Here is a 72,089-nt window from a genome sequence, read left to right on the forward strand (position 1 = left end):
AAGGTAAGAAAACTGCACCCTGTGTATATGACATGCATGATTGTTGTTGAGGCATGTTGGTTGATAAATGTTGACATTGTTTGCATATTAAATGCGAGCGGATGTAGTTTACTTGTGTATGTCACTGATTAGTCAGGGACAGCACTGGTAGTGTATCACTGACCTAAGAGTCAGAAACGACATAAGTGTCCTGAACGAAGGGTCGAATGAAGATTAGATCTAATCGATATCAGCGTTGTATGACTCTAAGGCATTAATGCTGGACCAACCCTCGGGTCGATGAAACTTATAAGCACTTGACTAGTCTAGGACTAGTTACTCAGAGCCAGGGCCTAAGGCCTAGGTGACTGCTTGTCACATGGCTAGGGAACGGTGTTCCATGGTTATGACTCTATGGTCATGAGGTAGGTTATGTTGGTGACTAGTCATCATGCACCTAACCTGTTTAAGCTAGTGAAAGAATCACTTATCTCTGAAGCCCCGGTGACCCTATCGTCACATGGCTATTGGGAACTAAACCTACTTTAGTGACTATTCTAATTGTCACTTCTCTACTTTGGACTGAAAGTCCTGAATGATTATTACGATCATTGTTGATATTATATTCATGTTATATGGTGTTTTCTTGCTAGGCCTTGGCTCATGGGTTCTATGTGGTGCAGGTAAAGGGAAAGAAAAGCTCACCCAGCCTTGAGTGGAGAACTTAGGTGGTGATGTGTACATATGCGGCCGCTTGACCACCACGGCTAAGGAGTTCTCAAAGGAACTAGGGGGTTTACCGTATTTTTTCCATTTAGGTCGGCGGATTTGTAAATTTGAAACAGTAATGACCATTTTGAGTTGTAAATAACTTGTAAATGTTTTTTATGGGCCCATGTACAATTTTATGTATTAAATGAAATATATCATTTCCTTTTGACTGGTTTTCCACCTTAGCTTTTTAATAACACTAGAAGCACATTTTTAACTAAAGGACTCGGGTAGCGAGTCAAATTTCCGGTTCACCGTAACTGTTCTGGGGTTGCCTGGGCGTTCCACTCTGATACCAAGTTGTAACGCCCTGGATAGACAAGACTGTTACACTGTGTGTTTATAAAGGTGCAAGACTTGCTAATCAAGTCATTTAGTTAGAAATGTGTTATTGAGACTATAGTTGAACTAGGGTTAAAATATTTTGGTCACAAAAGTTATATTTCTTATATTCAAACATTCTTATACATGGGATCCCAAAAGTAATAACGTTTAAAAGACAGTTTACATAATTTCAGGTTTAAAGTACAGCTACTAGCTACTCTAAGGGCAAAATAGACATTTAGGCTTTTCCTGTCCTTTACCACTCCTCGGCCATGGCGGCCGATCTGCTGACTATGTACATGCAACCCCAAAGCTCTCCAACTCAGGACTGGTCCACCTTGCCCTTGCCTTTACCTGCACCACGTAGCACCCGTGAGCCAAGGCCCAACAAGAAACTAGATAGCAGAGCATAACCATTAAGCAGTCAATTTACAAATCAACAATCAAACAACCCATAAGCATAACCACATGCTCAACAATCCACAACAGTTATATAATCAGGCATTCAGCATACCAAGTTCATCAATTAACATTAATAATCAATTCACATATTAATCAGGGTCGACACCCTTAGGTCGCACCCCTATTTATCCCACTGACTCCGGCCCGCTTAAACTGAGCTCAGTGAATATTAAGCTGTCCTCAGCTACCAATGGCCGAGCTGCGCCCTGTGCGCAAATATTGATTCTGGTACTCTTAGGCCATTTATCACATGTCCCATGGCATAATACCATCTACGACATTATATAGATATAGGGAGCTCTTAGTCCCATCATTAACACATAACTGGGTGTAGTTTCTTACCTTTGATTCCTCTAGCTATATTCAATGAAATCAACCCTCAAGCACGGTCCCTTTCGAGCCCTAGCGTACACCTAGTCACAACCAAAAATTAAAATCATCACCAAACTTCAATTTCAAAACCTAACCTTGGGACCAATCCCAAGCCCTTGGGAAGCCCTAATTCCACCGAATGGGGTGGTGGAATCAAACGCCGAGCCCCCAGGTAAAAACCCTAAGAAATAACCCAAAACTCCTCTTCTGGAAACAGAGTAGCACTACAGCGCTTCAAAGAGGGTGCTATGGCTCCAAAACAAGAGCCAAAAATGCCAGGAAGAGTCCCTGTTTTTCTTCTTTCTTTCCTTCTCTTTTCTTTCCTTTAACTTCTGAAAATTTCTACAACATCCACTAAAACTAAAAAGCAATATAACACTTATCTCTTTTCAGTCAAATGACCATTTTGCCCTCCCATTAAATCCTAAGCCTTAAAGCATACCAAGGGCATTTTAGTCATTTGCTCCCAATTCCCGCTAATTCCTCGAGTGTCCATAATAATTACTGCTTACATCCCAACACCTAAAAAATCACTAATTATTTTCCTCAGTATCAAATAATCTCCAATATACTTCTCAAATTCCCAGAAATACCCCCGGACTCCCACGAGCCGGTTATAAATACCCACCGTGACTTTTCTGCTAAACCGCTCACTAGGATCGCCTCGAGTCACAAGCTAAAAATATATCCACATAATAATGTGGTCTCAACATTTTATCAAAAATATTTACATTTATGCCCTCAACGGGCCAAAATTAGAAATATACCCTTATAACCTAATCAGGGCCTACATGCATACTAATACACATAGTCATGCATCACATTTATTCAAATAATCATATAAGCATGTTTTTCACATAATCATGCATTTTCAACATTAATTCACATAACTTCCAACTGTGCCCTCCTGGCACACTAATAAAGGCCCTTAAGCCTTATTAGTAATTTTGGGACGTTACAACTCAGGTGGCTCTTGGGCTTGCTTAGGCCGACCACCCCTAGGGGTCCTTGAGCATATTGCAGCTGACTACCCTAGGGGTCGGGGTCAGGCCGACCACTCCTAGGGGTCCTTGTGCATGCTGGGGCTGACCACCCCTAGGGTAGGGGTCAGGCCGACTACTCCTAGGCCCCTGGGCCTATCTTTTTGTAATGACCCAACTATTTCTAAGATCTTGGACCATTAAAACTACTAGACATAGCTACTATTTTGGGAAAGATACATAAGAAATAATATGACTTTATTAAAACTCAGAATATTGTATCAAATACATAATAATAGAAAATATGGCATGGGTACCCATTGTTTAAAAGAAAAACATAAACTTTAATTCAATTGTTTAAACAACTAAATGCGGAAAAACATGATCTAAAAGACTAAAAATAAATAACTTCATCCTCGATCGACACCTAGTCAACACATTCCATCCATCCTCAACACACAAGCCAGGCTACCAAGAATCATTCTGCCTTCTAGATTCATTTTCCTGCATCACGCTAAAAATAAAGGAATGAACCTAATGCCCAGCAAGGAAAACCTACCAAAAACATACATCATATATCATAAGCATAAAACTACATAATAAACATAAACTATAAAACATATGACTATAAAAACATATATCACATATGACTACAATATTAATGGCCATTAACTCATTAACATGGCATACGATAAACCATCTAGGTCCCCTATCTAATATCTGAGATAGGTTAGATCACATGGTAGTATATGATAACCCATCTAGGTCCCCTGCCTAATATCTGAGGTAGGGTAAGCCATAACTCTAAACCATGACATATTATAACATAACATATAAGCATATAGAAACTATCATATTTTCCTTACCAACACCGGGATAATTGAGAACAAATGCGGAACTTGGAACACTCCTAAAACCAACAATAGAATGGTGAGTATTTCTAAAGAGTAAAGAATAAATGTGGAAACTAAACCTTCAAGATGAAACTTACCAAGAAAGATCTTTAAGTTTCAAGAGCCTAATCGAAAACCAACATCAAAAGTTAAGATCTGAATAAAAGGAACTAAAGAAAACTAAAGAGTTTAAAGGATTGAACTTAAAGAATAAGAGTACCTTAGTTGACCTTATGGATTGGTCTAACTCCAATACCAAAATACACTAAACCTCACTTCCCAAGAATTTTATAAAGCTTAAGAATGACAATTTTTTCCCAACCCAAGTGTTTATCACTCTATGGTAGTACTAGCACCTTGGAGTCTGATCACAGCGGAAAAGTGAGGAGAAGGGCTGGGTTCTAAGTCTTATTTATAGAGTTCTAGAAATAAATATCTTCTTTTTGGCTTTGAATAAAAATAATGAATTTAATTGAAAATATTTGAATATTTGTCAGTTAAAGGCTTAAGACTCGGTCAAATTGTTCAGATGTAGGTCTAAGGAGTCAAAGCTTGTTTTTAAAAATTAAAAACAAAAATAAAAATAAAATAAAATCATAACTTCTAACTTCCTAAGTTTCGTAACTCTAAACTCACATGTAGTAAAATCAATATAACTGGAGTTTTAGGACTCCGATTTAGATTATCTTTATATCGTTAGAAAGCTAATTCAATTTTCTACAACTTTCTAGAATACTATTTTTCGAAATTCATAATATAACTTGGTCAAAAATAGGTCGGAAGTTACAGTACCCTAAAGTTACGAAAAATCTATTTAATTATTTAAATATCAATCTAATTCACAAATATCTTAACTAACAATAAAATAACAAATTCTAATTCCCTAATAATCATGCTTATGATAAGTGTCATATTCTTATTGGCTTCATCTAAACCTTAGGTTATAATAAATAATACACCTAGGACCAGCAATATTAATCAAACCTTATGTTATAATTAATATTCTTAAACTATAGGTTAAACTTATAAATTTCATAACTATTGCTATGAGTATCCAACTAAGTCCCGACTTGAACCAAAATCCATGGAATCTAACATACTACAAACTAATACTAACTACTACTACTACTACTACTACTACTACTACTAGCTAGTTAAGTAAATATTCTGGGACTCTACACTTTTTTGTCCGTCGGTCTTTTCTCAATACTTTGTCGTTTTTCCCTGATTTGTGATGTCACATGTCACATGTCACATTCTCATTTGCCACGTCATCCTCGTATTTTTTAGGGATAACAATTCTATAAATAAAACTAAGCAAACATGCATTGTACGTTACTTGTATCTAGTTATACATAAAAGAATAACATAAACATATTAAAAGAAAAATTAAACAAAAACATTATTTATTATTTTTTTTAAATATATATATATATAATATGATAATTTTTTTAAAATATAAATGATAATTTTTTAATAAAAAATAAGATTATGTATTATATATTATTGTTATTATAACATTTAAATTTAAATTAATATAAATATTAAATATCTAGTATTAGATATTATTATAATAATATTAATTTATAATGTTTGAATTTATATTAATATAATTAGTAAAAAATTAGGATTATATATTATTATCATAATAATATTTATAATATTTGAATTTATATTAATATAATTATTAAATATCTAATTGTGTATTATATATTATTATAATAATAATATTTTATAATACTTGAATTTAAATTTATATTAAAATAATTATTAAGTCTTATATTAAATATTATTATAATAATAATATTTTATAATATTTAAATTTATATTAATATAATTAATAAATATATAATTTTAAAAATATATTTTATTAAATATTTAGAATATTCCATTAAAGTTTAAAAAAAATTCATTAAAACTAAAAATTTTCGTTATCAATACAATTTTTATATAAAGATATATACTAAATAGAGAGGCACGTACTTGTTAACTAAAAAAATATTAATATTATATAAATTTATACATAAAAAAGATATAACATTAAATATGTACATAAAAATATACAGAACTGCTAATTTAATTTTAAAGGGCAAGAGAGTAATTTTAGTTATATAGGAATGCAGTTTCAAACTACTGATGTTATAAGAACATAGCATTGTGAGTTGTTATAAATATGTGCATTGTCATATGTTGACTAGGCCATCTCCAACGGCATATGTGCATTGTGATATGGTGATGCAGTGTTCTCTCTCCAACCCAGCAATATTTAGATGGCATATAAACAGTGGTAACTACATCCATTTTTTTTAATTATTATATTATATTTTATAATATTTAAATATATATATTATTTATGTTAATAAATTTAGAAATTGATTTATTTTGTATGAGTTTATTTTGAATGGATTAAATTGTGAATAAAAATGTTATTAATTTTTTCTTAATTATAATTTAATTAAATTAAAATTAAATTTTTTCTTACTTTTTTAATTTTTTAGTTAATATTTATACTTATAAGAAAATGAAGATTAATACTGAAATTAATTGAATAATCATCTAACAAAATATAATAGAACATTACAAGAAAACATTATAAACTTAAACATACATTAAATTTGAAAATCAAACACACCAAACATCAAACCAAAAGTAATAACATAAATATGAAAGAAGTGAGATAAACTAAAACAATAATTTAATAATTTGGAAAATTATTTCCGATTCCGCTAAGATAATCATAATATTGACTATAATCTTGTGGGATATTTTCATAATAATTAATTGAATATAATAATTATGATGATTTTAGTAAAATAATATAATAATAAAAAGAACATTATATTTTATTAAGAAAATAATAATATAATAAAGAATATTTTTTTTGGTGTTGTGGTTGGAATGAAAATAAATATAATGGTATATTTGGTGATATAGTTGGAGATGGCCTAGGAACATATCATAGCATTAAGATGCTATACTGTACTCAACTCAGAGCGATTATTATGTCAAATCCAATCCTACTTAGAAATTGTTTTTGTCAAAATTAAATTGAAACATAATGAGTAATTCATTCAGAGTAAGATTTTTTTGTTTTGTTTTAAATAGATAACTATAGAGAATATTCCCTTTTTAGAAAAAGAAATATTCTAAGTTTTTTTTTTTTACAAATATTCTAAGTTATATTTAATCATTCACACTTCTATATATTACTATAAAAAGAAATTCACATTTTAGGGTTTTTGGTGACACACTGCATGACATGATATTGTGGGTCGTGTCGAAACTAGATGTCAAGCATGAATGAACTAGCCCGAATGCACAACACGATACGACAGAATAAGCATGAATGAACTAGCCCGAAAGCACAACACGATACGACAGAATAAGCATGAATGAACTAGCCCGAAGGCACAACATGATACGACAGAATAAGCATGAATGTTTTAAATGACATTAAAAGTCTAATATAACTTTTGGTATTTGTAATCCAATAATTAAAACAATTGTAATATATAAAATAAAACTAGAATAATTTGTCTTATGATTTGTTCGTAGTAAAATTTCGGCATTTATTAGTAGGTATTCAAATTCTAATAACTGATAATTATAAAAATCTTTAATATAAATGTGTGTAAAGCATTGTTGAAAAAACACATAAAATAAATGAAACTATTATTTTTTTAAAGGGAAAATATAATTTTGGCCCATGTGTTTTTTCTGAATATGCAATTGGCCCCTGCGTTTTGTTAAATGATAATTCAGACCATGTATTTTACAAAATGGATTAAAATAGTACCCTAGACTCGATTGTAGTCAAAATATTTTGAATTATATGATCAATTCTTGGGTCGTTAGCGATGCGATGAGTTCAGAGAAGTGGAGAATGTGGTCGAGGAGTTGAGAAAGAAATATTATATTTGAAAATATTTTAACCAAAATCGAGTATAGGGTACTATTTTGATCCATTTTGTAAAACACATGGCTCGAATTGTCATTTAACAAAACACAAGGGTCGATCGCGTATTTTGGAAAAACACAAGGGCGGAACTGGTATTTTCCCTTAAAAAAGTATATTTAGCTTAGTGGTTAGCCCATTAACTATTAAAGAGGAGGTGTGTGTGTGTGTGTGTGTGGGGGGTGGGGGGGGGGGGGACAAATTAGTTCGTATAGGGCGAATGGGTTGTGTTGGGCCTAACCTTCCTAAAGGTGGATCAGCATGACCCAACCTATATTTGTATGCAACTTGGCCCGACTCGACCCATATTTTTCGGAAGCATGAAAATGTGGGTTGTGTCAGGTTAAAATGACCCACATTTAAAACTCTATTCAAACAACGAGGTTAGAAAATAGCTAAAACTCAAAAGTGGTGCAGTCTATAAAAATAGGCTTAAATTGCACTGCAAGCACCCTTAGGATAAACATGTTGTATGGTGTATGATTTATGGGAAGACTTGATACCACATTTATATGGTAAAACAACATGACACACACGATTAGAAATTGTGTATGAACTAGTACAATTTGAGTTGCAAATATATTTGAGCTAACATGACAAAATTAGTAATTTGTTTAGGCCAAGACAACATTATTTTGTAAAATGCGCCATCATAGCACAAGCACAAGTATAAGCAAAACACATTACTAAATAGTTAGGCACACTATATGTGATTAGTAATAATTCTTGGAGGTATTTCTCCAAGTCCAATAGTTGGACCAAGATGCTTGTCATGGGCCTCGGTCCACTTTGAGCTTGCTCTGGTATATGCACAATTTAGAGCTAGGCTAGGTCTGATCTTTGTGGACACCTCCTAAGCAATGCACGAGTCTTTAAGTACTTAGGTCTTTGTCCTTGAAGTGGCACACTATGTAGCTTGAAGACACTTCTCATCACCCTAGCCTTGGGACAACCTCCACTACTCTGGGCTCGTCAACTATGGACTCGTTAGTCAATGAATATAACTTATGGATCAGAAGTGCTCTACTAATCATTTTAAGGAATGTCTCTCATGCAAGCAACTTGAGAAAATATGTTGTACACAATCCTAATATGGTTAAATTGCAACAGAGCAACACCTTCTATCACCTATGCAAGGCGTGGTAGCTCTTTTCTATCCCACTAAGGTTAACTCCTTTGCAAGCCTACTAGTAGTCTTTAATCTACATTTGAATTCATAGTTGACACCCTCTTTTAAGAGTCTCACACGATTAGTGATGTTAATTTTCTCTGTAGGGCTCCATCCTTATGGGGACTCACCCTTAATGGGATGCCGATTCTTTACCTAATTGAGGAATGTGGATGGGGCGGGAATTATTTCATGTCATTGATTGTTAAACAAAACAGGGGAATGTTAAACGAGACAGGGATCAAGGACGAGGATGGAAATCCCCACCACAATAGGGACCCATTTATTTATTTTAAATATTTTTATTTTTTATAATATATAACATATAATTTTTTTTTAAATTACAAAATAGGGGTGGGAAACATTTTTATCCTCAAATGTTAAACGGGGCGGGGGTCATGGATGAGGATGGCAATCCCTGCCCCAATTAAGACCCATGTATATATATTTTTATTTTAAATATTTTTCATTCTTTTATAATATATATATATGAGAGATTCTACTGTAGGGGCTTCAAAAAGAGTCCCATTGGAATCCCACCAATGGGGCTCTTTTGTATTCCCGACTCGTAAATAATTTTTGGTGCATTTTATGTTATGACCGTGTATTTTGTAGTTATTTAGAGCATCCTTCAAATTTATAGAAAATTATGAATAATTTACAGTGCTGAAAACTAGATTCAAAATAGGTTGTTACATGCGTGACTCAATTTTTTATGTGCGTGGAAAACAGCATATATGAACCTAGTTTTCGGCACTGTAAATTATTTGGAATTTTCTGAAAATTTGTAGGATGCTCTAAATAACTACAAAATACACGGCCACAAAAAAATTGCTTCGAAAACTGTTCACGGGTCGAGAATACACAAGAGCACCACTGGTGGGGCTCATTTTGAAGCCCCTACAATAGAATTTTCCTATATATATTTTAAAAAACTTAATCATCTCAAAATTTCTTCTGCATATTGTTTTTTTATCCCCTTGATTCTCTCTCTCAACAATGCAAAGAAACCCAATCATTTTGTAACATCCCAAAATTCATAATAAGGCTTAGTGCGTTGATTAAGGTGTCAGAAGGGCATAATTGGAATTAAGTGATTTTAATTGACTATGTGTTCATGATTATATATGTGGTTATGTGAATTATATGAGTTATATTATGATATGAATGCTTATGCATGTTTATATGAATTAAATATGCTTGTGGGCTCATTTTCATTAGAAATGGCATTTTTATAATTTTGGCCAATTGAGGGCAAAATTGTAATTTTATATGCTATGTAATTGAGACCACATTATTATGTGGATATATCTGAGCTATTCGACAAGAGTCGATCCTTCGAGGAATTTTTGCAGAAACGTCACAATTGGAATAAATACTCGGCTTAGGGTGAGCTTAGGGGTATTTTGGTAATTTGGTAAATTACGGGAATTAATTTGGTGAATATTTGGGTTTAATGGATTTAATTTGGGAATAATAAGTGAAATTTTAGGTTTAGTGGGATTTGGTGTCAGTTGACTAAATTGCCTTTGGGTTTAGTATGTAGTGGGATTAAAAGGGAGGGGCATATTAGTCATTTGACCAGGTAGTTAGACAAAAGAGGAAACCCATAGCTGAAGGTTTCTCTCTCACGTGTATAAGCTACCTCTTACCTTTGGTGGTGATCTGTGGAACACTAAGTTACATTGAAGAGCATTTTCAAGGTAGACCAAGCCTTCTTGAGTTTAGAGGATTTGTGGAGGGGATTAAGCTCTAGTGGAAGAGCTAGCAACAACTAAGGGGCCATCATCACTCTAGAGAATTCAATTCCATAGCTGAGGTAAAAATGTCTTAAGTGTTCTTCCTTTTCTTTGATGTATTGTTGTGTTATTTTGGAGTTTTTTTGTCCAACCTTTGCAGCTGGTGGTTTTAGAGGTTTGAGTAAGCTTGTGGGGGTTTAGGCCTGTTAGGTAACAATTTTAACACTTAAATTTGGTCTGAAAATAGAGATTTGGGGTTTGAATTTCAGATTTTGGAGCTTGAGTTAAGTTTGGAAGTCAACAATGCTAAGTTATGCTCATCTGACTTTCAAGTGTATTTGTGTGGACTAATGAGGCTGGGTTCTAATTATCTAGGTGGTATGAGGTCAAAAATTTGGTCTGGAAACATGGTTTTGTTATTTTTGGGGGCTTAGGTTGGATTTGAGCAAGTATGGGTCGGACAGGTGCAACCCAAAATTCTAGGTTCGCGACGTAGCGCCCCTGCGCTATGTAGGGGAGTTTTGGGGGAGTCTCTGACTTGTTGGGTGCCCTACCCTTGTTTTGGGCGCCCTTCCACTATGCAAAGGGTGTTTGGGGGCCCCTGCCCTTGAGAATGGCATTCTTCCCTATGACCATTTCAAGATGTATGATCTTTAGGGTTTTGGGAAGAACTTGGGGGCTCGGGGGACGGTTCCATCATCTGGATTGATGGAATTAAAAGTCCTTAGAGCATGGCATTGGTCTCAGATTCATTATTTGGATTTAGTTCTTAATGAGAGTATCGTTTATGGTTGTGACTAGGTTACCGAAAGGCTCTGGAGAAAAGGATCGTACTAAGGGTCACCTCATTTCATTGCTCAAGACTTGAGGTAAGAAAATAGGTATATGCACATAGAGCTATTGGTTAGTATGCTTATCAGCCTTGAATCATATGTGAATATATATGGTTTAACTGATTTTCGGTGTGAGGGTGAGGGTGCAGTCCATGAAGGCGAACGCATGGGTGAAGGTGAGTTTAGTGTGGTATATATGGATTCAGTAGTTGAACGTAGGTCGTGAAGGTGAGTCCAGTGTGAAGGTACAGTCCCTACTCGGCCGACATGAACTGAAGCTGAATGCCTGAATGCGGAACGCAGGCCGTGAAGGCAAGTTTAGTATAAGGGTGCTGTCCCTACTCGCCCATCAAGAACCGTTAGCTAAATGCCTGAGTACACATGTTGCTCGGTTGGGCCGCTCCGCAAAGTGTGTGGAACGCAGGCCGTCAAGGTGAGTTCAATATGAGGTTGCTGTCTCTACTCGCTTGGCAAGAACCGCGAGCTGAATGCCTGAGTACGCATGTCGCTCAATTGGGCTGCTCGACAAAGCGTGTCGAACCCAGGTTGAAGGGCAAGTTCAATGCGAGGGTGTGGTCCCCACTTGCCCCACATGAGTCGAGAGTTGAGTATCTGAGTATGCACCTCGCTCGGTTGGGCCATTCGGCAGGACTATTTTTCTGGATCGTGTAGCTGATTATATGATTTAGAAGGAATGTTCTCATTATCTACAAAATGTGTTTATGCGTTATATGTTTGGAATGAATGTATCTAATATCTATCATTTGTTTATTTCTTTTGAATATTTGGATTATTGTTATGCCTTGTGAGGTTTTCTTGTTGGGCCTCGGCTCACGGGTTCTCTATGGTGTAGGTAAGGGCAAAGAAAAGCTGGACCAGCCATGAGTTGGAGGGCTTCGGGGGCGTTGTGTACATATGAGGCCTGCTCGACTGCCACGGCCGAGATTAATTGATGGAACTAGGGTTGAACCATGATTTTGCAGCCTAGGCCAACCTTTCGCATTTATTTTGTATATGTATCAGTTTATAAACTCCTTTTGGGAACCCGTGTACAGAGTTAAACCTTTTTAATGAAATGATTACTGTTTGACCAAAATTTTTAATACCTAATCCTCGCGTTAGCTTTAATTACACATTTAAGTTCAAATGACTCATTTAGCGAGTTAAACACTATTTTAAAATACACAATGTAACGGTCCTGGATTAGTAGGGCATTACACATTTCCTTTCTTCTCCATTCTTTCTCATTCATTTTATGACTCACAAACTATCAATGCCACTTTTCCATATCCAAGCCTTCTTTCGCACTCAACAAAGGAACCCAAAGATCCATTCACAAACAACTCCAGCAATGCCACCTAGCCACACTTGATAGCTCTATGCCCCTCCCGCTTGTTGTTGGTAAACCCCATTGCTTTGTCCCTCGTGTCCTTTCATCCTTTCCCCTTCCCTCTACTTATCGGTTTTGTTTTAGGTGTGGGTATTTTGATATTTTTAGTTTTATATATGGAGTGTAGATGGATTGTATTAGTTTAGCTTTATAATCTGATATTGAATCTAATATATTGATTACATTTTTATAGTGTTATTATATTGAGAGTGTTGATCAAATTAGGAGAGTTTGTGTAACATACATTGTTATATATATATATATATATATGTGGGGTCGTCTAAAGTCCCGTTCCTTAAAAAAAAAAAAACGATATCATTCCATTTTTTAATATGACCCGTTAGATTTGTCATTAATGGCTAGGATTTAGTTTCACTTATATAATTTTTAAAAGAAACTGTTAGGGACATTTAATTTTGTCAGTTTTTTTTACTGGTGTCATCTGGTTACTTCCCTTCAGTCAATCAAAAAAACTGACACTCAAAACCCTTATTCACACGCCTACTTCAAACCTTCTCCTATACCCATTTCTCTTCTTCTAAAAGAAACCCTGAACATTTACCCATTTCTCTTTCATTAACTTTCAAGACCCACGGAGTGCCTCTTCTTCATCAATTGGAAGCAACAAGGACAAGCTTCCCGTCGACTTCATCAAGGTATAATCTCTTATCCAAGCTCATTTTTTTTGGTTGAACAAGCTTGTTTATGTATACATTATTTGGTCTATATACATTTTTTAAATGTTCTTGCATGGAGCTCCCCTCTTGTGGTTGGGTCGATCAAGTTTTATTTTTTGTTTTAAAAATATATCACAACTTTGTATTTTCTAGTTGTGGTCGGTCAAGTTTTTTTTTTTAAATAAGTGCTCTATGTTTGTGTTTTTGGGTTCGATCAAGTTTTTTTTTTAAAAAAAATGGAAGGTCTGTATTTGTGTTGTTGGGGTTGATCAAGTTAAAAAAAAAATACTAAATCACAGCCATTTGATTTACCTTTTTTTGCATTGATTCAATGTACTCGAAAAGAGCTATCACTTTCTCTTGTTCTCTTTGTAAGATAAAAATTGGTCTTAGACTTCTCTGCCTAATGCTGGTTTGGTGGTAATGTTCTTAATAATAATATATGATTTAGTTGATTCCAGCAGCTTAAGTTTTCTTGTTTATTTTTGATTCATTATTGATTTTTTTACACTAAAATACTTTATTTTTTAAATCCAAATGATACTAGCTATGTGAATGTTTTTATTTGAGTGTTGCAGTGAGGGTTTTCAGAGATTTCAGAGGTAGTTATATCACTTTTCGTTTGCATTAAGATAGTATTTTATCCAATTTTTTCATTATAAATACGTAAAAATTTCTTTGTTTTGTGTCTTGGTTGATGTCATTATTTGCAATACATATTTGCATAACATGTTGAATCGCAAGCATAATGAAATTCTGTACTATTGGTTTGTATGACAAGCAGGGCCTTTTTTTCAATTCTTTGCTTCAAAATGGTGTGCAAATGTTGATGAAATTTCTCATTTGAGTACATATTGAGCTAATTAAACACAAGAAACTAGTAAGGACATATTCGCAAGTTGAGCGAATATTGACACTATTGGGGACATATTCGTAAGTTGAGCGAATATTGACACTATTGGGGACATATTCACAAATTCAGTCTTATACTGTACATATAATGCTTCAATAGTTAGTAACATAAAAATATTTGGGGACTTTTTATTATTGCATTTTACAATAATGTGTGCATTATTAAATGTCTTCAGACAACAACATGAATCCACTAGAGATAGTCAACGTTTAAAGCAGTGATTCAATGGTGGAGAATGATATCCCCGGCACAAGTGCTAGGGGCGGGGGCAAGGGCACGGTCGGCCTCGTTGATGTAGTCCCGATATTAGTGGCCTTCCCCGTCATATGTGTGAATATCTGCAAAGCCTACCACCACCTACTTATGGAGATCTCGTACGCATGGAGAAAGAATACTTTGATGAGATAGATGCGACCAACTTAGCTATTGATGAGACGCATGAGTACATACGCGCTCACAAAACGACGACTGATGGATTAGACAAATTGGCCAAAGCTATGGAGATGATGTGCCCCCCACTCCACAAGCTCTCCATGCTTTATTGTATCCAAGAATAGGGATCTAGTATCGAAGGATAGGGAATAGGGAACAATATCTGTATTAGGAGGGGCTTCCTTGTTTTGTGTTTAGTTTCTTTAACTATAAAACAATTTGTCTTTATTATTATGTTGATCACTTGACATGGTACTTTGTAAGACTGTTTTGATTTTCTGTTTTTAAGACATGGAAGATGTATTTAGCTTATGGACTTGTTACTGTTAAATTAAAATGTGTTCTACAATTAACATGTTTTCATCTTGGTTTTTTTATTGACGCAGTGTAGTTGGATTTCTAATTCTATCTATTATGAATTAATTTGTTGTTTTCTTTATGTGTATATTTTCCAAAATTAACTTTTATGATGTATTGCTTTTAGTACTTTAAAAATTTATATGTATTTTAATTTAACTATTTAATTCCTGCTCAACAAAGTGTTATCTACTGAGTATAAATTTTGTTAACACGTGATATTAAACAAGTTTGAAGGTTATTTAAGTTTTATCTTAAACATCCTAATAGCCTATATTTGGTGGTTCATGATTATGATAGAGTTATTATCTGCTTTATTAGGTAGCATAATGGCTAACAAAGGGAAAAGAAAAATGGAGAGCAGCGATAGTCACTCCACTTTTGAAGAATATGATGATTCATACTCAGAAGATGAATACGAAGATGAGAAGATTATCCCACGAGACCGTAAACAGCAAGCATTTTTATTATTATTTGTGAGTAGCAAATAACTTGTCTTAATTGACTTTTTGTTGCTATTATAGTACTTGTATATTTTCTTGTTTCATTGAACTTATGAATTTTTGTAGCATATTCTTGGAATTTTGGTATAGCTTTTATCTACTTAAATTAGTTGATCCATTTTCAAATATGAACCATATTCTTATAAAAGCTTTAATTTCAAATGATGGTACTGGACATAATAAAAAACAAAGCCATTTTTTATATCTTATTGGGTTATTCTGATTTAGTTGTATGGAAGCATTATGAATATTACATTTGTATTTAGGGAAACTCTTGGAAAACCACTTCTGAAAAAATGTAAAAAAGGTACATGAGAAATAGTTGATTTTTTTTTTCTAAACTAAAATACTTAATCTAGCTAAAATAAGAAGAATCGCAAATTCCTAAAAGGAAATATAGTACTTGATGTCATTTTCTTTGAGTTTTATTTTAGCATTTTGAGTACTCTTGCCATTAAATTTATGAGTAATGACTTCATATATATGACTACTGCTGCCATTATAATACATATATATTTTCTTACTTCATTGAATTTATGAATATAAGTACTCAATTCAATTTTTAAGGAGTACAAAGATTTGGTCCTATATTTTGTTCAACACAACTGTCTAGTTTTTTTTAAAAAAAAAAAAAAAGATTGAATAATCTTTTTTGGAATTGAATGTTTTGTAGTGCACAAATGTATCAACCATACAGACGGTCTCATCCAACTATGACTATTGAAGAAGTAAGTTGATCACGTGTTTTACTGTTTTTTCTTATCAATTAACATCCTATCACCAAATTTGACTGTGTGCTATATTGAAACAAATTCGTAGAGTGTTGGGTGAAGCATTTGAAGCTCTTCCCCAAGAGGAGAAGTCCCAATATGGAGTTGTATGCCACAAAGTCGAGTGTGACAGGGGTACCTTTTTACATTGCAAGTGCAACCCTTTCAGGGTTGTGTCATTAACCAAGACCCTGAGTGTTGTACAGAAGAAAAATATTGCTGGTATTGGGTTTGGTTGCTTCCTCAACATGCAATTAGACAGCGTGAAGAGCCAATTAGTGAAAGTGTTGGCGGACCAATTTGATGATGGGGGCAAGACACTAACTCTGAATGGGATAGAGTATAAGTTGCAACCCCAGGATTTTGACCATGTCATGTGCTTGAGAGATGGAGGAATCCCAATTAACTTACCCACTAAGGACGCCAATAACCCTTATAGGCCACTTCTTCTAGATATTAATTGAGTGGCGACTTTAAAGAAGCAGGAGTTTAGCATTAAACGGAGCAGGCAGCAGACGAGCTTTTCCTAATCCGCTATGCTTTATTCGTGATTGGGGCAGTACTATGTCCTACATCTGGAAACCGAATTAAGAACACTTACTTATCCATATTGCAGAATGTGGAGAAGATTAAACAATACAATTGGGCTACACATTCACTAGAATACTTGGCTCACAGTATCTAGCGACACAAGCGCGGTGAGATACATTATATGCCTGGATGTTCGATCTTTCTATAGGTAATTTAGTTACTAACATTATATAATGGAGCTGTATATAGATTTTAAACCTTTATTTTTTAACATTTTATTTATTGTTTATATACCTTTATTGTACTGCAATATAGTGATTTGGCCACATGGTCAAGTTGACAGGGGAGTACCTCCTATTTCCTTTTGGACTAAGCAACATTTCCATAGGTTTTATCAATATCTCAAACACAATGGAGGTTTTGCAAATCCTGAAGTGAGCGTTTTGCACATAAATATTTTTGCCAATGACTTATATTTTTTTTAATTGGTGTCTAATCTTGTATAATCTTTTAATGTAGGTTAAACTACTTCCAGCACCTAGTGTTCACAAAGCTAAATGGGGTGGAAGTGTCCATCGGGTATAGGCTGGTCCAAGTGCCTCAACTACCTCGACTAGCCCAAATCCCAGCATAGATAGGACCACTTCCAACAAGTTTGAACCTGCGATGATGATGTCTATGATGATGGAGTGCATGGACAAATTTGAGAAGAGTACCAACAACAAGGTTGATAAGCATGCCCGGGACTTAAACAAGTTGTCCACAACTATTGATTCAATGCCTACCAAACATGCCAAAGTATTTTAGAGAGAGTTTTCGGCGATGAAGAGATCCATTCTCGAGGACCTTAGGAAGGATGGGGACTCTAAACCTACAATTGAGAAATCTCAGCCAACTTTCCAAACTCCTGAGCATACCCAACACATGAGTTATTTCAACAATGCCCCTGCATATGAAACTTCAACATGGGCTGGTAATGATATAGAAGTCGATGGCTTGCGCAAGGAAGAAATGAGTAATGATGCGAGGTCCCTAGTGTTGTGGAGTAAGTTGTTAACTGCCAAATGGAGTGAGGGTGGTGATGATTAGAAAGTAGAAGATGGTGTAATTGTTTTACCAAAGCCTAATCTCCTGCCTAGTGAAGATAAGGTTTGGAAGAAATTCATTTCTTCTAAGGGACTTATCGTGGATCCATTCGAACTTACTCAAGCTATCACTGAAGATGATTTCAAGATAATTCAGTATATATTCACCAACAACCTTCAAAGGAGGTACAATGGAACCTCAAATTTAACATTGCAAATTTAAATCATAAAACAAACCACTAACCAACCAAATTATTCTTACTTTTAAATGAGTAGAGAAGTTTTGTACTCTAGTGGAGGTGTCAAACTTACAAGAGGTCAAATTCAATTGTTGAAGCCTGATACCGAGGTCGATGGAAAGGTATTCATCTGTATATTCCTTCATCTTTTCATTTCCAGCTGAATCTAATGATCATATTTTGTTATTACAATTTTTTTGCCAGAATAAAAAAAAGCTTTAGTTATTTATTTTAAGATAAATTCTTACTATATAGGCTGCCAATGTGTGAGACTAAAATATGGTATGATCCTTTAAAATTTAGTTACTAAACTAATAAGCATGCTGTAGTAACCAATGTTACCTTTCTCTTAGACCTCTTTATTTATGTGACTATAGGTTGTTTTTATTTTATAGAATAGTTTTTAACTTGAGTTGTGGTGATAAAATAAGGTTTAATTTGGAAATTATTTATTGGTTATGATTACTATAGTATAGTATGGTTTCTATGGTATAGTTACAATAAAGTTAATAGTTTTATAATATAGTTTTGTGGATAGTTAATTTAGAATTAGTAAGAGAATAAAATATTATTTTTACTATGTGGTTGAAATGTATAGTTTAATTAGGGTTTATTTTTATTTAATTAAGTAAGAAAAATAAGATAAGAATCCTAAACTAATTAGGCCTGTTGTTATCCTCGTTTCCTCCCCGTACACGTGGCACGGTACACTAAGTCCATGGGCTATCTTGAAGGGATCCGAGGCCCAGACTGAGCCCAATGGATGGGGAAGGAGTGAATCCTGATGGCCCAAATATCAGTAAGCCCAACATTATCCATTGGACATAGTCTATCATACCCAACTCGGGTGCCTAGTACGGGTTCATTTACCAACATCCCGATCCATTTACCAGGACCCTGGTTTGTTTACCAGAGCCCGGGTTTATCCAGTATCGTCCCGTTCCATTCTTAGACTTGGAAACATCCTTCTTATTCGCACCCTGAACAACACCATATACTGGGTCTGGGAAGACGAAACGTGCCAAATTCATGGTCCTGGATTCTCCAGAATGGGGGCCGTTATTCAAAACAGTACTACCACTACTCTGACGGATCCTATCCTCTGGATCTCCTTAGAAGCCCATGCGAACTAGACTGAAGCTGCGTAATGTTGTCAGTTGTACAACGTGGTTACGCCCGAGCCAGCCCAATGGGCCCTGATTAGTGTATTTTATTTGATAGAACCCTTTGTATTAAGCCTTCGTTAGTGAGAAAATCCTAATTACATCTGTATTGGGCCCAAATTAGTCTGACCCAAGTCTAGATTAGGGCCAGTTGTGCACCGTAGAAAGGATCCGATTTTTCTCTTGTAAGCATACACTCTGCTCAAACTCAAAGAAAACTCCATTACTAAATCTCCTTAAGCTCTAATACAATAGACTCATGGACTAAGGCTATTTAACGCCCCAACCACGTAAAATCACTTGTGCGATTGTCTCTAAATCCTTTGTTTTTGCTCTCTTATCTTTGATAATTATAGTTTCCAAAAAACTTGGTAAACATTTTGGTGCTTTCATTGAGAGCTAAAGAAAGTTTTCAAAAAAAAATATATCAAATATCTACAGCAATGGTGAACACGAGACATACTACGTTCGATCCTGCTCACCAACAATAGCAAGGAAATGGGGAGCCATTGCCCAATCAACCTCTCCCTCAAGACCAACCTGAGGATTCACACTATCAAATGCCCCAACCTGATGATTCCCAGAATTTTGAGGACGGGGCAGACTACAAGGAGGGTTACTACGAGGAAGACGAGGAAAAGGAAGGGGGATACCAGGATCACGAAGCTGAGGATCCTGCTATCAAACTGAAACAACAAGTCCTGGATCAAGAGGCCAGGATAGCTAAACACAAGGAAGCCACTCGCCAGATGCAAGAATCCCTCTTGGCCTTTTAGGCCCTCATTGCTGCCCAAGGATTGGAAGCCAATCCTCCAGCCATTCTGCCTCCAGGAACACAACCATCGGCCCCACCAATTAGGACCGATGTGCTTGAACACACAAGGCCGATTCCTACTCCGAGACCACAACCCAGAGATGACCCATCAAACTCGGCTCAAGAAAAAGGGAAGGACAAAGCGGCTAACCCTGTGTGAAAAGCAAACCGCCAAAGGAAAACTCATCCCATCCCAAAAATCGGGGCCAGCCCAGGGTTGCTCTCTAGGAAAGAGAAGATGCACCCCATCCCAGGACGGGATCAATCGATTGATCCGTAAGGGATGCGCCCGCAGGGTGCCAAGCCCCAGGCTGTCCCCAGACAGACCGGATGGGAACAACATTTTCACCCCAGTGCCTCCGTGAATAAGGATCACCGAGGGCGCCAGTGCGCGGACGAGCCGGAAGCCATTAGTTCAGGGGATGACACATCATGGATAGACCTACGAGATGGTCTGAAAGCCCAAAAGGAGCGGGCCCGCAAGGAGAAGATCTGCTCCCGAGGGGAAGATCTGAGAAATAACCTCAATGATAGGAGGAACGAAAAGGTCCCCCTGGACGACGCAATGGCTAGACAGTTCATGGAACAACTGGCCGCATTAAAGAAAGTCACATACCGTCTAGTTCGGAAATAAGAAGGAGGAGGTTTTGATTCTAAAGAAGAGGATAAAGAACCGTGTGCCAAACACATCCTAGATGTGGTGCTCCCAAAGGGGTTCAAAATATCGAACCTGCCTGCCTACACCGGGAACACAGACCCCAGGGACCACTTGTCCCGCTACAATCGGTTGATGAATGTGGCCCACGTCTGTTACAACAGCAAATGCCTGTGTTTTTCAATCATTCTAGACGGACCCGCGGAAGAGTGGTGGAAAAGACTCAAGCCGGGATCTATCCAATCATAGTCTGGACTACAGTCAGCGTTCTGCAAGTAGTTTGTGGCCGCCGTGAGGATGGACATGCAAATTAGTGCCCTCGCCAATATTAAGCAGCTCCCCTCGGAGACTCTGAGGGCCTACATCTAGCGCTTCATGGAAGAAGCCTCAAAAACCAAGGTGGATGATGGATAGCGCCTAGTGGCCCTCCAGTTCAGGATCCGAGCCGTGTCCCCTCTCTGGGATGACATGCAGCGCAGTAAGGCGGCCACCCTCAAAGAATTCATAAGGAGGGCATAAGGCTTTATCAACTGGGAGGAGGGTCGAATCTAGGCATTCGGATGCAGCCAACCCCCCAGCCAAGTGCCCAAACCTTTCCCGAGTACGGGATGCAGTATCCTGCCCATCACTATCCAACGCCCCCAGCAGCGCTAGGGTCAACGGGTACTCCCGGAATGACCTTCGCAACCCCGACGGTCTACGATCCTTCCTCATCAGGATATGCGTCGGCACAATCTACCCCATTCTCTGGACATGGTATGGCACCGGTCGGGTATAGCGCTGGTCCTAGTGGGGCCCAGCCATCTCTAATGGGGGGGATAAAGGCAAGCGTAAAACCCTCCCGGGGGAAGAGATCGGGGATTGGACAGAACCGATCTGAGCCCTCTAAAAAGGGCAAGAGGGCTACAAGCCCCAATAATCAGAGTACACCAACTTATTGGACACCAGGGAAAACATATACTTGGCCACGGGAAGTACGTTTCATTACCGGAAACCCACCCCCATGTTCAAAGGGGGAAAAAACTCGAGGGACACCAGAAAAAGGTGCGCATATCACAAAGACGTGGGTCACTCGACCGAGGAGTGTCGTCAGCTGAAAGATGAAATTGAGAATTTGATCAAGCTGGGGCATCTCCACCAGTGGGTCAGGATGCCCGCGGGAGTTTCGGGATTGATAGCAGCTCCCAGACAACCTGCGATTCCGGGTGCACTTGGATTGTACCGACCTCCCCAGGGAGGGTACACTGTAGGCCCGGGAGCACAGGCCCCTCAGGGGGCCCTAATTGTGTAGGCACACAGACCCAGGATGCCTTTCCCCTCTGGAACTGCGCCCCCATGGATAGATGGTCACGTGGCCACCATCTCGGCAGGGCCGCACCTAGGGGGACCATCTCGGAATGATCAAAAGCGATATCTCAGTGAGCTTGAACATGATCACAAGGTATGCGCCTTGGTCCAAACCCTGGCTTAATGCCCAAAGTTGATGAATTTACCTATCCCCTTCATGGAAGAAGACGCCCAGAACGTCCACTTCCCGCATCATGACCCTTTGGTCATCGGTGCCCAAATCGCCAACAAGATGGTGTCCCGAGTGTTGGTGGATGATGGAAGTTCCATCAATGTATTGTTCAAGCCAGCCTTCATTGCAATTGGCTTCACTGAGGCAGATCTCGCCTCATGCCCAACGCAGATCTATGGTTTCAATGGAGATTCAATACTCCCGATGGGGAAGATCCAGTTGCCCATAACGTTGGGGAATGAGATCCAAGGATCGTTCAAATTCTATACATTCGTAGTGGTGGACTGCCCCACCACTTACAATGTCATCTTTGGTCGGCCCGCGCTGGTCGACTTTGGTGCCATCACTTCCATCCGCCACCTCTGTATGAAATTCCCCTGCGACAACAGAGGGGTATGAACAGTCCGGGGAGATCAGAAGAGCGCCTGGAAGTGTTACTACATATCCTCCCGACCAATTTATATGGTCTGCGAAGAGCCTCTCAAGGAGGAGAATATTGATCCAGTCCTGCCTCCTCCCTCGATGCGGAGGATGGTCCGGGAAGAAGATGAACTGGATCTGCGGATAGAGGCGGACCGTAGAGCCCATGGAAGAGATTGAAGAGGTGTGCATTAGTGACACCGACCCAACCAAAGTAATCCAAGTCGGGAAGAATCTGAATGCAGAGGTCCAGGCTGCCATCATCGCCCGAGTAAAAGAGAACCAGGACGTCATGGCCTGGTCACACTCAGATATGACTGGGATCAATCGTAATATCATATACCATGCTCTGAACATTGACGAGGGTGCGACTCTAGTCCAGTAGAAACGGAGACCTCTGGGGGCGGTAAGGGCAGAGGCCCTCAAGTTAGAAGTTGAGAAGTTATCTTCGATCAACTTCATTCGGGAAGCCTTGTATCTCGTCTGGCTGGCCAATTCGGTGTTGGTGCCAAAGCCAAACAGAACATGGAGAACTTGCATCGACTCCACGGATCTCAACAAGACCTGCCCCAAAGACTGTTTCCCTCTACCCTGGATCGAGCAAATGGAAGATGCAACATCCGGGTATGAAATGTTGAGCTTCATGGACTCTTACTCCGGCTATAACCAGATCTCAATGCACGTAGTAGACCAGGAACACACCAGCTTCCAGACAGACAAGGGGGTGTACTGCTACATTGTCATGCCCTTCGGGCTCAAGAACGCCGGAGCCACGTATCAAAGGCTCGTATACAGAATGTTCCAGGCCCAACTGGGAAGGAATATGAAGGTCTACATAGATGATATGCTAGTCAAGTCTAAGAGCTCTGGAGGACACACTGACAATCTGGCAGAGGTGTTTGTCATCATTCGGAAGTATAGGATGAAGTTGAACCCTAATAAGTGCACCTTTGGTGTGGCATCCGGGATGTTCCTGGGCTTCATAGTAAGCTCCCGAGGGATAGAAGCCAGCACAGACAAGATCAAAGCACTGATCGATATGCCTTCACCACGAAAGCACAAAGACGTGCAGAGCTTGACGGAATGAATAGCAGCCCTGGGCCATTTTGTCTCAAAGTCCACGGACAAGTGCATCCCTTTCTTCAACATCCTTCACGGAAGCCAAAGGTTCGAATGGTCGGCCGAATGTGAAAAGGCCTTCCAAAAACTGAAGGAACATATGGCCTGAGCACCAATCTTGGCAAAGCCAGTGGATGAGGATCCGTTGTACCTTTATTTGGCCGTGTCGAAACACCCCATCAATGCCCCACGAATGCGGAAAGAAGGAAAGGCCTAGCTCCCGGTGTATTATGTAAGAAAACGGTTATTGGGTGCGGATTCCAGGTACCTGCTAATCGAGAAATTGACATTTTGCTTACTAATTGCATCCCGAAAGCTTAGGCTTTACTTTTAGGCCCACGCCATAAAATTACTGACAAACCAACCCCTACAACAAGTGTTACAAAAACCTAAATCATCGGGGAGACTGCAGAAGTGGGCCATGGAACTGAGTTAGTTCGACATTGAATATATCCCCAGGATATCAATAAAGGGGCAGGCCCTGGCCGACTTCATCATGGAGTGCATCAGGATCATTGAATATGACGATCCTATCAACCCTGTAGCACTCCTATGGAAGGTCTTCATAGATGGAGCCTCGAACGAAAACAAGGCTGGGGCCAGAATCATCTTCATATCACCGTAAGGACACCAGTTGCAAAGTACCCTACGTTTCCAGTTCGATGCATCGAACAACAAGGCCGAGCACGAGGCCATGTTGGCCAGATTACGTCTGGCCCGGGAGGGAGAAGCAACAAGTCTAGAAGTCTATATCGACTCCCAATTAGTTGTCAGGAAAATCTCGGGGGAATACAAAACAAAGGGAGAAAATATGGCTGCTTATGTGACGCAAGCTCGGGAGCTACTCCAGTCTTTCAAGAAATATTCCATCCGACAAATCCCTAGAGAACGAAATGTGTTTGCAGACACATTGGCAAAGCTAGCCACGGATGTCGAGGCAGAGCTCTTTGAGCTCATCCCGATCAACCATCTTCCTGCACCAAGTATTCAAGCCCCCACGATCAACGCCATAGACTATTCCACATTCTGGATGGGTCCTATCATCCACTACCTAACCACCGGGGGGTTGCTCGCGGACTGGGCAGCTGCCAGGAAGCTTCAGTATCAGGCCCCCAGATACACCATGATAGAAGGAAAACTCTATCACAGAGGGTTATCCATGCCATACCTTCGATGCGTATCCGAGACCGAAATGAGTGCAATCATGCATAAAGTGCACGAAGGTTTCTGCGGAGATCACACAGCCGGACTCAACTTGTCCAAGAAAATCCTAAGGCAGGGATATTTCTGGCCAATGATGAAGAAGGATTGTGTTGGTTACGTCTGCAAGTGTGAACAATGCCAAAGGTACGCGAAGTTCCCACGAGCCCCTTCAACAGAAATAACCCTGATGACCAGTCCCTGGCCTTTTGCAGTGTGGGGAATTGACCTAGTAAGGTCACTCCCAACCGGGAAGGGTGGTGTGAAGTACGCCATTATAGTCATCGACTATTACACCAAGTGGGTCGAGGTGGAACCAATGAAAACCATCACCTCAAAAAAGGCCTTGGACTTCATCATCAACAACATTGTGTGCCGATATGGCTTCCCTCACAAAATCGTGTCCGACAACAGGAAGCAAGTTGACAGCGTCCACTTCACTAACTTCTGTGATAGACATGGCATCATCAAAAGATTCTCTATAGTCGTAAGGCCTCAAGCAAACGGGCAAACAGAGGCTGTGAACAAGATTTTGAAGGGGACATTAAAGAAAAAGTTTCAAGCCTGCAAAAGCAAGTCGCTGGAAGAGCTGCCCCGCGTTCTGTGGGAATACCGGACCACAGAAAGAATGTCTACCAAACACACTCCTTACTCAATGGTGTACGGGTATGAAGCAGTCATCCAAGTTGAAACAGTTGTCCCGTCACACAGACGAGACACATATGATCCCGCCCAGAACCACGCCTTACTCCAGGAATCTTTGGACCTTATTGAAGAGATCCGGGAAGAATCCCAGGTTCAACTGAAGATGTATCAAGGAAAGATTTCCATGCACTTTAACTCTAAAGTTAAAAGCAGAAAGTTTGAAACTGGTGATCTAGTCCTAAGAAGAGTCTTCCTCCCTACAACCCAAGATTCGGGAGTAGGGGTTCTCGGCCCAAACTGGGAAGGACCGTACGAAATCCAACATGAAGTATGTCTAGTAATGTATTGCTTAAGGCGACTTGATGGAACAGAGGTCCCAAGGGCCTGGAACGCATAACATCTCCGTAAGTACTATCAGTAGTCAGGAGGACGTGTTTCTATTTTTAATTTTTCTCATGAACAATGTACGCCCCACGACGATTTCTTATTTAGTGAAAATAATGTGTACAAAACATCATAAATAAATATTGTAAAGGAATAAAAGTTTGCATCCATTTTCATGAACAAGTGACCCAAGACTACAGTCTTCGCTCACTTAGGGGGGGGGGGTGGTATAACCATCTATACAAGTCCAGGAATGAAAACAAAACAGGATGCAAAAGAAAAAGTTTAGTCCTGATCTGGATCGTGTAGATTGGGGTAGAAAATCCACCAGGAAGCAAGGCTCAGGCCTAGTCCTAACCGAACTTACATGGTCTGGCAGGTACAAGACCCAATAGAACGTAAGGCTCAGGCCTAGTCCTAACCGGACTTACATGGTCTGGGGGGTACAGAACCCAATACGACATAAGGCTCAGGCCTAGTCCTAACCCCGACATACATGGTCTGGGGGGTAGAAAAACCCACCAGAACGCAAGGCTCAAGCCTAGTCTGAACCCGTAATTACATGGTCCGGGGGTACAGAACCCAATAGGACGTAAGGCTCAGGCCTAGCCCTAGCCCAGACGTACATGGTCCGGAGGTAGAATACTCAGTAGGACATACTGTCCAAGCCCAATCCTAACTCGGACATACATGGTCTGGGGATATGAAATACCTAAAAATTGGTTGACCTAACGTTGTCCCAAATAACCAAATACATGTCCACGTCTTCTCTATAATGGCCAAGAACCACTGGAACGTGAGTCCTAGTTCTAAGTTGTTTAAAATTATTCTTATAAATGGCTCAGGCCGTTGGAACCTAACCCATAGGTTCAAAATAAGCTAATCAACTAATATTTGATGGCCCAGGCTGTTGGAACCTGAACATCAGAATCAGGACAAATAAATTTGATGATAATTATTAACTCCCTAGCGGTCCAGGTCGTTAGAACTTGAACAGCAGGATTAAAGCGAGTTGATAAGTTAAGTCACGCCTAAAATGAAATCTCTGATGGTTCAGGCCGTTGGAGCCCGAATTATAAAATCGGGATAAAATCAGGGTAAAAGCCCTAGACGGTCCAGGCCGTTGAGACCCGAATGCTGGTCCCCAGACAAGTAAACATTTTCTACAACTTTTCCCCAATGGTCCCGACCGTTGGAACTAGGACTGAACATTCGACTCATATTCATGCAAGGTGGTAAAACACTTAGTGAAATTTTGAGGAAAAAAAAATGAATGGAAAAGGGAAAATCTTGCGCAAGAAATAAAGTAAATATATATATATATATATAAAATTGTCTTGGACGCACCCGCGTCCATAAAAATATTACAAAAAAAAAAAAAAAGAAGCCACAAAAAACAAGTTAAAGGCCTAAGCCTAGGCTTCTCCCTGCTCTGATGTCTCTGAAGCGACTTCATCTAGCTCCTCCCTGGCCATAAGCTTCGCGTCAGCTTTCTCCTTAGCCTCGAACTCAGCTTTCTTCGTGGCAGGATCGGGGTAGAATAGGAGATTCATATTTTTGTCCTGGAGCCAAGCCATGTAGATGGCCTCTAGCAAGGCATCTGCCTGCTCTTTTTCTTGGCGGACCTCCTCATGCCGTTTCACCTCCAGCTGAAGCAGGTCATCCAGGGCCTGGATCCGGGATTCAAGAGTGGTGACCTTCTCCCGATCCTAGTGAGATTGGGCCTCAGTTGCCTTCAAGAGGGCTTTAGATGATGCCTCAGAGCCCCGAACATGAAGAAGCTCTGCCTCCAGGCTATCCACCAACTTTTTATGGTCGGCTTTCTTCCTAGACAAAGTTTCTTCGAGTTGGAACTAGATGCGGGAGGCCTCCTTGCAGTCAGCCTGAGCCTTAGCAGCTCTCTTAACCAAGGCCTCCACTTGTGCAGCTTCCTTGGACAGGGCCTCTGCCCGAGCAACCTCCTTGGTCAGGGCCTCCCTAGCGGCTTCCCGCTGGTTCACAGCCCCCTCCAACTCTAGTTGAGCCATCTCCAGCTTCATCTCCATCTCCACCACCAAATTAGCATTCCTGTGGACCAGCAAGACATCCTGGAACAAATCAAAGTTATAAAACATACATGTAAAAAGGGTGGAAAGCAAAGGATCATATGGATATATGACTTACAGCGGTGGCCTGGTGACGAATGGCCTGGGAGATGAACAAGGCATCCTGGTTGACCAGGGTGGCGTACCGTTTTAGTTGGAGGTTAGACATCGTCATCTCGACCTGATCAAACAGATTCGTGGCAAGTAGGGTCATGTCCTGCCCCAGTTTGGGACGAAATCCAGTCTCAGAAACGAGCCGGTCCACGATCGGTTGCAGAGCACTGAAGGCAGCAGGGTGCTTGGCGAGCTCCACTTTTCGTCAGACCGTTAAGGCCAAGTAGACCTCCTCCCATCTGTCCTGGCCATCTTCCTAGGCCAGGGATACCATCCTCATCCTCTCCTCCCGGAGGACCATGTCTACCTCCTCGGGAAATGCCGAATTGATAGGAAGCATGGGAGCCTCCGAGATCTCCCAGGTGACGATCAAGCTTTCCCTGGAAGAGTTCTCCTCTGCCAAGGAAAGGTCCTTGGTCATAGCCCTCTTGGCCTGATTCGCAGACTCGTCAGCATCCAAGTCCGCAACTCTTTTCTCCGACCCCCGACTCGCCAGGGGCTTCTGCTCCAAATCGATGACCGGGAGATGAGCAGGCAGAGATGGGACAGCTTCAATGCGAACTGTTAGAAGGGGAATTGCAGCTAGAGTCCTCTCGATAACGTCCGACTCTGGCCTCGAGTCCCCAAGGACCAACTCCAGCACTTTGCTCTTGGGCAGGCCCTTGGCAGCCTTTTTCGCTGATTCTTTGGCCGCGGTCGCCTGATCCTCCATAGCCAGATTCATCTAAGCCACGGGGTTGGAAATGTCTGAATCTTCTAAGAAAAACAAACAAAAAGAAACGGTCAGAAAAGTATACGAGTGGGGACAAAAAGTAAATAAAAGCTAGTCTAAGGTCCTCTGGGACAAACCCTTATCTAGAACTCGGGCTCGACTTAACTCTCCTAAAGCAAAGGAATGGATGCGGTCCCCCGTGTCTTCCAGCTCCAAGAAGTTATCATATTGAAGGAACCCGGACGAGTACATGAGTGTCAACTGGTCTAAGACAATGGGGGGTGGAAGCCCCATTTCTCTGATGGTCCCGTACAAGTAACCTCGGTATATTTTCCTATCCCTAACTAAGTCCCTGAAATGAGGAGCATAAGTTAAAAGAAAAGGCAAGTTACCTTTCCCCGATATACTGGCCCTGGGAGCCCCTGTGTTCAGCTGGGCCTTAAAATGGGCGTCCAACTCGTCAGATGCGGCCATATCCGTCTGGTGGGCTTGCTCCTTTTTCTTCTTCACCACGTCTGCCCGGTTCGCGGCCTCAACGACCTCGATGTGGATGAGGGCTAGCTCCTCCCTCAGGGCGAGGTCCCTTTCACAATCGTCTGGTTGGCTGCTAACATCCCGACCACTCACAGATTCGCGGTGTTTACGTAGTCCCCCATGTCCAGATCATCCACACTCAATGTGGCATAATAATTCTTTTGGTCCAGGATCGACTTGAGAAGGGAGTCTGGGCATATGGTCCTGTTATCCAGGAATGTGAGTCAAAAGCACAACAAAAAGAACGAAAAGGATTAAGAGGGAAGACAACTTACCCATGCACTAGAAGTCTAGCACCAACGTGGGATTCTGCTCCAAAAGGAACCCAGAGGTCATGAACCAGTAGTGTCTAACATCCGGGGGTGCTTCCAGGAGCTGTAAGGGGTAGGATAATTTCCATGGGGCTTCAGTCTATAGAAGCGTCCCGGGTCTTATCCTTGGCGTTGAGCTGCGGCTCCAACTTATAGAAGTATAGCACCTTCGTCGGGGTAGGCTCCAAGATGTCCTTCGCCACACAAAAAATCTGCCATCCCGCGAGAAGCTTGTAGGCCTGGGGCAGGAGCTGGAAAGGCGCGATCCCCACGAATTTCAGGAATCGTGTGAAATAGCCATATAGTGGGAAAGTGGCTTCCGCACTAATATGGCCCATGCTCCAGGCCCCGAACTCGCCCACGCTGGTATGGGCCTTCTCCTCCTTCCTGGCCAGACAGTTATAGAAGAGCACGGGAGTCGATTCCAATCCTAGGTGCTTCTCCAAAGAATCCGACATCCGGTAGTTCCAAAAGTCTTTTCTCTCCCCGCCCATCTCCCATGTGTTCCCACTGGGAGGTTTGCATCCTTCCAGAATGATGGGGGCTGACTAGACATATTCTTCCAGGTGGAGAGTAATGCCGAGGCTTGGGGTCGGTGATCTAGGTACAAAAAAGGAAGCAAACAACCAAGCAGTTAGCACCAAAACTCAAAAAGGTTGATTAAGGTACGAGCGCTCTCCTAAGAACTGCTTGGAGGAATCCCCTTCGGACCAGATTCGAGATCACTGAAGATCCCTAGAATCTTGATCAGGAACTAAGAAGAAGTTTTTTTTTCTCAGTTTTTTCACAAGTCAGCCTATTACCGCTTGTTCCGGGACGACCTAGACCTGAGAAGATCTGGGACGACTTAAACCCTTATTCTACGGACCTACTACGCACTGAACCACCCTAAACAATGGCCCCGACTCTAATAACCCTATAGCCACAAATATAATACTACAAAACAACAAGTACGAAGAAACATAAATAAAGGTTCATGGAAATACTGTAAAGTACTGGTTGTGGAGGTTGTAACGTTTCCATGGATAAGGCCAGCAAGATCTCGGTCTTGAATAGGCAGAGGCGACACAAGAGCTCATCTGACAGTCGAATGGGGATCACACTGTCAGGTGATGGCACGAAAATGGGACGTGTTGGAAAGAGGCGGTGACGGAAACATAGTAGTCATCGGAGAAGTTCGTCGGCAGCTCGGACATAAAAAGCTCTCTTTATAACTGTGGTAGTTCAGAATGCATAAACTTGCAAATGAAAATCTCGAGGTATTTATAGAGCCAAAAGCACATTCCTCGATCCAACGGTTCAAGATGACTTCCCCCATCTAACGGTCCCAAATTACGCTGGGGCTTTAATTAGCCCACTCGAGTATCGAATCACGAATTTTCCAAGTCGTGATTCGCGCCATCCCGATCCAACGGTCCAAGAAAGGAAATTTCAATATTTTTCCCATGTGATGGTCCCAATTGATGCATAGATATTAAATGATCCACTCAATTACCCTATCAACATCACTCGTACAGACGGGACGCCTCAAAGTTTACGCTGACTTTTGGTTGCCAACATGATAACCAAGAGATTCTCTCTAAATCTATCAGGTACGAGTAATATTGACGCACCAGTTATAGGGAAACACGTATATGTAGCGTGATGAAGCTGAAAGGTCGGGAGTCACCCAAGCGTCATTGAAGTAAATGAACCCGCCTCTTGGTAAACAAATCGGGTCGTTGAGATTTGATCAGGGATATTGGCACAAACACTTTTCATGCGAGTTTACATCAAGCGGTCCCCTACGAAAATGGACCCGTTTTCTAGGGAACAAACCGAGACACCGAAAATTGATCTGGGAAATGAACAAGCCTTCACTCCGCGAACACAAATAATGACTTGGGGGGTAAATGTTATCCCCGTTTCCTCCTCGTACATGTGGCACGGTACACTATATCCATGGGCTATCTTGAAGGGATCCGAGGCCCAGACTGAGCCCAATGGATGGGGAAGAAGTGAATCGTGATGGTAGTAAGCCCAACATTATCCATTGGACATCCTCGCATCAGAGAAGCCGGGACCATGAATTTGGCACGTTTCATTTTCCCGGACCTAGTATAAGGTGTCGTCCGGGGTGCCAATAAGGAGGATGTTTCCAAGTCTAAGAATGGACCAGGACGATAGTGGATAAACCTAGGCTCTGGTAAACAAACCAGGGTCCTAGTAAATGAACCCGGACTGGGCACTCGAGTTGGGTATGATAGATTGCCCTCGACACTAACATCACCCCGAGAAACACGGAGTTTGTCTCCTCAACTAACTTACAAAACATGTTACATACGGAATGTACGCCGTTATTTAGAACGGTACTGCCACTACTCTGACGGATCCTGTCCCCTGGATCTCCTTAGAAGCCCACGCGAACCAGACTGAAGCTGCGTACTGTTGTCAGTCGTACAGCGTGGTTACGCTCGAGCCGGCCAAATGGGCCCTGGTTAGTGTATTTTATTTGATAGAACCCTTTGTATTAAGCCTCTGTTAGTGAGCAAATCCTAATTACATCCGTATTGGGCCCAGATTAGTCTGGCCCTAGTCCAGTGCATCCAACTGCCTATAAATAGGGCCAGTTGTGCACCGTAGAAAGGATTTGATTTTTTTCTTGTAAGCATACACTCTGCTCAAACTCATAGAAAAATCTATTACTAAAGCTCCTTAAGCTCTAATACAACAGACTTGTGGACTAAGGATCTTTAACGCCACGACCACGTAAATCCCTTGTGCGATTCTCTCCAAATCCTTTCTTTTTGCTCTCTTATCTTTGATAATTATGGTTTCTGAAAATCTCGGTAAAAACCTGTTTTTGTTGTGTTTGTTTAGCATCTAAGTAATTAAGTGGATATTTTTTTTATATTATTTGTTATTATTTAGAGTGGCTGAAATGTGTATAAGATATTTAGGGATTTGAATTTTAAATTTGATTTATAGTTAAGGTGAAATTAGGAAAGAATCAAGGGAATCCTAGTGCAGTTAGGAACTCTAGTGCAGTTAGAATTTCCAAAAGCCTATAAATAGATCCTATTCCTTCTCATTTTTTCTCTCATTCACTCTTGCTTTGCTCTGAACTCTCACACGCACACTCACTCTCTCTCTCCCTCTTGTTGTCTTGCACCACCACCCATATAAACCCTAGGTCAAAATCATCATCATCATCATCATCACCTTTTCATTATTTTTGAAAACCTTGTAAACCCTAGTGTGGCCGAATTCACCTAAGCCCTAATTGAAGCAAATTTCAAAACCTTAACCTTCATCACACATAGTCGAACCCTAACATCCTAAAGGCCACACGACCAAAGCTATTTTTCTAATTTTCAAATCGTACAAGCATTTAAGGATCCAGGGTTTTCTACAAGATTAAGGTTGAGGTAGAGTTAAGTTTTGATTATGTTATGAGATTTAGATCTATTAGTGATGGTATTATGTTTATGAAATAGGGTTCTAAGTGAGATTATCATATAAAGGACTCAAGTATAGTTTTTGTGCACCACACTCAAGGTAAGGAAAATTAGGTAGTGTGGATGTTAGATCTACTATTTTATATGGCTAACATTTTAGGTACATGGAAACGGTAAGGGTGGAACACTATTAATCTGTTTTAGGCCATGGAGGCACTATGATATAGTGGACTATGGAGATGTCCAACCATTATAGCTCTTATTTTTTCTCATTCGATGTCCTGATTTGTTATTTATGTGTTTATGACTATTGTTATGATTGAAGGATATCAGCTATGATCTAGATCTGTGTGTGATTTTTGGTATGGCTGTGATACAGAATAGATTGTGACTTTGGATTCTATTATGATTTATGTATTGCATGTGGAATTATTTGTTACGAGATTATAGTTGATTTCTGTATGATTTGCTGTGTATTTTCTTTACAAGGCTTAGAAGATCATTCTTTTATTTTATTTTTGCAGATTAAGGTAACCCTAGATGACCGGTGGCTAGCAGATTCCCGTTAGCAAGACTGGTATGAATATGTGGGAGGCGTATAGCTGCGTGTTATTTTTCTTGGAAAAATTATGAACTTTGTGATTAAATGTTGCCTAGTTTTATTTTTATTCTATTGTAAAAACTATTATTTATTTTTCTTAAACCCAGGCTATGTTTATTCTAAATCATCAATAAAGAAGGCGACACTTTTTTCAATTTATTAAGTTTATTTTTCAACATCTTTATTTTCTAAAATCATAGTTAGAATTTAGGGTGTTACACATGCCTTTTTCTTTTCTTATTAAATTCTACGGTATGTTTATTTTGGCTAATCTTTTTAACAATTATGGAACCAATAACCTTTTCTTGTTCTAATCTTGAGGCTTGACTTATGAAAACAAACAAATGGATTACAGTGCATTAAATTCTTCAGCTTGCTTTCTTTTATTTATTTGTTTTCCTATACGATAGTGGCTTTCTATGTTTTAAACTCAATGGGAAATTGAGTCTTATTATTTTAACTGTGAGTTAGTTTAATTATTACTTAAATAATATATTCACTGTCACCCCTAGTTTTACTTCTATTATTTAATGGCGATTATAAGGTAACATATTTATTTCCCATAATCTATTTTGTGAAAACAATTTCTCTTGCATTGCAATATATAACTCTTCATGTGTCTGATAGGTTATCACATGTTATGCTCAATTGTTGAGCAAAAGGGAAAAATCTAATGAGAGAACATAATGGTTTATGCCGAGTTCAATATCGATTAGTAATTGTGTTATTTACTTATTTCATGACTAAATTCAAATTTGTACTTCTACCATGTCTAAATGATTATGTGTTTTTTTTCTAATTTTCTAGAAAAAATCTTAAGGAAAGCAAGAGTTAAGGGAAGTTGCAAAAATCAGCAGTGGGCAGTGAACCGCTACTCCGACGATTTAAATCGATGTGAACAAGTAAGTCTCGATTTTGATCCTTATTCTCCTCATACTTTTGGTATTTTGAATAAGGTTTTGTTATGTGTTTGAGTTTTGCACCATTCTTAGTTCCTAATTGCATTTATTTCTAGATAATTACCCCAATGTTGTTTCAATTCAAAACTATTGGCCATTGATCCTAGGCAATGTTGTTGTTAAAGGTGAGACCGTCTGAATTTGGGACTCCATTTCATCTGCCATGCGTCGGAGAGATATCACTTTGCTTACTACAGAGATGGTTAATTTTGCTTAAATACGGTTGCAATTTAAACTTATCAATTGACCCCCAATGTTGTTTCATTTAACATTTTTGATGCGTCATTGTAATACAGCTTGCCAGCCTTGATGACATTCTTCAGCTGTCATCAAGGATTTATTTTGGGGAATATTTCATGTTCAGTGACTTTAAAATTGAAATGTCAAAGGATGCTCAAACTCAAGATAATGGGACTGATTGTGGGGTTTATGTGATGAAATATATGCAACATCTTAACAACAAAAACTGAGGAACGCATGGGGCAAGTAACACCCCACAAACCTAACTAACATTGCTTCCTAATGGCTCTTACATGGCATTAGAGATGCATTTAGCTAATGAGTTTTTTTTTTTTTTTCTGAGATTGCCTTTGGACAACAGGTCCATAGTCACACTGCCAGGATGGAATTGGCATTAGAGATTGTTCGGGACAATAACAATAGATTAATTCAGTAAGTGAAGGAAAAAGCTGAGGAATTTTACTCGAAGTATATCGGAACACATTTAACAGGTAAAACTATTAAATTGCAATTGTACATATGAAGTTTATATTTGTTCTCAACTATCCATTAATGTTTGTTGGGTTTACTAATTTAATAGGTACAACTCCGAAATCTAAGACTCTTGCATTTGTTAAAAGTCCCACCAAATCCCCTATTGAAGAGAGGTTCTCCACAAAGAAGGAGAAGACAAAATATGATTCCCAATTATCCGAAAAGATACACCCGAGTTGCCTTCCAGTGCCTAAACATGGAAGATGAATGATGGACTTATAAATGCATTTTTTTTGGTATAATGTATGTTTTCATGGCCACTAAATTATGCATCTTTTTTGCAAGTGTTATCATTTGGGAATCACTGCTTTGGACTAGTTCTAGTATGAACATTTGTTAGGATAATGGTTATATTGCTGAAAAGTTTAATGAAAAGCCTATGTGGAATGGCCATAGGTTGTTCTAGTTGTTAGAGGCTTAGAAAATCCACCCTTCTCCACTATCTTAAAATGTGAACTTTGGGTTTCACTTTGTATATCTTTATTACCCTACTAAACTTTGTGTATCATTTTGAATATAAAAATTTCATGATGTATTAGTGAATCTATGTAACGACCCTAAATTCACTAATATGGCTTAAGGGCCTCGATTAGTGTGTCGGGAGGGCATATTTGGTCCATGTGTGAATTAATTGATTAAATATATGATTATATGTTAGGTATGCCTGTTTGGTTATATGAATGTTAAATTGTGATTAAATGTTATAATTGTGAGAACCACATTATTATGTGGGTGAATCTGCAGCGTGCGACTTGAGGCGATCCTAGGGAGCTAGATAGCGGGAAAAGTCACAACAGGGCTTAGCATTTGATTTTGGATAAATCAGGGGTATTTTAGGTATCGGGTAGTTATTTGGACTATCGGGTTATGGAAATAAATATATGGATATATATTTGAGGTTAGGAGGTCTAGGCGGGAATATTGGGGAATTTTACCGTTTTGCCCTTAGGGGACGTTTCCGGCACCCCGAGCCTTGGGATTGACTTAACGGGGTAAAGGATAGACTTAGTTAGACAGAAGCTAGTGGAAAAAAAGATTAGACCAACTCTTTTTCTCTCTCTCTCTCTCTCATCTCTCAGGGAAACTAGAAAAAAAAAACACAAGAAAGACGGAGAAAATTTGGAGGATTTGAGCTGGGATTTCAGAGGTTTTCAGTGGGGATTTAGAAGCTTAGCTCAAGGATTATCCAAGGAACATTTAATCAAGGCCAAGGTGAGAATTAAATTGTGTTTTTGAGGTTAGAAACTCTGAGTTTTTCTGAGTAGTGAGATAATTGTGATTTTGATGTTTAAGGTTGAATTGAAGCTGGATACTTGGGAATTAACTTGGATTTTGCTTAGAGAAGTGGTTCAGCAGAAGAGGTAAGCTTTAATTGGTGAATGAGAGGTTTAAATTCGAGTTTTGCATGGCTGGTTGGGTGTTTTGAAATTCTTGAGTTTCAGAAATTTAAATTAGGATTTCAATGAGTTTTAAGTTAGGTTTTCAGTTGAATTAAGTTGTTAGAGTCATTCTAAAAGTGTTGGGATTAATTGGTTTTGAATTAGGAAGCTTTGGGATGATTTTTGAGTAAGGTTTAGAGGTTGAAAATGGTGGAATTCCTAGGCACGAAGGGAAGGGCCACGACACTGTTCTAGAGTACTGTGGCCCTAGGATGCAAAGGAGCCAGGGAGGCTTGGCCAGGGGTAAGCGTCGTGACGCCCAAAGGAAGGGTCGCGGCGCGTGTCTTCTTTCAGGGGTGGCCTTAGTTCTGTTTTAGGTCAGGGCTGTGGCTAAGCTTCAAGGGTCGCAGCCCTTAGGTGTGTACTTGAACATTTAGGGTTTTAAAGCACGGGAATGTAGTCTAGGGTGCTCGGGATCGATTTCCCCACCGTGCTTGGTGGAATTCGATGTCCCGGAAGCTAGTATTATACTCGGAAACTCTTACTTTAATATTAATGGAATCAAATATCTTGGTTGTGACTAGGTGTTAAAGCTAGGGCTCGGGAACAGATCGTGCTCGAGGAGCGTCGCTCATAACCAGTGAACGCGGAGACTAAAGGTAAGAAAACTGTACCTGGTTGTATATCTGTAATGGGACTAAGGGTTCCCTAATGTGTATGCTTGAAAGGATGGTATTATGCCATGTAAACTAAATAGTGAACCAACGACCTAAGAGTGCCAAGGGTTACACTAGCGCACAGGGCGCGGCTTGGCCACTGGTCGCCGAGGACAGGTTAACATGCACTGAGCTCGGTTTAAGTGGGCCGGAGTCAGTGGGATAAACAGAGGGTGCGGCCTAAGTTGTCGGCCCTGATTATTATGTGACCTAGTTATTGTGTGATTTGACTGTTAGAACGATTAATTTCATTGTTGATTATGAATATGTGTTAAGTGATTAATGTGGATTAACAAGTGTTTGGTCATGCTTGATGAATTAACTATCTATTGGTATTGGTTGTATTGCCTGTTATGTTTTATTGCTGGGCCTTGGCTCACGGGTGCTACGTGGTACAGGTAAAGGCAAGGGCAAGCTTGATCAGCCCTGACTTGGAGAGCTCTGTGAGCTGAATGTACATGACCAGCTGCCACGGTTGAGGTTTAGGCAGGGACGCAAGACCCAGAAATGTTCATTTTGCCTTAGTATGGCTGACAGTTGTCTGTATTTTGAGGAGTCTGTAATCCAGCTTTTAAACTCTGTTTCTTTTGGGATCCCATGTATATAACTGTTTAATTATAAAAAGTGAAAATTTTGAGACCAAAACCTTTTTAACCCTAGCTCATACACGTTTAGTGACATGTTTTTAAATTAATGACTTGATTAGCAAGTCTTGCACCTTTATAAGTACACAGTGTAGCGGTCTTGGCTATCCAGGGTGTTACAATCTATGACCTCCCATTTTATATTTTATATTTTAGTCTCTTGAAATGTTTTAAACATTTAGTTGATGATAATCTATGACTAATTCTTGATGAACATTTGTTAGGTACAACTTTGGTTGTCGTGTTAGTTCTAGTACTAAACATAGTGACCTTCTAATTGTTATTTTTTTGGTACTTAACTTTTGAATTAGAGTAAGTATGGTTTATTTCAAAATCATAATTAATTTTTTGAGGATATTCGATACATAATTAATAGTTCTGCCTTAACTAGGATGTCATTTACCTTTTTTATACTCAGACTGGGTTTCTTCAGCTACTAAAACAAGTTTAAATTTGACCAATAACAATCATCAAACATATTAATCCAATCTGCCACTACCTGGGTGGCTTGTGTGAACATTTGTTAGATAAAAAATGCATACTAATGGAGTTGTTATATCTTTAAACACAAAATAAAAATTGATAGATGCATATCCTTCAGTAAGTGCTTACAACATGTTAAAATACTTAATTTTTAGTACTCAAGTACAGGCAAACATGTAGCGAGAACACTAGCATAAGCACTGTTTCCATTTTTCTGCATTTCTTTCTCATTTTCTTTATCCTATTTTTGTAGCATTTTAATCAAACTGGGCATGATTCTCTTGCTTCTTTCGCACATCTCACCATCTATCCACCGAAAAAAAAATGACAAGCCTTCCCTTTCTTTTTTTGTAAAATGAAATTCAACCACATAATTTTCTCCACATATATTTAGATTTTGAACGCAAATTTAAATTTGTTGATTTTTTTTTTCAAAATCAGCATGTATTATACCATGATAAACATATATTACTGGTGAGATACATAGAAGGCAAATAAATGTATACAACCAACATTTAAATTAGATTTCTTATAAAAAAAATTAAAAATAAAAAACTCAATGCTATAAGACAATTATTTTGCTTATGTAGTTTGCGCAACTGTAGAATCATCTACTAGGATTGTCATAGGACCAAGAGGTGATTGTATCTGCTATAATGCCACATTTGTAGTAAGGAATATTGCCATTGATGTCATTGCTGGAGGAGGAGCTCATTGTTTCCAAGTTTTTTTTTTCTTTTCTTTTTTTGAAGAGAGTTTCCAACACTAGTTGAGCCAAACTCTCATTGCTAGGTTGCAGCAATATACTCATGCTTGGGTTTTGTGTTTGTTTATTTACAATGAATTTAAGCCTACTCAACTTAGCTCTAGCCACCAACCTACAGGACATACAACTAGTATAATGAATTTTCAAATAAAAATAAACATTTTAATATAATAAACCTCAAAATGGTCATGCAGGTTTGAGTACTACTTAATTGTATGTACTATTTTTACCAAAAAAAAAAATTAAATTTACAGCTGGGCCCAACAAAATGCTCTCAACCCTCTCAAAAGGTTGGTGGGTAAATTTGCCACACGTTTTCATTAAGGGAAAAATAATTAGATACAAAATTTATTTTGGCACATACATGTGAGAGTTTGTTGGATAAATATTGCTACACTAGAAAATCAATTACAATTTATTATAATTGTTCACTTCATTTAAACTTCAATTTTTATTAAAGTGATATAGATAACTTTCAATTGGCACTAAATACGGATTATGAAGAGCATATAACATGTTATATACAACCTCTTACTGATTGAATCATGTATTTGTGTTATAATATCATATGAATTTAAGTAAATTTCCAGCAAATTCTTAATTCAATTATGGCTTTAATTATAATTAATATGAGTAAAAATTTTATTTTAATTAGTGGCACATTAGTGATTTTGAGATGTAATTTTCGTTATTACACCATGATATTACAATCAGTAACACTAAACATAGTCTAACTTCCCAAATTCGTAGCCTAATCGCTATGTCATTATGGTAACTATACCATGATAGTAAAATTAGTAACACTAAACATAATCAAACATCCCAAATTCATAACCTAATTTCTACCAAATTAGTATTGGTCTATGAGGGATTAGGTTCGGGATTGCGACTTATAAGTTCAAATGGCTTGGTACCTTAATTGGTGGGGTTTTCTAATGAGTAAGAGGGACATTAGGGATGTCGGGATGTAATTTTTGTTACTATACCATGATAGTACAATTAGTAACACTAAGCATAGTCTAACATCGCTAATTTGTAACCTAAACGCTACCAAATTAGTATTCGACTACGAGGGATTTTGGGATTGTGGCTTGTGTGTTCAAATGGCTTGGTATCGTAATCGGTGCGGTTTTGTAATGAGTAAGAGGGGCATTAGGGATGTCGGGATGTAATTTTTGTTACTATATCATGATAGTACAATTAGTAACACTAAACATAGTCTAACATCCCAAATTCGTAACCTAATCCCTACCAAATTAGTATTGGTCTACGATGGATTAGGTTCGGGATTGCGACTTGTGAGTTCAAATGGCTTGGTACCGTAATAAGTGGGATTTTCTAATGAATAAGAGGGACATTAGGGATGTCGGGATGTAATTTTTGTTACTATACCATGATAGTACAATTAGTAACATTAAACATAGTCTAACATCCCAAATTCATAACCTAATCGCTACCAAATTAATATTTGACTATGAGGGATTAGGTTCGGGATTGCGACTTGTGTGCTCAAATGACTTGGTATCGTAGTCGGTGCAGTTTTGTAATGAGTAAGAAGGAAATTAGGGATGTCGAGATGTAATTATGGTTATTATACCATGATAGTACAATTAGTAACACTAAACGTAGTCTAACATCCCAAATTCATAACCTAATCGCTACCAAATTAGTATTCGACTATGAAGGATTAGGTTCGGGATTGTGACTTGTGAGTTCAAATGGCTTGGGATCGTAATCATTGGGGTTTTTTAATGAGTAAGAGGGACATTAGGGAGGTTGAGATGCAATTCTGGTAACTATACCATGATAGTACAATTACTAACACTAAACATAATCTAACATCCCAAATTCGTAACCTAATCGCTACCAAATTAGTATTGGTCTACGAGGGATTAGGTTCAGATTGTGACTTGTGAGTTCAAATGGCTTGGTACCGTAATCAGTGGGGTTTTCTAATGAGTAAGAGGGACATTAGGGATATCGAGAAGTAATTTTTGTTACTATACCATGATAGTACAATTAGTAACACTACTTACTCACATGATTGTACCTTATAACAAGAGGCAATGTTATATCTACTAAAGGTTATTCAAAACCCAAATGGTCTTCAAACTAAGTGTATCTTTTGAAGACATGTTGAACCACAACCATGAAAAGCTTGTTGAGGAGGTCCCAATGCCTAAAATGAAACTATTCCTGAACTGCCAAAAGAAAGAGGATGCAATGAAGAAGCTCCATGAGATTGGAGAAGTTTGTGAGGCCAAATTGATCAATTTTTTAACCATTGTGCGCAGAGCTAATACAGAGCTTGAAAAGGCACAAAAACAACTAAAGGACACACATTCCTACTTGTTTCATGAAGCAAATGCAGCAAAAGGAGTGAAAACAATTTTCACTATGAAAGAGTTTATGATGGGCTCTTCAAATGAAGAATGAAGAACCTACTCTTATGAATTTCTAATGTAGCATTTAAGTTGAACCTATTGTTAGTACCAACCTTTGTGTTCTTGGTGTCTTGTGCTCTATTTTTTTGTTTGTCTTATCTTTATGTATTATTGTGAAAAAACAGTTGAGTGTAACTCATATGTTTGAATTTATTAGTGGAAAAAAATTCGCTCTGATATTCTAACTGTTTCAACTTTGAGAATCTTAAGTATGAACCTTTATAAGTGTGAAAATATTTATGAGAGTATAATAAACGTTAGAATATGTGTCTTATCATTATTACTTCAAAGCTATGTAGACTTACAAGCTGGTGGTATCATTTTGGTCCAAAATCGAATCATACATTTAATTAAGTTATGATTGAAGGTGTTATAATATGACTAAGTGGAATATTGTGTTCTTTTAATAATACATTTAAAAATTGGCCCGGGAACAACCCAATAGGCCCATCACAATTACAACCAGGAATAAAGTTTGGGCCTCACTATTTATGTGGTGATGACCTAGTTTCCTTTAATTGATTATTTTACATAAAAATTAAAAATACCTATCTTAATAATTCTAAAAATAATGTATTGGTTGAAATTATAGAAATTAATATGTTGTACAAGCACATTGGATAAGTGTACCTAACATACACATTTATTAAGCGTACCTAACAAATAACTAGAAGATGTATACCCTAGGGTAGATGGTGAAACAACAAAATAACTCACTTTCTCTCCAAGCTATCATGAAAGGGTGAGAGATTTGTAAGAATCTCAATGTGGTAACACATTATCAAACTTTTCCAAGAGGATGTTCTTATAACAATGTTAGTTAAAATGATCCCAAACGGAATAGCATTAGCTTTATCATATATATTTGTTGTTTCTTTGTTTCTTTTGTTTATTGGCCATAGCCATCATTAGTCACCCATGAAACAACTATAAATGAGTCTTGTGCTTCCACATATATTAAAACTTTGTTCATGGTAATTGTTCATTTTTTCAGATTTTAGTAATAATTGATTTGGCCAACCTCTTACTTTGTGTGATCGTGGTATATGAAAATCCACTTTGTTGTCCTTTTTTGCCACACATATGAAACTACAAACCATGTGATAAATTAAATTCTCGTAATGTATAGGTAGACTTACATGCAAGTGTGATTCTCTTTTTTGTGAAACCGTTTGTAATACTCTTAATTTTGAGGTTCTTTTTATTTTTTTGGAACTAAAAAAACTTAAATCTGAATAAGACCACTATAAAGTGTGCTTCAATACCAATGCCTAAGACCACTATTTGTGACAATATAATATTAAATCATTATTTTAAATAGTCATTATAGATCACGAATCATGTATTTTAAGACAACAAATTTTTTGATACTACATAAGTCCAAATGTGATTATATGCGTTGAATTGATAAAAAAAAAATGATTTACCTTTGTGTATCATTCTTGTTTTGTTTTATGCAGTTGTGACAATGACTGACGTAAATCCTTTTTCGTCACCCGAGTGGCCAATAATACTCGAAGCCTTAGGGATACAAACAAAGGTTGCAAAGATTACTACAAACAATATAGTTGGAAAAAAATTTCAATCACTGGATCAGTGGGAATGTTTTTATAGAATGTATGCCAAGTGTAACGTCCCAAAATTACCTAATATGGCTTAGGGCCTTGATTAGGGGGCCGGGATGTCAATATATGGAGTTATGTGTTTGATTGTAATTATGTGATAATATGACTAGTTGCGCATATTTAGGGGTATTGAATATGCATGTGGGCCCATTTCTGATTAGAAGGGCGATTTTGGTAATTTGGCTCGTTGCGGGCATAATTGTATGGTTATGTTCGTATATGTGATATATGTGAGAGACCACATTATTATGTGGGTTTATTTGAGTTACTCTGCATGAGGAGATCTTAGAGAGCAAGCTAGCGGGAAAGTCACAATAGGACCCAATACCCGACTCGGGGCGAGTCAAGGGGTATTTTGGGTATTAGATATTTCATTGGGTTATCGGGTTATGGAAATAAATAATTGGAGATATATTTGAAGTTAGAGAGTTTAGGAAGGAATATTAGAGAAATTTACCATTTTTCCCTTAGGGACGTTTTTGGTAACCCTAGCCTCGTGATTGACTTAAGTCATTTAAGCTAAGGGGCAGAAGACAAAAAAATAATAATACAACACCTTTGGAAGCTGCCTAAACCGACCCTCTCTCTTTCTCTCTCTCCTTCTCTAAGCTTTCTTTGAGTTGTCCATTGAAAACCAAGGAGATTTTGGGCTAGGATCACTTGAATTGAAGCTAAAAACTTGAGAATTAACTCAGTAACAACTTGGGGGATTCAATCTTTATCAGAGGTAAGCTTTAAACTATGGTTTCAGAATTTAAATTATGAGATTTGTTTGGTTGTTTTGAGGTGTTTTTTTAACCCTCTAGTTTAGTGATTGAAATGGAGAATTAATGAATTCTAGGAATGAATTTCTGCTGTGTTTTGTTGCTAGGAACATGTTAGAACTGTTGGGGTGGTTGAATTATGATATTGGGGGTGATTTTGGTATGGTTAGTACTGGATTTGGCTGCTGAAAATGGAGGAATTTCTGGGTTCGAGGGGCCAAGTCGTGACTTTGTTCTTGATAAGTCACGACTCAGCCTGAGCCCAGGCACCTTGGGACGCCTCTGCATGGGGGGCGCACCGCGACTTGTTAGGCCGAGTCACGGCCCGTGCCTCTGGATATAAGGGAGAAGGTAGCTGGTTAGAGGGGCGCGCCGCGGCCCACAAGGGAGCAAGTCGCGGCCCATCTGGGCATTTTTTCCTTGGGGAGTTTGTTTTAAAATGGAACTTTTTCCTTAGGGCTCGGGATTGTTTCCACTACCCAGGCCAGAAGCCTTTGATCGCTCATTATTAATAGAATCCTATTTTATGGTTGTGACTTAGGGTATCGATAGGGGCTCGGAACCGGGATCGTGCTCGAGGGTCGTTCTTGTTTATGCTTACTCGGAGTTGAGGTAAGAAAATTGCACCCAATACGTGTTATATGTGATTAGGGCTTGGCCCGACTGTTATATGTTATTATGAATAGGGCTTGGGCCCCAGGATGTTTATGCTAGGCTATTGTTTCACATGTTTGTTGATAAATGCTTAAGTGTTTTATGATCGTTTTATGAACTCTATGATTAGGGCATATGGCCCCGTTAAATGGATATGTTTAGTATTGTGGAAAATGGTTATTCAGTGGTATTAGACATTTAACGTGCATATGTGCTTAGTTATGGGATGTCCCTATCCACATCTATTTTTCTGTATTGAGGTATGTAATCCTAGATTAGGGCTTGACTTATGAGTCAAGGACGGCAATAGTGCGCTACGCGTTGGTCGAAGGGCTTAGGCCTAAACAAGTAACATATTATTGCGTTGGTCAACTTTAAGGTTCATATTGAACCATTGGGATTTGGCTAGCTCTATGGCTAGTGAGACAGAGCTAAGGGCGAGGGCCCCATGTGACTCTACGGTCACGTAGCTAGGGCATAGGTCCCAAGAATTGGCTCTAAGACCAATTAGTTAGGGTAGCGGCCCCAGGTTGATCCAATGATCATTTTCTTGAACCTAAATGATAGTATTACTGATTGTATTGAATGGGTATTTCAAGGTTTATATTCTTTATTCATGCATATGTTGAGTTTTCTTGCTGAGCCTCGGCTCACGAGTGCTTTGTGGTTCAGGTAAGGGAAAGGGAAAGCTTGACCAACCATTAGTTGGAGAGCTTCGATGGTGGCGTGTACATATGCGGCTGCTCGACCACCACGGTCAAGGTTATCTCAGAGGAACTAGTGTTATAGCCCTGTTTTGCCGCTTAGGCCGACTGATGTAACTTTTGATGTGTATTTACCCTTTGAAAATTTTAGTTGTACTATCTTGGGATCCCATGTTTATGTGAAACTTTTTAAATAAAAGTAAACGGTTCTTTGACCAACATTTTTAACCCTAACACTTGTCACTAACCTTAGTTGCACATTTTAAACCAAACAACCTGATTAGCAATTTGAAATTTTTTTAAGTACACAGTGTAACGGTCTTGGATTAGGAGGGCGTTAGAACTTGGTATCAGAGCTGCCAAGGTTTAAGGGTTCTTGAAGACTGGCCGAGCATGTACACTCGCCACCAAAGACAAGCTCGACTCAGGGTTCGGTAACTGTTATGTGTTTATATGTTTAAATTCTTAAACATGATATGAATGCCTTATTTGCATGTCTGTTTAGGAAGCATGATATTATTTGATAGGGCCTGGCCCTTGACTGCTGCATGAACAATTAAGAACATGATTATTAGCATCGTTACTGCTTGTGGATGCAAGGGAACCGCTTATTAGTGCCATTATTTGTTTATAAGCCAGGGGAAAATGTTTATTAGCATTGTTATTACTAGTAGGAATTGAAAGAACATGCTTATTAGCTATGTTGGAAGTATGAAACATACTTGGATATGCCTATGTGTATTGTTATTTGCTGATGGATATCAGGATGTGCTTACTAGCAATATGAATGAATATATTATGTGGTGGCATGCTTATTAGCATTGCATATGTTTTTTATCTGATGTTCTTGGACCGACAGGCGGCAAGAGGTATAGTTATTACTTACCTAACGACCGATTTGATCTCTGCAGGGTGATTTGAGTGTCAGTGTGAGTCCTCGAAGGCTAGAGAGACTGGCTAGCCAAGAGTTACAGGCCAGTGAAGGGAATGATCAGGGCCAGGCCCCACCACTAGCTCCAGAGAACTGGCAACAGGTGCTTGCTGACATGCAAGCCAGGTTAGAGAGGTAGGAAAAAGAGATACGGCTCTTGAGATAGCAACAGGTTCCGGTAGGGAATCTACAGGCTGCGGTACCTGCAGTAACATAGCTAGAGGTACCGATAGTTGTACAACCCCAGGTAGGGGGAGATAGGTGAGAACTCCTATATGAGAGTTTCAGGAAGGAACACCCTCCAGTTTTTACGGGAAGTTCTGATCCACTGAAGGCTGATCAATGGATGACCATGATAACCATTATCCTAGAATTTATGAGGGTAGGTGGTAATGAGAGAGTGGCCTTTGCCACTTATATGTTTTGGGAGGATGCCAGAATATGGTGGGAGGTGGTATCCCAGACTAGAGCAGTTACCACTATGGAGTGGGAAGAATTTAGAACTTTATTCAATGATGACGCAGTAAAAGCTGCGAAGGCTGAGGAGTTTAGCAGGTTACTTCAGGGTAACATGACAGTGACTGATTTACTCCCTGAAATTCAACAGATTGGCAAAGTTTTCTACATATTTGGTGCCCACTGATGGGACAAGAAGAAAGAGGTTTCTTCAGGGGCTACAGCCTATGATATCCTGAGATGTTCGCATTACTACTGTGCCAGGAATGACTACCCATGCACAGGCTGTGGAGAAGGCACTTACAACTGAGAGCACTGAGAACAAGATCTAGCGTGATAATGTAGCCAAAAGGGATTCTAGGAGGTAGGAACCTTCATTTCTAGGTTTTGGTAGGGGCGGAGGCCCCAGTAATCAGAAAAGGAAGACCCCAGACATAGTTTTCAGCTTCAGGGCTTGATAAGAAGCCACGGGGTATACAGATGGACCGCCAGAGTGGTGGTGATACATGGAGGGAATTCCCAGGGTGTCCTAGGTGTAGGAGGCACCATATTGGGGAATGTCGGGCGAAGGCCTATTTTGTTTGTGGCAGTACGGGGCACTTGAAGAAGGATTGCACGAGAGCCAGGAAGGAGGAACCGAAGAAAGTGGACAGCCTGATGCCAGCTCGGGTGTTCACTTTGACCCAGACAGAGGACGAGGCTAGTCCCTTGGTGGTTACAGGTCAGCTTTCTAGTGCTGGAACCTTTTGTACTATTATTATTGATTCGGGTGCTACGCATTCCTTTGTTGCTAGTAGGGTTATAGATGGGTTGTGTAGACCTTGTGATTTCTATTCTTTGGGGTTTGGTACGATATTGCCAACTAGGGAGTTAGTGGTATCCAAGAGATGGATTAGGTCACTACCAATTACCGTGGATGGCAGGGAGTTATCTGTTGACTTGGTGGAGTTGACGATGACTGATTTTGATATAATTCTTGGTATGGATTGGCTAGAGAAGTATGGGCCATCGATAGACTGTAACAAGAAAATGGTAACCTTTGAGCCAGAGGGTAAGGACCCTTTTGTTTATTTTTTTGGCACTGTGCATGGACCCCATATACCTATGATATCAGTACTTAGAGTTAGAGACCTATTGCAGGGGGGATGCATAGGGTTCTTAGCTAGTGTGGTGGATACCACTCAGGTCGTGCCTGTGGGACCAGAACAAAATTGGTTACTCTGTGAGTTTCTGGATGTGTTTCCAGAGGACTTGCAAGGGTTACCTCCATACATGGAGATTGCGTTTGTGATTGAATTGGCGCCAGGGTCAGAGCCAGTGGCTAGGGCACCTTATAGGACGGTTCCAGTAGAGTTGAAGGAACTGAAGGTTCAACTACAGGAGTTATTGGACTTGGGTTTTATCAGACGCAGTTTCTCGCCTTGCGGCACACCGGTTCTCTTTGTGAAGAAGAAGGAAGGTTCTCTGAGGATGTGCATCAATTACAGAGAACTGAATAAGTTGACTATCAAGAACATATATCCTCTGCCAAGGATTGATGATCTGTTTGACCAGTTGCAGGGTAGAATGGTATTCTCTAAGATAGATCTTTGATCTAGTGAGCACCAGCTGAGGATCAAGGAGGAAGATATATCGAAGACATCTTTGCCCACCCGGTATGGGTATTATGAGTTTTTGGTGATGTCATTTGGGTTGACTAATGCCCCAGCAACATTTATGGATTTGATGAGCAGAGTGTTCAAGGACTACCTAGACCAGTTTGTGATTGTCTTCATTGACGATATATTGATATACTCTTAGACGGAGATAGAACACGAACATCACCTCAGATTGGTATTACAGAGATTGAGAGAACATAGGTTGTATGCGAAGTTCAAGAAGTGCGAGTTTTGGTTGCCACATGTGACTTTCTTGGGTCACATAGTGAGTAAAGATGGTATTAAGGTGGATCTAGTGAAGATTGAGACGGTTAGAGATTGGCCAAGATCGAAGAATGCTTCAGAGATTATGAGTTTCTTGGGTTTGGCAGGTTATTACAGAAGCTTTGTGGAAGGGTTCTCCAAGGTTGCATCATCATTAACAGAGTTGACAATCAAGAATCAGAAATTTGTTTGGTCGGACAAGTGTGAAGACAGTTTTCAGAAGCTCAAGGAGAATTTAATCATTGCACCAGTTTTGAGCCTTCCTACAGATCAAGGTAAGTTTGTGGTGTACTGTGACGCTTCAAGGCAGGGTCTAGGTTGTGTACTTATGCAGACAGGAAAGGTGATTTCCTATGCATCACGTCAATTGAAGGATTATGAGCAGAGATACCCCACACATGATTTAGAGCTAGCAACAGTTGTTTTTGCACTAAAGGTGTGGCGGCATTACTTCTATGGTGAGAAGTGTGAGATTACACTGATCATAAGAGCCTGAAGTACTTTTTCACTCAGAAGGATTTGAACATGAGGTAGAGATGTTAGTTGGAGCTAGTAAAGGATTATGATGTGAGATCCTTTATCACCCTGGGAAGCCCAATGTGGTAGCAGATGCCTTAAGCCGGAAGGGGCTGGGACAACTATATAGTGCTAGACAAATATCGAGGAAGTTGGTTGATGACATGACTAAATCAAGGATTGAGTTAGTGGTTGGCCGGTTAGCCAACATCACTTTGTAGTCTACTCTCTTCGAGAGAATCAACCAGAGGCAGTTAGATGACCTACAATTGGGGTGAGTTAGAGAGTGTTAGGAAAAAAGTGATTGCCTCAATGGAAATAGGTAAGAAAAGTTACAACTCTAAACAAAATATTACAAATAAACTTTAGATTGATTAAATAGTGTTACAACTCTATAACCGAAAATACAAATAAATAAGAGAAGGATTAGAAGAAGAGAATGGTGAAATACAACTCTAAGCAAAAGATACAAATAAAGCAAAAGTGTTTGTAACAAAAGAAAAGAAAATATTACAACTTTAAATAAGAAATACAAGTCAATAGAGAAGAAGAATGTGAAGATGAAAAGCAATACAATAAAAGAAAAGAACAAGAAACAAAAGACAAACAACTTTCACTCACACTACCAAAGTGAAGAGTGTTGGGGATCACCAACTTGAACAAGGTTTGAAAACTTTGTCCAAAAGATTATTTCCCCCTAACTCAAGCACTAAGGGATCTCTCACAGATTTTAGAAATGCTTTCTAGAATAATCAACCCTTTAGGTGTTTCTAGCCAAATGCTCTAATGGATAGAAAAAAAAATGTGTCTTACAAGTGAGCAATATGCTCCTATTTTTAGAGTTTAGAGACACCCTTTGAATTTCAAATTACACCAACCCCCATGGATGTTACCAATGATTAATTGGATGTTTATGGAATTAAAAATAAGATTTTGGAGTTATTTGGGTTTTTGGAGCCGTTCAAAAAGGTTGGAAAAAATTGAAAAAAAAACTAGTCAGTTTTTCACATGTGACAGCAGCCAAGGACATCAGTGGCTACGGCCACTGCTCTCTGTCCCACAGGCCATGGCCACCAACATTCTGTGGCCACAGCCACTGACCAGTTTCAGAACACAAATTTGTGCTATTTTTCCAAATGGTTCCAACACCCTCCCAATTGATTTTGTAACCCCTAAAACACATTATTGGGGTTAAAATCATATCTCTAATAGCCATTTCACATATGGATTTAAGAAATTCATCTCAATATTGTGTAACAACAAATCTACACAATAATGGGAAATATTTGGAAGTTACAAATTTGTGACTGAATTTGTAACATCAAATATGTTACATATTTGGATATTTCACATATATCTAAATATTGTAACTCTTTATTATATGTTACAATATGTGACACTCTTTGTCACATTTATTTAATCTAAAACATTATATTATAAAATAATATAATATTACATTATAGTATATTATAAAATAATATAACATTCCCCCACTAGATTAAATAGTTATCTATTGTAACACTTATTTAATCAATCATTATATTTGAAATATACCATATCCCCCACTTGATATAATAAGAAATCTCTCTTATAGGACTCATTGCATTGGTGCATAAAATAAAGTGTTTTTCAACTTGAACTTTACTATAGTGTAATTATCAGAAAATTCGTCGAAAATTTGGTTGCACTACGCATTGAACCATATTTTCATGAGAACAAATTGGTGATAACTCACACACCTTTGCAATCTTCACTTGAGACCTCTATGCCTCGCTTTGCACCGTTAATGGCCATGTGCACTTTCCATTCATGGACGTTCTTGAGAATACTCCCAATTCTCATGAGAGGCGGCACCACACCTAGGTCCATATAGGTGGAATTCTTACAATATTTCGTTGCCAAAAATACTTGTCTTCACAAGATTGAATTCTATTAAAAATCCTTTCGGTTTTAATCCTCGACTTGGTAACTCACAAGTACTCAACATCTCAGATGGGACTTGTTTTGAGTACAACTAATATTCACTTGACTAACTCGTTGTTACCTATTGAACCTAACACTAGTTAAATAACTAGTGTTAAGATAGGTTACCATCAATTGTGAATCTCTTTAGGGAGTTTAAGTTCCATCCCTCGAGATGATGTAGCCACTAAATCCCTCGTTAGTGGCTTAGTGAAAGGATCCGCCAGATTTTCACTTGTTCTCACATAGGATATTGAGATGAATCCTCATTGAATCAATTCTCGTACATATCCATGTCTTAGACTGATGTGTCTAGACTTCCCATTATACACCTCGCTGTATGCTCTAGCCAATGTTGCTTGGCTATCACAATGTATCGATATAGTAGATACATTCTCTTTGATTAGGGGTATCTATATCAATAGATCCCTTAACCATTCGGCCTCTTTGCCGGTAGCAGCTAGAGCTATAAACTCTGCTTCCATAGTGGAATGAGATATACAAGTTTGTTTCTTGGAACCCCAAGAAATTGTACCCTCACCAAGTGTAAATACCCAACCAGTTCTGGACAAGTTGTCCCCAAGATTGGATATCAGCTTGCATTTGTATATCCTTCTAAGTTTGAAGGGAATTTGGAGTAGTGAAGGCTTAGTCCTTTGGTTTTCTTGAGATAACCTAGGACTCTTCCAATAGCCTTTCAGTGATCCACACTTGGATTACTTGTAAACCTACTAAGATTACTCACCGCAAATGCTATATCAGGTCTAGTACATTGGGTAGCGTACATCAGACTCCCTATAGCACTTGCGTACTCCAATTGAGTCACCGCTCTTCCTTCATTCTTCTCTAGTTTTACACTATGATCGAATGGAGTATTGGCATCTTTAACCTTAAGATGGTTAAATTTTTTCAATACTTTCTCAACATAGTGGGCTTGCCCTAATGCAAAACCCCCACTATGTTTCTTTACTTTGATACCAAGTATGGTGTCAACTTCTCCAAGATCTTTCATCTTGAAGGTTGATGATAGAAACCTCTTCGTTTCTTCTATCCCTTTCATGCTATCACTTAGAATGAGCATGTCATCCACATATAAGCAAACAATGATCACATATCCCTTACAAGTTTTGGAATACAAACACTTGTCTCCATTGTTATGTCTAAACCCATTAGACATTATGGCTTGATCAAATTTCTCCTGCCATTGCTTAGGAGCTTGTTTCAATCCATATAAGGATTTTACAAGTCTACACACTTTATGTTCATATTTTAGTAGGACAAACCCTTCGGGTTATTCCATATAGACCTCCTCATTGAGATCACCATAAAGGAATGTCGTTTTGACATCCATTTGATGAACATACAAGTTGTGTATAGAAGCTTAAGCGAAAAAAATTATTATAGAAGTTGTTCTTGCAATAGGTGCATAGGTAGCAAAATAATCGATACCCTCTTTTTGCCTAAACCCTTTAGCTACTAATCTAGCTTTAAAGGTTTGGATAGTGCCGTCAGTGTGGTATTTTCTCCTAAATACCCACTTACACCCAATTGGCTTAGACCCCGGTGGGAGATCTACCAATTCCCAAGTGTTGTTGGAAAGAATGGAATACATCTCATCATTGATGGCTTCTTTCCAAAATGCACTATCTCTCGATTGCATAGCTTGTATATAAGTCTTAGGATCATCCTCAACGAGAAGTACAATAGGAATTTTCCTAATGACTTCCTCTCTATTTCTTTCTACCATTCAGAATGAAATTCATTGAGAATCTATCTCATCCACAACTAGACTTTTCTCCTTTTTAAGCCTTTGACTTCTTCTAAGTTCAAAGGGTTGCTTTACATTCTTTTGAGAATTCTCCTCTTGAGAATCATTTTTGGATGTAGAAGCTTGAGAATTGTTCTCATATAACAAATTCTCCTTTAGAGATGTTGAAGCTTGAGAATTGTTATCACATAACATGTTCTCGAAAAATTCAACTTCTCTAGATTCAATCACAATATTAGACTCTAAGTCTAATAGCCTATAAGCTTTACTATTGTTGGCACAACCAACAAAAGCACACTTTTTGGCTCTTGAACCTAACTTTGTTCTATTAGGTTCATTTTTCTTGCAATATGCAAGACACCCCCACACTTTGAAGTACCCTATGTTGGGTTTTCTTCCTTTCCATAAATCATATGGAGATATCTCATTTTTCTTCATCAGTATTAGATTAAGAATGTAACAAGCGGTTAATAACGCTTCACCCCATAAGTTGAAATTCCACTTAGAAAACACCAACATAGAATTTATCATTTCTAGATAAATCCTATTTTTCCTTTTGGCAACACCACTATGTTATGGTGTATAAGGTGCGATGCACTCATGAATTATACCATTTTCTTCACAAAATGTATTGAATTCATTAGAGAAGTACTCTGCTCCTCTATCACTTCTTAGCACCTTAATCTTTTTATTTAATTGATTTTCAACTTCTAATTTATATAATTTAAAAGCATCAAAAGTTTCATCTTTATGCTTTAAAAGAAACACATAGGTATATCTGCTAAAATTATCTATAAAAGTAAGAAAATACATTTTACCACCTATAGTTAAAACACCATTTAATTCACAAAGACCACTATGGATTAAATATAGTAAATTAGATGATATTTCTACACTAGGAAATGGTTTCTTAATCATTTTGCCTTAACACATGTTCACATTTACCATAGTTTTCAATATTGCATGCAATCATACAACATTTTACTACTATTTTCATGGTTGAAAAACCTATGTGAGATAGTCTAAGATGCCACAAAAATAAAGAATCATACTCAACTATATAGGCGGAATTAGCATTTTTATTGATAACATTGAAAGTTACATCATTGGTGCACAAATTAACCATACCCTCACAAGAGTACCCCTTTCCCAAAACACATTTGATTTGGTAAGAATAAGTTTACCAGACTCAAAAACGGCTTTAATGCCGGGCTTGCCAAGCAAATCACCACTTACCAAGTTTCTACTCATTTCAGGAACATAAAGTACATTCACTAATGTAACTTTCTTGCCGGAGGTGAAAAAGACTTCAATGGTACCTTTGCCAAGTACCTTGGATTTGCCCTCATTGCCCATTTGAATCTTATGGTTGCCCTTTGACTCTTCAAAGGTCTTGAACAATGACTTGTCATAGGTGACATGGACGATGGCACATGTATCATACCACCACCCTTTCACCTTGCCTTGGACCGCATTCACCTCACTAAGGGTAGCACCTATGTTTTCCTCTTGAGTTGCGTTTACCTTAGGCCATTGTTGGTCTTTTCTATGCCTACACTCTCTAGCATAGTGACCATTTTTCCCACACACAAAGCAAGGACCTTTCTCGTCCTTAAACTTGTTTGGGTTGGTTCTTGGACCCAAAAATGTCTCGTTACCCTTCTTGCCTTTCCCTTTGTTTTTGGGATGTTTTGGTTGTGATACCGCATTTGCTTTGGAAGTCTCTCTATTAGACCCCTCCACAAGTTTATCTCTACATATCGATTCCTCCTTCATTCGAATATGTTTTTGGATTTCCTTCAAAGAATAATCCTCAATTTTTATGAAGGATTATTTTCCTATAGCTCTTCCAAGTTGGTGGTAATCTTGCCACTATAGCACCAACTTGAAAGGCCTCGGGAAGCTCAATCTTCAAAACTTTCAATTTGTTAACAATTATTTGAAATTCATGTATTTGAGGAAGAATAGGTTTATCACCAAAAACCTTGAAATCAAAATACTGAGAAATCAAAAACTTTTTGGTACCTTCCTCTTCCGCCTTGAATTTTTGTCTCAAGTGCATCCCATATCTCCTTTGCCAATTTGGTCTTGGTGCAGAGGTCATAGAGCCTATTAGAAATGGCATTGAGGATATGACCCCTACAAAGGAGATTTTCGTCCTCCCTTTTCCTTCTTTTCTCCACCTCCTCGGGAGTGTCCTTGTCGGTTGGCATTGGGAGAGGTTCTAGAGTTAACTCTAGAATGTAGGCGATTTTGAGAGTGGTCAAAAGGAATCTCACCTTGTCTTTCCATCTAGTGAAATTGGACCCGTCAAACCTATCCAATCTCACTAGGTCTTGATTCATAATCTTGATAGTCTCACCTTCCATTGAAACAAACAAAGGGTAAGCTTTTGAATGTTAGGAAAAAAATGATTGCCTCAATGGAAATAGGTAAGAAAAGTTACAACTCTAGACAAAATATTACAAATAAACTTTAGATTGATTAAATAGTGTTACAACTCTATAACTGAAAATACAAATAAATAAGAGAAGGATTAGAAGAAGAGAATGGTGAAATACAACTCTAAGCAAAAGATACAAATAAAGCAAAAGTGTTTGTAACAAAATAAAAGAAAAGATTACATCTTTAAACAAGAAATACAAGTAAATAGAGAAGAATAATATGAAGATGAAAAGCAATAGAATAAAAGAAAAGAGCAAGAAACAAAAGACAAATAACTCTCACTCACACTACCAAAGTGAAGAGTGTTGAGGATCACCAACTTGAACAAGGTTTGAAACCTTTGTCCAAAAGCTTATTTCCCCTAACTCAAGAACTAAGGGATCTCTCACAGATTTTGGAAATACTTTCTGGAATAATCAAGCCTCTAGGTGTTTCTAGCCAAGTGCTCTAATGGATAGAAAAAATTGTGTCTTACAAGTGACCAATAAGCTCCTATTTATAGAGTTTAGAGACACCTTTTGAATTTCAAATTCCACCAACCCCCTTTATGGAGTTAAAAATGAGAATTTGGAGTTATTTGGGTTTTTGGAGTCGTTCAAAAAGGTTGGAAAAAACTAAAAAAACTAGTCATTTTTTCACATGTGGCCACGGCCAGGGAGATCCATGGGCGCGACCACTGCTCTTTGTCCCATAGGCCGCGGCCACCAACATTCTGTGGCCGCAGCCACTGACTAGTTCAATACATAAATTTGTGCTGTTTTTCCAAACGGTTCCAACAGCCTCCCAATTGATTTTGTAACCCCCAAAACACATTATTGGGGATAAAATCATATCTCTATAGCCATTTCACATATGACTTTAAGAAATTCATCTCAATATTGTGTAACAACAATTCTACACAATAATGGACAATATTTGGAAGTTACAAATTTGTGACTGAATTTGTAACACCAAATATGTTACCTATTTGGATATTTCACATTATATCTAAATATTCTAATCCTCTATTATATGTTACAATATGTGACACTCTTTATCACATTTATTTAATCTAAAACATTATATTATAAAATAATAAAATATTACATTATATTATAAAATAATATAACAGAGAGGACGTCCTAGCTGGAGTAGCTAAGGACCATACGGTGTTGAGTATAGGCTTACTGAGATATAAGGATCAGATTTGTGTTTCGATGGACACTGAGATCAGATCAGAGATTCTGGATGAATCTCACACTACCCCTTATTCTCTGCATCTAGAAACCACGAATATGTACCACGATTTGAAAGCTTTATATTGGTGGAAAGGGATGCAGAGGGATGTGACCGAGTACGTGGCAAGGTGCCTGACCTGTCAGCAGGTCAAGGCTGAGCATCAGAGGCCAGCAGGGCTATTGCAGCCTCTAGATATCCCAGAGTGGAAGTGGGAGGATATCACGATGGATTTCACGGTAGGTTTGCCCAAAACAGTAGGCCAGCACGATTCTATTTGTGTCATTGTGGATCGGCACACGAAATCAGCTCATTTTCTACCTGTGAGAACAAATTACATAGTTGACCAATATGCAAATCTCTATGTGAGAGAGATAGTTCGCCTTCACGGGACTCCGAGGTCTATCGTGTCTGATAGGGACCCTATCTTTACTTCCAAGTTTTGGGGAAGTTTGCAGAGGGCGATGGTTACACAACTGAAGTTCATTACAACTTATCATCCTCAGACCGATGGTCAGTCTGATAGGGCTATCTAAATATTGGAGGACATGCTGAGAGCGTGTGTGTTGGACTTTGAAGGGTCCTGGAGTAAATATTTGCCTCTGATAGATTTTCTTATAACAATAGTTACCAGTCTACCATCGGGGTGGCACCTTATGAGATGTTGTATGGTAGGAAGTGCAGATCGCCCATTCACTGGGATGAGATGGATGAGAGGAAATATTTAGGTCTGGATGCAGTTCAGAGGACCACTAAGGCTACGAGAAGATCAGAGCTCGAATGCTCGTGTCTCAGAGTAGGCATAAGAGTTATTTTGACCTGAGGCGGAGGAACGTAGAGTTCCAGGTGGGAAACTATGTCTTCCTTAGGGTTTCATGTCTTAGAGGGGTGAAGAGGTTCAGGAAGAAGGGCAAGTTGAGCCCCAGGTTTGTGGGACTGTTTGAGATCCTGGAGAGGATCGGGCAAGTGGCCTACAGGTTGGCCTTACCCCCTGCATTATCTAGTGTGCATAGTGTATTCCATATCTCCATGTTGCGGAAGTATGTTTCAGATGGAACTCATGTATTGATTTATGAGGATATGGAATTGGAGCCATACTTGTTTTATGAAGAACAACCAGTTCAAATTCTTGACAGGAACGACAAGGTCCTAAGGAACAAGGCTATACCTTTAGTTAAGGTATTATGGCAGAACAGCAAGGTTGAGGAAGCGACCTGGGAGCTAGAGGAAGATATACGAGCTCAGTTTCCCGAGCTATTCAGGTAAAATTTCGAGGACGAAATTTCTGTAAGGAGGGGATAGTTGTAACGCCCCAAAATTACCTAATAAGGCTTAGGGCCTTGATTTGGGGGCCAGGATGGAAATATATGGAATTATGTATTTAATTGTTATATTAATTGTAATTATGTGAATTATGTGATAATATTACTAGTTGTGCATATTTAGGGGTATTCAATATGCATGTGGGCCCGTTTCTGATTAGAAGGAGATTTTGTTAATTTGGCTCGTTGCGGGCATAATTGTATGGTTATCTGTGTATATGTGATATATGTGAGAGATCGCATTATTATGTGGGTCTATTTGAGTTACTCGGCATGAGCCGATCTAAGGGAGCAAGTTAGCGGGAAAGTCACAACGGGACCCAATACCCGACTCGGGGCGAGTCAAGTGGTAATTTGGGTATTAGACATTTCATTGGGTTATTGGGTTATGGAAATAAATAATTGGAGATATATTTGAAGTTAGAGAGTTTGGGAGGGAATATTGGGGAAATTTACCATTTTTCTCTCATTGACGTTTTTGGTATCCCGAGCCTTGGGATTGACTTAAGTCATTTAAGCTAAGGGACAAAAGACAAAAATATAAAATAATAGAACACCTTTAGAAGCTGCCTAAACTGAGCCTCTCTCTTTCTGTCTCTCCTTCTCTAAGCTTTCTTTGAGTTGTCCATTGAAAACCAAGGAGGTTTTGGGCTAGGATCACTTGAATTGAAGCTAAAAATTTGGGAATTAACTCAGTAACAACTTGGGGGATTCAATCTTTATCAGAGGTAAGCTTTAAACTATGGTTTTAGCATTTAAATTCTGAGATTTGTTTGGTTGTTTTGAGGTGTTTTCTCGATCCCTCTAGTTTAGTGATTGAAATGGAGAATTAATGAGTTTTAGGACTGAATTTTTGTTGGATTTTGTTGCTGGGAACATGTTAGAACTGTTGGGGTGGTTGAATTATGATATTAGGGTGATTTTGATATGGTTAGGACTGGATTTGGATGCTGAAAATGGAGGAATTTTTGGGTTAGAAGGGCCAAGTCGTGACTTTGTTCTTGATAAGTCGCGACTCAAACTGAGGCCAGGCACCTTGGGAGGCCTCTGCCTGAGGAGCGCACCGTGACTTGTTAGGCTAAGTCGCGGCCCATGCCTCTGGATAGAGGGGAGGAGGAGGCTGGTTAGAGGGGCGCGCCGCAACCCACAGGGGGGCCAAGTCGCAGCCCGCTTGGGCATTTTTGCCTTGGGGAGTTTGTTTCAAAATGGAACTTTTTCCTTAGGGCTCAGGATTGTTTCCACTACCCAGTTTGGTGGAACCCGAGGCCCCAGAGGCTGGAATTGGTTCGGAAGCCTTTGATCGCTCGTTATTAATAGAATCCTATTTTATGGATGTGACTTAGGGTATCGCTAGGGGCTCAGAACCGGGATCGTGCTCGAGGGTCGTTCTTGTTTACGCTTACTCGGAGCTGAGGTAAGAAAACTACACCCAATACGTGTTATATGTGATTAGGGCTTGGCCCGACTGTTATATGTTATTATGAATAGGGCTTGGGCCCCAGGATGTTTGTGCTAGGCTATTGTTTCACATGTTTGCTGATAAATGCTTAAGTGTTTTATGATCGTTGCATGAACTCTATGGTTAAGGCATGTGGCCCAGTTAAATGGATATGTTTAGTGTTGTGGAAAATGGTTATTCAATGGTATTAGACGATTAACGTGCATATGTGCTTAGTTATCGAGATGTGCCTATCCACATCTGTTTTCTGTATTGAGGTATGCAATCCTGGATTAGAGCTTGACTTATGAGTCAAGGATGGAAATAGCGCGCTGCGCGCTGGTCGAAAGGCTTAGGCCTAAACAAGTAACATACTATTGCATTTGTCGACTTGAAGATCAATATTGAACCATTGGGATTGGGCTAGCTCTATGGCTAGTGAGACAGAGCTAAGGGCGAGGGTCCCAGGTGACTCTACGGTCACGTAGCTAGGGCTTAGGTCCCGAGAATTGGCTCTAAGGCCAATTGGTTAGGGTAGCGGTCCCAGGTTGATCCAATAATCATTTTCTTGAACCTAAATGATAGTATTACAGATTGTATTGAATGGGTATTTCAAGGTTTATATTCTTTATTCATGCATATGTTGAGTTTTCTTGCTGAGCCTCGACTCACGGGTGCTTTGTGGTTCAGGTAAGGAAAAGGGAAAGCTTAACTAGCCATGAGTTGGAGAGCTTCTGTGGTGGCGTGTACATATGCGGCTGCTCGACCACCACGGCCGGGGTTATCTCAGAGGAACTAGTGTTATAGCCCTGTTTTGTCACTTAGGTCGGCTGATGTAACTTTTGATGTGTATTTACCCTTTTAAAAGTTTAGTTGTACTATCTTGGGATCCCATGTTTATGTGAAACTTTTTAAATAAAAGTCAACGGTTCTTTGACCAAAAGTTTTAACCCTAACCCTTGTCACTAACCTTAGTTACACATTTTAAACCAAACAACCTGATTAGCAAGTCTGGCAAAATTTTAAGTACACAGTGTAACGGTTCTGGATTAGGAGAGCGTTACTCCAAGTATATGGGCTTCAGTGTCCAAAAATATGATGTAAAGCATGTGGAAGACATCATTATGATGAGGAGGTGGGTTTTCTCGAATGAAGGGTTTAGGAGAGAAAAGTTTATCGATATGCCTGAAAGACAAAGAACAGCTAGGCCAGTTACAAGAATTGGTTGTCAAGTGGCCTTGAGGGCAGTGCGTTCAAGGGACGAGACATGCTTTGTTGCAAAAGAATTTGTGACACAACACAACCATGAAACTACCACCATTTCATAAATGAATTTTTGAGGTCGAATCGTGTTGTCCCAGATGTATTGGTTGCCTAAGTGAAAACTATGAATAAAATGGGCATCAAGACTTCTAACATAATGGTGCATGCCATAGTACATGCTGAATGATATGAAAACGTCCCTTATCAGTTGAAAGATGTTTACAATGTCATTGCGAAACAAAGGACATTGGAAGGCATGTAAACAGACGCAGAATGAGCTCTTGGGTATCTCGATTGTGCAATCAGGAAGGACCCGCATTAGCTTGTGGATTATCAGTGTGATGAAGAAAATAGATTGTCAAATTTATTTTGGGCAGATGGACACTCTCGCCAAGATTACGAAGCTTTCAAGGAAGAACTTGTTTTTGACTCCACCTACAAAACTAACAAGTACAACAAGCCTCTTATTATACTACTTGGTGTTAACAATCAATTTGGCAGTTGCATATTCGGGCTAGGTCTATTACTTGATGAATGTATTCCAACATATTGTTGGATGTTGACAAAGTTCCTGAAGTGTGTGAATAACAAGATGCCTTCAGTTGTGATAACAGATGGTGATCTAGCCATGAAGAGTGCTATAAACCTAATGCTTCCATGAGCAATCCATCGTTCATGTAATTGGCATATATGTAACAATGTCTTCAAACATTTCCATGATCATGGTTTCAAGAAAAAAATCACCAAGCTAATGTACAAGTACATGTCTGAAGAAGAATTTGAAATGGGAAGGAAAGGTCTAATGGACGAGTATGATATGCACCAAAAAGAATGGTGTGTGAAGACTTATAATGATAGCCATGCATAGGAAGAAGCATTTATAAGGGGCCATTTTTGTGGTGGAATGAGAACAACGCAGAGGAACGAGTCCATGAACTCAACCTTGAAGAAGTTCCTCCTAGCTTGTTATACTCTCTGAGAATTCATCTCTTGCATTGATTTGGCTATCATGAAGTTGTGCCATACAGAAGCTAAGATGACCTACATAAGTAGGCACACCACTCCTCAACTTCCACCACAATCAGATCCAGTGAGGCCCTACTTTAAAAATACGACTGAAATATAAACAAGAGACATATACCTAAAATTTGCCGAACAATTAAAAAAAAAAAAGAGTGCGTATGTAGTTTTAAACGAAGATGACCATGGCGATTACCTCCTTCTTAGCCTTGCTAAGTTTCAACATGGAGAAATATGCTATAAGGTCCGATACTACAAGATTAACATCCACTTCAATTGTGATTGCTTACTGCTCGAGACAGACGGTTATCCATGCAAGCATTTATGGGCATCCATGAAACACATGAACATAATGAAACTACCCCCCCCCCCCCCCCCCCTCGTTGACTTAAAGCGGTTGACTAATGAAGTGAAGATTACGGTGTTGAACACGAGCACCGAATCAGTCTCCAATGACCAAGATGACCTCATAATAATGGCAAGGTATGACGCCCTTAACTCAGACACAAACTTGTTGAATTTTTATGCTTCCAAGCTTGGAAGCTCGTTTGCATATGTAAGGAGTGAGATAGAACGCCTCACTGCATACTGCAAGGATGCTTTCGATCAAAGCTCAAATCAAGATGGAACAACATCACAATCATCTCACGGACATCAAGAAAACCCAAATATTGTGAAAGATCCAGTCATTGTGAAAACTAAAGGCATGAGAGGTCATCAAGGTGGCCCAAGTTACTCAATAAATAACACAAAACAAGGCAAGAAAGAAAGAAAGTGCATGATATGTAAGGATACATTGTTGGGAATTTTGCCCTAAAAGCATATGTAGTAGACATTGTTTTGAGAAATAAATAAATAAATTGAATTTGTTATGCATATATTTTATGGACTATATTATTCTGTGATAATATTAAGTAAATATCAGAAAAATTCCTAAGTTCATATATGTGATCTCAACCACGTACTGGTACGGGAGGATTGTGTTTGAGATAAATGACCTTGAATAGTTCGCAGTAAAATAAAGTTATAGAATGTTTATATTAATTACTGCAAGTACGGTCCACTAGTATTATGAATACATGTGATCTAAATCTGGATCACTAGTGTAGTAGGACACTTTAGTGGAGGTACTTTATATATTAGAGAATATATAGAATTGAACCAGATATGTTTATTAATACTTAGTTAAATACCGTTTCGAAGTATTAATTAAATATATCAACTGATGATCATATACAAATAGATCTTAATCTTGAAGTTACTATGAAGTTCTGTTTATGTTATATGAGTTCTTTGATTCACTCGTTAGGGTCTGTCAGAATGATCAGGCTAAAACCTTTTGTTTTGGGAACTCATTGATGTAAATGGCTGGGGACATAGTATCCAGATCTGAAATCTATACCTTCTCGCAAGAGATTGAATAATGGTTCTCTTAAGGGTTGACTTTTGGGACTGAAAAGGTTATTGAGCTCAAATTCATAATTTAGTTATGAATTAACATTCACTAGTAAAGTCAATGGTACTTAAGGAAACAAGATATAATTAAAAGGGTAAAATGGTAATTTTATTCCGGATTAATTATGAACCATTATTAGAGGGTTAATTTGTATGAAATGATTATATCAATGCAGATTTTATCATTATTAAGTACTCAGTAAATGAAATATCTATAATTACAAGAGTGCGGTCTCATATTTATAGTGGAATAATCATGAGATTAATAAATTAAGATTATTTAATTAAAGAGTTTAATTAATAATCTCAAATTTATTGGAGCTTGGAATTATAGGTCCATAGGTCCCCACAACGGTTCTATCAACACTGTTCAAGGGAGGAGTTGAAAGGAAAAATGGTTAAAAGACATATTTAATAAGAAATTTGTTCTTCGGGCCAAATATGCAATTATGTGATAATAGAGATTAATTAATTAATTACAAATTAGTTGTAATTAACAAAATTAATTAATATTTAATTATTATGTAATTTTTGAAATTATTATTGATTTTAATTAATTGGTAGAATTAATTAAATATATTTATTTGAGTGGGAGATAATAATCTGATAAGTTCAAATTGGATTTGAATTTAAAATATTGATATTTATTCAAATAATTAATTGTATTTGATAATTAGTTCAAAAGATATTTAATTCAAATTTGAATTAATTATCAGGTTGTTAGATTTTTATCTGACAATGTAGTTTGAATAAATAATTAAATAAAAATAGAAAAATCAAATATCCTTAAAATATAGGGTGGTACACAACACACACAGTCCATGGACTGTGTGTGGCATGTACTTCATAATTTTCAAGGATAGATTTTTTCAATTTTATTTATTAAATTAATTAATTAATGGAAATTTCGAAAGTTAGTTTTTGGATATATAATTTCATTAATAAGATACTTAATTAATTAAAAGATAAATTGTAAGTTGGTTACAGATTTATTTTTTAAATTTGAATATTTTATTTTTGAGTAAGACTTATTAGAAAATAAACAGACACTCAATAATTCGCTCTGTGAAAAAGAACAATACTTTTCAACATCTCCCTGAAAAAGATACAGAACCAATTTCAGGTCTTATTCTCTTGATCTCATCTGTTAAGTACATCAAGTAGAATAAAAAATTAACTATCATTTATTCTCTAAGTTCCCACACACTTCTTGAGGTGTAGAGAACATTGTGGAAGATCTTAGTGTGAGTACCCGGCAGCAGCTTGGATAGGAAGTTTGTTCAGATTACGAAAAGAAAGCAAGGACACTTGATAGGCATCAAGAGGTATATTTTCTATTTTCTTGCTTATGATTAATGTAAGTATATTAATGGATCCGCATATTTAAAGGTAGTTTAAATATGTTACAAAATTTTTGTTGTACACTGGGCCAACCCACCACCATTCTGTTGCGTATTAGGAAACTCGTTCCTAACATACATGACATAATTATCACTCTTTTCCATTTAAACCAACCTTTCCACAACACAAACTGATTGCATCATCTAGCCGAGGTGCTTCATGCTTAAGCCGAGGTGGGTCCATTAATCATAGCCAATCGAGTAGCTTCATGTATGATGATTCAACCCAAGATTCTTTGCACTCCTTCTGTAATGCCCCGAATTTCCTAATAAGGGTTAGGACCTTGATTAGGAGGTCGGGAGGGCCATAATTGAATTATGATGCTATTTAATGATCATATGCATGTATATGTGAATTATATTATTATATGATGATAAATGCGTGCATATGGGAGTATTTATAATTATAAGGGTATTTTGGTAATTTGGCCGCTGTGGGCGTAATTGTGTATTTTGGGTGCATGTTTGTGATTAATTAATATAGCCACATTATAAGGTGGATTGGTTCGAGCTAGTTGGCATGAGATGATCATGAGATGCATGTGCTCGGTCTAGTCATAACGGGTTTAAGTTCGAGGCTCGGGGTGAGTCTCGGGGTGAGTTTAATGATTAGAGCATTACCAGGAATAAAAGGGTAATGGGAAAAGGATTATTGGTGTTCGAGGTTATTGAGAATAGCGGGAATTGGAGGGTATTAATCGTGATTAATGAATTAGGTGCGAAAGGACGGTTTTGCCCTAGGTGGCTGTTAAGGTTTTATTTTAGACCTAAGGGTATTTAGGTCCTTTCCCCTCAAAGGATATATATCAGCCATTAAGGCTGTAGCAGAGTAACAAAAATAGAGTCTTTCTCTTCCTTCTCTCCCGATAGATTTTCTTCCTCTTTTCTCTTTGGATTTTCAAGCTCAGTTTGAGGAATTAAGCCAAGGAATCAAGCTTAGCCAAGCTAGGGTTATGCTCCACCATTGAAGAGGGTGTGTTGCTGAGATTAAGGTGAGTTTCTAGCCACTAGAACTCTTGATTTTGCTCTGTTTTCTAAGTTAAGTTTCAGCTGGTTTTTGGGTTGGAAACTTGGGAATTGGTTGGAGTTTTGGCTAGGGTTCTTGGGGTTGTCGTCCCTAGGACATGTGAGGGTGGTTTTTGGGTTTATTTGGCACCAAAAATGGGATTTGGAAGCATTGGAATCGAGTTAGAATTGAAGAAGTCAAAGAAGAAAGTTTCAGGGGTGGCTCTGTCTGGGGGTAGCGCTACAGCGCCCATCAGAGGGCGCTATAGCGCTACACATGGCTTAGTTGGGCAGTTTGTGGTTTTGTCTTGAGCGCTGGGGCGCTAGAAGGGCAGCGTTGTAGCGCTACCCTGTTCCTTCAAAACCCTGTTTTGGGTGTTTTTAAGGGTTTTTGACTTGGGGTTTCAATCCTTAAGGCCCGGGATTGAATCTACTCATTGTGTGGGCATGTTTCGAGGTCCCGAGAGTGGGGTTTAGGTTAAGACCCTATCTTTGGTGATTTTCATTAATTGAAGATTGTATTTGGTTATGACTAGTGACCGCTAAAGGATTAAGGATCGATCGTTCTCAAGGGTCATTCTTGTTCTCATTCTCACTCGAACCGGATGTAAGAAAACTACACCCTGAGTATATGTGACATGCATGGCTATTCTTGATGCATGTTGGTTGACTATTAAACGTGACATGCATGGCTATTCTTTATGCATGTTGGTTGACTATTAAACGTGACATGCATGGCTATTATTGGAGCATGTTGGATTGTTAAATATAATGCATATGATGCACGAGAAACATGTGATTAGGACATGCTTTGTATACTGAGTATAATATCATTCAGAGTTTGAGCCTCTGTGTTCGTGCATAGTCTTAATTGTACTAGTACTTGTTAAGTAAGCATGCTGAATACCTTGTATATGGATATGGGACATGTGATATATGTTTGGTGGCATGGCTTACCTATGTATGGCTTTGGCTTATTAGTCAGAATTGGCAATGGTGTTAGATCCATCTGTGAAGCTGTGATTTATTAGTCAAGTTCACAATGAGTTGAACACTGGTCGTGTTTCACTAACCTAAGAGTCAGAAATGGCATAGCGTTATGAACGCTAAGCCAAATGGAGATTAGATCTAATCGATATTAGCATTGAATGACTCATATGGGGTATTAATGCTGGACCGACTGGAAGGTCAATGAAAATTATAAGCGCTTGGCTAGTCTGAGACTAGTTATTCAGAGCCAGGGCATACAGCCCCGGTGACTGCTTGTCACATGGCTGGGGAACGTTGTTCCATAGTTACGACTCTAGAGTTGGGAGGAAGGTTATGTTGGTGACTAATTACCATGCACCTATCCTGCTAAATCTAGTGAGATACTCACTTATTTGTTAAGCCCTGGTGATCCTATTATCACATGGCTAAAGGGTGCTGTCCCCATATTTGTGACTTTTGTGATAGTCACCTATTTGTTTGGACTGTTGGTCCTGAATAAGTAATACAATCACTGTTGATATCATATCATGTTATATTGTGTTTTCTTGCTGGGCTTCGACTCACGGGTGCTATGTGGTGCAGGTAAAGGCAAAAGGAAGTTGGACCATCCTTGAGTTGGAGAGCTTAGGTGATGACGTGTACATATGCAGCTGCTCATCCGCCACGGATGAGGTTTAAAGGGGAACTAGGGTTAAACCCTGTTTTTCCGCGTAGAACGACTTGTTGTAAATATTTTCTTGTCATAGACTCTGAAATTATAATTTTGGGATCCCAGCATATATATTAAACGTTCTAGTGAAACGTTACATCTTATCCAAAACTTTTAATCCCTAAACCGCTAATCATACTTAGTTACACGATTTTGGCCAAATGACTCGATTAAGTTTAGCACTGGTTACAAGGCACACTGTAACGGTCCCTGCAGTTGGGGCGTTACACCTTCAACTCAGATATGTAGTTTTCCATATTTTTATTGCTTATTTTAATCTTTACTAATGTTCGAAAATTACACATCTAAGACATGCTTTGTTCCAGGTAGATTGTATTTGATATATATATATTGCATGTTTAATTTATACATCTAATGTCAGTTAGAATAATATAAGCATTTATTCATTACACAAGTTTGTTGAACCATATAGAGTTAATGACTCGTCAATATCAAGACTACATTTTAATCTTGTGTGATCCTAATATCCTTCAATCAACATATGTCCTAATATCAAGGCCTATTTTTAGTGTAGTGTCATTATATCAAGACTCAAGAGGAGGTTGTCCTTATTTGATGGAGGTCGTGACTTAGACTATAATCAATAAATTTTATAGATTGAAAGTATTGCATGTACCATGCAACATACAAGGGTAGAATCTTAGCTTCCATTTTGAATATTGCATGTTGAATGCTATTTTTTCTTGGTGTTTTTCTCCACTTTCGATGTGTGGTATTAAATTTACATTAACAAAGTGATTTCAGTAGCATAAGAGGTTGTATCATGTCTCGCCATTGTTTCTTATAGATTTCACGTTGTCCATGGCTCACGCAAAATTAAAGTAAATATGAAAAATAAATTGGTTTTTTTTTATCATATTCTATTAATATAATTTAGATTTTATACCACTCTTTCAATAATAAATAAAACTAAATTTATATATTACACTTATTGCATGAGACATGCAAAAAATCTGGTGATTTTCTTCCTTAAATTATTGATTTTCAATCAGAATTCACTGGAACCAAAACATTAATAATGGTACCCATTCATTAACAGTGGTTCCAAAAACCTATCCAATTATAGCAGTGACACTCTCTCCCGCCAAAGCCACTCTGCAATTACTTTTTTAGCCCTTATTAATTGACGTGAAATACCCAACTAGCCCTCTAACATATTAATATAAAATTGTGTTATATTGTAGCTGGTTGTAGAAACTGGTCATCTTTAATAAACAAATGTTAAAGTATACCTGTTTACACCTGCCAAAAGCTGACAATCCCCATATATAATAGGTACACTGTGTGTTAAAGTGTTAGATTAAATGTCTTGAAGAAAAAGTAGTAATATTTTGATAGTTATGTTGTTTTGGTTATATATTTTAAAAATGATATTTTGGATAATGATGGTGTGTTTTACATAAAATTTAGAATTTCTTTTGTAATTAAATGAGTCCCATGGGGATTCCTCACCTCGGCCTCTATAGGGTACAGGCGGGGACGAGAATCAAAATAGGGTGGCAAGAAGAAGAATGAGGGTAGCACTCTTTGCAAATTTCCTGCTCTGTTGACATCCTTGCATACGATCTAACAGCTAGGAACTAGCTTCATCTAACCATAAAAGGAAACCATTCATTTGCATTTGATCCCAAGCTAATGCTTGAGTATTAGATTCTTTTTCTCTAGAAAATTAATTTTCTATACACTCTTAAATGAATTCTCCTATGAATGTTATTTGATTCATCTCACTCAGAGATAACTATAAAAGTACCTTCTTGATACGTCCGTATAACATTTATCACAAACTTTTCTTAGAAAAGCCAACAGTAGCCTTCGAGCTCATACCTCATTCGAAGATTGAGTCTAACACCTAAGCGTAGCAATGATCAGCGTCCTAGATTTCTCCTCTTGCTTCCAAAGCACAGTGAGAAAAATCTAGCACTAATAATAATAAATAGTATTTATTTGTAAAATCTATTTAATTAAAACTGTAAAAAGTTCTTCATATAATAAATTTGGTAATGTAGACTAAAAATAAAATACCAAAAGAAGACTATTATGGTGAAATTTACATACATGACAACACGTCTTGCATACTTATGTAGCTAGCCTCATTAAGGTTCATTTTATAGCAACTCTCTTGCTCTTGCACTAATATACATTTTATATTTTGGATCTAATCCAATATGCACTGAAGTTATAAATAGAGTTTTGATCCAATCTGTATTATGGAGATTGGATCAACTATTTTAGATCAGTAATTATTTATTTTTTAGAAACTTACACAAAATATAAGAAAATATTGTTCTTAATTAAAAGGATTTTATGATTTTTAAATGGTATTTTTTTAATGGGTTTTACGGGTGTTTCATTTGGTGAATCCAACCAGTATGGGAAAAACAAATAAGACATGGACCAAAAATGCCAAATCTAGAATGGTCGCGGCTTGTAGAGAAGGAAAGTGAAGAAATAGAAAGAAAAAAAAAGACGAATAAGACACTTGATAGTGAGGTAAGGCTTGAATTTTATTCACTATGAAACTCTGTACAAATAGGCTATACAAGAATCAAAAAACATAAAAACAGAATATACACAATTGCTGATAATTTTCTAATTAAGGAAAAAAATATACAACAAATCTTCCAGCTATTGATTCACACGATATGCTCCTGATTTCCTTAGCTGTCAATACTCCCCCTCAAGCTTGACTATAAATATTGATGAGTCCAAGCTTGTTTATAAGGTAATCAAATACTTTTTTTAGACAATCTCTTGGTAAGAATATCTGCAAGTTGTTGATCAGTGTGTACATACTCAATTTTGATAAATCCTCCGTCAATTTTTTCTTTAATAAAGTGACAGTCCACTTCCACGTGCTTTGTTCTATAATGATGGACTGGGTTGTGAGCAATACTGATAATGGATTGGTTATCACAATAAAGGTGAACTGGAGCTTCATACTTAATCTTTAATTCTTCCAGTAGTCTTTTTAACCATATTTCCTCGCACACTCCATGAGCCATGGCTCTATATTCAGCTTCTACACTGCTTCTAGCAACAACTGTCTGTTTCTTACTTCACCATGTTACCAAGTTGCCCCATAGTAAAGTACAGTATCCTGATGTAGATTTCCTGTCATCAATCGATCCGGCCCAGTCTGTATCAGTGAATACTTCGACTTTTCTTGAAAAAAAACCCCTATCCTGGAGTTTGCTTTAAATACCTCAAAACTCGATACACAACATTGAGGTGACCTTGTCGTGGGTCATGCATATATTGACTTACTAGACTCACAGCAAAAGCAATGTCTAGTCTAGTATGTGAGAGATAAACGAGCTTTCCAACTAATTGTTGATATATTCCTTTATCGACTGGTTCTCCTTTAAGGTGACGATCTTTGTTTCCTAGTTCAATTGGAGTTTTGCTAGCCTTACAATCTAGCATTCCAGTTTCCTTTAGAAGATCAAGCGTATATTTTCTTTGAGATACAGAAATGCCTCTTTTGCTCCTAGCAATCTCCATACCCAGAAAGTATCTTAGTGTCCCAAGGTCTTTGACTTCGAATTCTTTTGCTAATAATTCTTTGATCAAATTCATCTCCTTGGTATCATTGCCAGTGACTATTATATCATCAACATATACAATTAGGATAGTTATCTCTTCATTTCCTGAGTGTTTAATAAACAGAATGTGGTCTGTCTGACCCTGTATGTAGCCAAGACCCTTGGCTACCTTTGAAAAATGATTGAACCAAGCTCGAGGAGATTGTTTCAGGCCATAGAGAGATTTGTTGAGTTTACAGACAATCTTGGGAGTTTTTTCTTCAAATCCAGGAGGTTGAACCATGTAGACTTCCTCTTCTATCTCACCATTTAAGAACGCATTTTTTACATCTAGTTGATGTAACTCCCAATCCAGGTTGGCTGCTAATGAAAGTAAGATTCTGATAGTGTTGAGCTTTGCAACAGGAGTGAAGGTTTCAGTGTAGTCAATTCCATAGGTTTGTGTAAACCCCTTTGCAACTAACCATGCTTTGTGTCTTTCAATAGTTCCATCTGCATTATACTTGACTGTGAAAACCCATTTGCATCCTACTGCTCTTTTGTCAGGTGGTAGTTCCACTAATTCCCAAATCTCGGTTTTTTTAAGAGCTCTCATCTCTTCTTTGATAGCTATTCTCCATTCAGGAATTTCAAGTGCTTCATCAATACTCCTAGGAATAACAATGTTTGACAAGCTAGAAGTAAAAGCTTTAAAAGGAGATGACAATTTTGA

The 72,089-nt window shown here is 38.5% G+C and overlaps 1 long non-coding RNA gene across 5 annotated transcripts; it reads left to right on the forward strand.

Annotated features, from left to right (window-relative positions):
- The first annotated feature begins 13,296 nt into the window (after positions 1-13,296).
- LOC133804230 (uncharacterized) lies at positions 13,297-38,678 on the forward strand. 5 transcript variants are annotated; one of them, XR_009878370.1, is made up of 12 exons: positions 13,297-13,522; positions 15,567-15,721; positions 16,422-16,476; positions 16,568-17,257; positions 17,569-18,320; positions 18,411-18,495; positions 34,009-34,061; positions 34,893-34,987; positions 35,170-35,775; positions 35,865-36,061; positions 37,782-37,856; positions 38,312-38,678. It is a non-coding gene; the product is annotated as an uncharacterized LOC133804230 (long non-coding RNA). The 5 variants fall into 5 exon arrangements; XR_009878371.1 differs by lacking the exons at positions 37,782-37,856; positions 38,312-38,678 and adding an exon at positions 17,365-17,483 and having other exon boundaries at positions 35,865-37,770; XR_009878373.1 differs by lacking the exons at positions 37,782-37,856; positions 38,312-38,678 and having other exon boundaries at positions 35,170-35,246; positions 35,341-35,775; positions 35,865-37,770.
- Positions 38,679-72,089: the final 33,411 nt, after the last annotated feature.

The sequence above is a fragment of the Humulus lupulus genome, chromosome X (genome assembly GCF_963169125.1).
Source record: "Humulus lupulus chromosome X, drHumLupu1.1, whole genome shotgun sequence".
Lineage (NCBI taxonomy): Eukaryota > Viridiplantae > Streptophyta > Magnoliopsida > Rosales > Cannabaceae > Humulus > Humulus lupulus.